At 45.2% G+C, this 59293-nt stretch overlaps 1 protein-coding gene across 1 annotated transcript; it reads left to right on the top strand.

Annotated features, from left to right (window-relative positions):
- Nucleotides 1-764: 764 nt before the first annotated feature.
- Nucleotides 765-35769, top strand: DCK (deoxycytidine kinase). Its single transcript, XM_073540953.1, has 7 exons — nt 765-1212; nt 4344-4459; nt 5230-5423; nt 5734-5881; nt 28318-28433; nt 34622-34721; nt 34870-35769. Exons 1-7 carry the CDS (start codon nt 1098-1100, stop codon nt 34894-34896), a joined length of 816 nt encoding a protein of 271 aa, XP_073397054.1. The 5' UTR covers nt 765-1097; the 3' UTR covers nt 34897-35769.
- Nucleotides 35770-59293: the final 23524 nt, after the last annotated feature.

Below are 59293 nucleotides of genomic sequence, written 5' to 3'. Positions count from 1 at the left end.
TTTTTTTAAAACTTTTTTTTTTACATTATACTTGCTTCAATAGTCTCCATGGGAGACGAGAAGCTGCGATCATCCGGCCCTGCTGTGTAGCAGAAACGCTCACTAGCTATGAGCACTGACGGCTGGGCAGCACGCATAGCAATCTGGCAATGACAACCACGGGTTATACTGGAGACCCGCAGTATGTCTAAGGCTAGTTTCACACTAGCGTTTTGAGGCGCAGCGCACGGCTGCAGTGCAGCTCCGCCCCATGCCACGCCCCCTTCGCTCACCTCCTTCTATGGGCGCATGACGTTGCATGTGACCTGCATACCCTTTCTTTAGCATTGGGTACACAGGTCGTGCGTTGGTATGTTTGGCAGCGCATGCGCCCTTTTGACGGTGTGTCGACGTGTCAAAATGCCCATACGAGCTGACCAGAGGAGGCGCGACAGGGGGGGTGGAGCTGCACGGCAGCCGTGCACTGCGCCTCAAAACGCTAGTGTGAAACTAGCCTTAGGTTGGAAAGGGGATTTCTAGGCCAAACCAGGAGTGAGACAGAGGAAAAGTATAATAGAGACACGTCACCACTTCTGGATTTATCATCCACTCCCGAGGTAAAATACTGACCGAATACTGAACTGTGAACGTGGCCTCAGAAGGGCATGAAAAAATGATAATTGGTTGCGTCCATGAGGGGTTAATAAGGGCGCGCGCACCCAGTTCTCCACTAGACCAGGCTCCGTGCACTGCAGCTGTATGGTCTTGGGGCGTAACCACAAGGCTACCCCCGGTACGGCGCTGTCTCCTGCCTTTATCCCCGCAGTGAGTGGTCGGTGAGCGGTCTCCTCGCTGCTCCCGCCCTCCTCATTCTCAGACATTCACTCAGTCCCCGCCCCCTAACCGACTATTGGTTCGGCGCTTTCCCTTCGGCGCGCGTCTTCATTGGTCCACGATAAACCACAGTCACTGATTGGTCTAGACCAGAGGTTCGAAAAGTCAGCGTCCAATCATGTCTCCAGCTCTCGCTCACTCATCCTGCGGGCGCCAAAACTCAGACCGAGCGGGAGATTCAGACATCGTATGTCCTTGTCCTGTCATATACTGAGGATCCCGCCATGGCCACCCCGCCGAAGAGAAGCTGCTCCGACCTCCCGCCATCTCCCTCCTCCGACACCTCATCCCCGGGGAAAAGGAGCAAGGTGAAGCGGATCTCTATAGAGGGGAACATCGGTAAGGAGTGTGACTGGCGGCACAGGGGCGGTGTATCCGTGTGCAGGATTGGGGGAGCTGTTCTATGGTGTGGTGACGCCGGATTATTGGGCCGCTGGCCGCAGCAGGTTGCCCCTTTGTCTGATCATGCGCAGTCACTACTGGGGTTGGTGGCTACAGACTAGGATTGGCTGCTGGGTAAGAGCTGTGCCGGCCCTACTCAGCCTGTGTGCATCTAATGGGGTTCAGCTCTGGACATACAGGTCAGGGGTTGATCTAACAAGTGAGCACATGGCCCTATACAGCTGGGGTACAGCGGGGGCCATGGGGCATTCAGGGAGCTGCTCACTGTTTCCTGTATCCCCTTCATCCAGACTCCACAAGCACCAAGTGTGTTGCAGTGGCTCACGCACAGTGACACATCTGGCTTGTTAGACCTCACGATTGACTAAGGCTGAATTCACACATCTGTTTGTTGCAGCCAGAGCACAGGCTGGCAGTGGGTCGCCTGAACTTAGAGTGCACCTGTCACTAGGCTCGGCCAACCACCTTTCATGGGTTATACACAGCATTCTATAATGCCGTATATCTGCCCCCAATTTGACCTCCAGGATAAGAAAAATAAGCTTTATTATACTCACCGGGGCGGTCCAGTCCCATTGGTGTCACGGGTCCGGCACCACCCTCTTGTTGCTTCATATTAAAGAATGCTGTAGATAAGCCTTGAAAGGCAGCAGCCGTATCTCATATTGGCCAAAACAGGTGGCAGGTTCCCTTTAAAGGGAACATGTAAGGTCAAAAAAATGCTATTAACCTGCTATATGGTCAAGCTGGCGTTCTGAAGCCATACAGCCGCCGCACTGAAAGCCTGGCTGCTGGGAGAAAATGCACTGTGTTCCCACCCTGGCAGCCTAAAGGTGCAGCTTCAGTCACTGATCAGTACATTGTGACCATGGCCCCGCACTGACAGCCGGCTGTATTGTAGCCGCGTGCTTCTATATGAAATCTGAATCCAGTGAGGGAACACTATGGCCGCAGACATCCATGGCTTTGTACAACTTGCCCTCATCTGCAGGGTGTTATGCGGCATACTAAGACTGGTGTTTGTCTGAACACACATCACACCCCAAGCTGTCACCTGCCTCCTGAACCATGAGAGCTGTGCAGCCAGGCAGACAAGCTTCCAGCCACACAGGACACAGATGTCAGCTCTGACCAGATATAGCGCATCTAACAGTTTATTAAAGGCGGCCTGTTTACGCTGCCCTAACCACAGACCATATGATACAGCGACAGTTGACTTGGTGTCACTAAACCACAATGGGCCTTCAAGATTTGAAGTGTCTATAAGAAACCCTAATTTTACCAGGTACCAGGCCCAGTGAGAAAAAAATGGAAGCAGTTTTTTTTTTTTTTTAAATTTACCATACGTTATCAGAGAGATGAGCCTTTTGATGTAAAACACATGGTTGGCACAGTCGGCTCAAGCTGGGTGCTCTATGGCAGGGTTCCCCAACTCCAGTCCTCAAGGCCCAGCAACAGGTCATGTTTTCAGGATTTCCTTAGTATTGTCCAGGTGATAATTGCATCACCTGTACAATACAAGGGAAATCCTGAAAACATGACCTGTTGGTAGGCCTTGAGGACTGGAGTTGGGGAACTCTGCTCTATGGAATGGATAGTCCCAAACACAATACAGGGAAAGAAATCAAGGCACTCAAACTGTTGATATAGTGGATTACTTTTGAGTCGTCGGCACTTGTACCTCCAGAGGCATAAAATTGTCAGTATTGGTCCACATCAGACCTGAGCACAGTCTATGAATTATGTACATGCAGAAGAAAGCAGACATAAAGGCCCTGATTTGTCAAAACATTAACAGTTACTAGGCTGCTCATAAATTTTGCAACTTTGACCCAGCCCAAGCAAAGTAAGCGGAACAGGATGTGCCATCCCTTGATAAATTCATTTTGTTTAAAGGGAACCTGCCACCCCCCCCCCCCCCCCCCAGGGCGTTTTTTAAGTAAAAGAGCCACCTTCAGCAGCACTAAGGCTGCATTCTGTGAAGGTGGCTCTTATGTTTCTGACCCCTAGTAACGCTGAAATATCGACTTTTATAAATAGCTCCTCATACCTGTAATGCATCCCATAGGTATGGTGTGAAGCCTGCTCTTTTACTTAAAAATGCCCGGGGGGGGGGGGGTGACAGGTTCCATTTAAGCCACAAATGTGACTCCAGTCTAGAACTGGAATAAGATTTGTCCCCCATGACCAGCATGAAAAATACTGGTCTTGGTGAATCGGGGCCACAGAATCATATACGGTATATAGGGAAACAGAGCAAGGCACTTGTCTATAATATAGAAGACATAATGTAGCCGTAACATGAACAACTAAAAAGAAAAGAAGTTCATGTAAATGGGACAAGATGAAGAGATAAGAAGAACTGAGGGAATAACTGAAAAGGCAGCCATCAGACGAGGCTACTTTACTGATGTGTCAAAAGGAGTATGTCAGAGATGGATCAAGAATCTGAGTATAGTCCCACGTATGGTATAATTCATCTATAGGTGATCTTGGCCAGATATAAAAAGTCATAAGGATGCCTGGATCAAGTGTTTCTAACTCCACAAGTAATAAAGCAATAGCTTTGTCTTTATGGCCTTTACTAAGATGATGATGCGCACAGAGAATTCAGAGCATCCTGAAGACATGTCCCAGACAATGCTGTGAGTCAAGCCTTCATGGGTAAAGACCTAAAAATTGGCACAAAACAAAGAGGCCTATATCTCTGTAACTGTGGCAAATTTTAAAAAAAGTATATATATGTATTTTAGATTCCCAGGTGCAGTTGGACTAAATGACAAAGGCTTGTCACTTTTAACCTAGTGACAGGTTCTCTTGTTCGAGGATAAGTTGACGACCTGCAATGTGAGGTAGGTTAGTAGTTTTAGTATGTACCCTAATATCTGTGTTGGTGTACATTCATGCATACTATGGCAGGAGTCTGAGGCTCGCCCAATTTAATACACTGATCCATATTTCCTTGTAGAAGGTGTAATTCATGCTGATTCTAGTTTGGAGAATGCATGAAATTCAATGTGGAAATAACTGTCTACGTCTGTATTAATGTTTTTTTTTTATCAATACAGCTGCAGGAAAATCCACTTTTGTCAACATCCTCAAGAAATGTAATGAGGACTGGGAAGTTGTTCCTGAACCTATAGCAAGATGGTGCAATGTTCAGAGCAATCAGGATGAATTTCAGGTATTGTATGTGTTTAATATCGCACATTCAGATAATCAAAAGTAACTCGTCCTGCAAAAATAAAATAAAAACAATCCCTGACACGACCATATTGACCAAAAAATAGTTATGTCACTGGGAAGAAGGGGAGCAAAACACAAATTCAATAAACTGAAGATCCCAAGGTTGTTAAAAGATTAATATTCACATAATGAAGTTTTCATAAAATGACATCTTGTGTAGTTCGGGGCGTGTCTTCTATAGTGCTGACCGTCCTAGTTTACCAAATGCTTATTGCCTGTAATATAAATTTTTGGATCTGCGCTTCTCAAGTCTGTGTTGTATTACTTCTGTTACTCCTAGAAATGTCTGAATATGCTGTTCCAGCACCTTCTGACAGTCTAATCAGTACTGACATGTAACACCCAGTTGTAACACTGTGTGACTTAAGCCGTGATACGGGTCATGAGGCCACAGATCGCTAGGTGTTGCTGTGACATTTCAGCGCAACACAATTTGCAAGTTTTGGAGTCTAATTGCCTGCAGGCATAAGAATACAGAGTAGATTAGATCATGAAAATGATGAAGTTTTAGATCTGGGCATCTGATTAGATGGTGCATTTATTAAGACGGGTGGAGACAATCCTATGTGAAGTGATGTATGTGACAGATCTAAATGTCTTTTTGGTGTCTTGAGAAGTGTGTTCCCTCATAACTTTTTTTTTTTTTTTTTTTTTTCTTCCCCTTAACCCCCCCCCCCCCCCCAATCATCTACTTCATGTACATTGCAGGAGCTCACAACCTCCCAGAAGAGTGGTGGCAATCTTCTTCAGATGATGTATGAAAAGCCTGAACGCTGGTCCTTCACCTTTCAGTCCTATGCTTGTCTCAGTCGTATTCGGGCCCAGGTGAAAGCTTTTGGAGGAAAGTTGAGGGAAGCGGAAAAACCTGTACTTTTCTTTGAGCGTTCAGTTTACAGTGATAGGTAAAGGCCTTTAATAGTTAAACTTCCTCTATCAAGTAGTTGGCATTTAATAACTACTGTTAGGCGTAATAGATGGATAAATTCAGCCACTGAGTCTGCACTTAAAATCTGAGTTTGATATGTGGAAATTTTCAGTCTGCGTTTTTCCGATGTAAACTCGCATTGCAACTGCCTGAGGATGTGTTAATTAGTTAACAAAGGTAGATAATGTGTCCATGTAAGCGTGCATTTACTACATTTTGATACTTGATCTGTGGATGTGCCCCAAGTCTCTGCGTGCGGCAATACTCACCATTTCCCTTTCTTCCAGATATATTTTTGCCTCTAATTTGTACGAGGCGGAGTGCATGAACGAAACAGAATGGACCGTCTATCAAGACTGGCATGAGTGGATGAATTCTCAATTTGGTGCTGATCTTGAGCTGGATGGTATTGTATATCTCCGTGCAGCACCAGAGGTAAATTCATTTTCAATGGTTTCTGATGCTTAGGCTAGCTTCACACTAGCGTTTTGGGCCGCAGCGCACGGCCGCCGCTAAGCCCTGCCCCCTCTGGTCATCTTCGCCTAGTATCGCACACGGCTGCATGCGATCTGCACACCCTATCTTTAGCATAGGGTGCGCTGACCGTGCGCTAGTAGAATTTTGAGTGCGCTGCGCCCTCTTGACGGTGCGCCGGTGTGTGCTGTGAAAAATGAGGATGAATGAAATGGAGATCAATATCCAACACTGCGGAGACACCATCACGTGTTTCTCAACGCAGTGATTCTAGAGCACTGCCCCCATCCCTTATGGGAAATATGCAAAACAGAAGCCGCGGAGACACCATCACATGTTTCTCAACGCAAGCAATGACCAGCCAGGTCTTTCCCCGGGAAGGAACAACCACGGGAAGGGCAGTCTCCAATGAAGGAAACCACCTATGCCAAAACATGGTATCCATCCACAGACAGCTGTTTCGGTGTGTGCTGAACGCAGCCGTGTGCGATACTAGGCGGAGGGGGCGGGGCTTAGCGGTGGCCGTGCGCTACGGTCCAAAACGCTAGTGTGAAACTAGCCCTCGACATAGGTTTTTTTTTTATCTGAGTCTAAAACTTCTAAAAAATAAATAAAAAAGTGAGCCGTTTTTCATATACAAGTTCTCTGATTTAGTTCACCTAGTGCAGCCTACAAGCAAGAATTCTAAAATGCCGTATAAAATTCTGCACCAAGTCAGAAAGGATGACTCCTGATATGTGCATTAGTGTAATTGACAGTTTCACTTGCTATTGAAGGGACTGTCAGCACAGATTGTCTGTTCAAAGAAATTACAGGAGCTCTGTAGCCAGAAAGGCAGTGATAAATGGAAAGCAAGCAGGTGGGCACGCCATGAAGCTCCGAGCAGCTGTTCTTGGTTTCATAGTCACTCCGAGCTGACAGTCCCTTAGTTTCTAAACGCATGTGCGTTTTACCGTTGAATCAGCATCATGCAAGTGTTTTAAAGGGTTTTTCCCTTTAAATGACTTCCCTTCCTGTATTTTAGGCCCCTTCACATGCCTGTGATTGTTTTTTCCTTCCACAGATACCACACATGCCTATTATAATATATGGCGCTGCACATATGTCCATTTATTTGCACGGACCGTCACTGTACAGACATATCCTTTTTTTTTTTTTTTTTTTTTTCTTCTAGCAGCACGGATGATGAGGACCAATACAAGTCTTTAACCCCTTAGCGACAGAGCCAGTTTGCAGCTTAATGACCAGGCCAATTTTTACAATTCTGACCACTGTCCCTTTATGAGGTTATAACTCTGGAACGCTTTAATGGATCCCGCTGATTCTGAGATTGTTTTTTCGGGACATATTGTACTTCATGTTAGTGGTAAAATTTCTTCGATAAGTCTTGTGTTTATTTATGAAAAAAACAGAAATATGGCAAAAAATTTTAAAATTTTGCAATTTTAAAACTTTAAATTTTTATGCCCTTAAATCAGAGAGATGTGTCGCATTAATTTCTTAATAAATAACATTTCCCACATGTCTACTTTACATCAGCACAATTTTGGAAGCAAAATTTTTTTTTTTTTGTTAGGAAGTTATAAGGGTTAAAAGTTGACCAGCGATCTCTTATTTTTACAACAAAATTTACAAGCCCTTTTTTTTTTTAGGGACCACATCATATTTAAAGTCATTTTGAGGGGTGTACATGACAGAAAATACCCAAAAGTGGCACCATTCTAAAAACTAGACCCCTCAAGGTGCTCAAAACCACATTCAAGAAGTTTATTAACCCTTTAAGTGCTTCACAGCCCTATCCCTAACCCTAGCCCTAACCCTTATGGAAAACTGAAAAAAAAAATAATTTTTTTATTTCATTATGTGTGCCTATATAAGGGGGTGATAAACGGGGGGGTTATGTACTATTTTTATTATTTTGATCACTATGATTGTTTATCATAGTGATCAAAATAATAAATGGAATCTGCCAGCCGGAGCCAGCAGATTCCCGGCGGGCGCACTGCGCATGCGCCCGCCATTTTCAAGATGGCGGCGCCCATCGGATGACGCCGGCGGGCGCGGGACCACCGGGAGGGGACTGAGGACAAGGGAGAGGGACCGGGGGGATCGGGGACCCTATTTCTCTATCCTCTGATGTGCGATCACATCAGAGGAAAGAGAAATTAAATGTAAAATTGCGGCTTTTTTTTTTTTTTTGCGGTCGCCGTTATAGGGTTAATAACGGCAATCGCAAAAGCGGAGGTCGGTAAAAACCGACCGATTCATGTTCTCTGGGGTCTCGGCTACCCCTGGCAGCCGAGACCCCGGAGAAAATCCGACACTGGGGGGCGCTATTCACTTAAATCACAGCGCCGTGAATTAACGGCGCTGTGGTTTAAGTACCCTTAATTACCGCCGTTAAAAGGCGTATCGGCGGTCGTTAAGGGGTTAAGTCTGGATGACATCCATGTGCTGTACGTGTTCATTCTCAAAGTATAAGAGACTCGTTGGAACTGATATTTCTTAAGCCATAATGTAAAAATGGATGGCTCGCTGATCCGAAACACTGGCACCATACAGTTTTTATTTGCATTATGCAGTTGTGTGAAGGGATGTTGAGTGGGGGATTTGGTGTAATAGAAGAGAAATTTAGTTGCGCTTTATTCTCCTTTCATGGGTTCAGAGTCTCTTCCATTGTTCCCGATGCCTGGCTTGTGGCGTAAATGTTGCCTTGGCTACTTTTTGAGCTCAACATGGCATTCCAGTGCAGACAGTATGCAGTTTGGAGCAGCTAAGCTCACTGACTGGCTGGTGAGCTATCAATGTGACATCAGTGCTGTAACCAATGTAAGACACGGCGGCAGAGAGTCATTGGTACCCAGAGAAGATGAGTACAGCGGGAACTTTTGTATCTAATCACAAACTGCAGGCATGGGAGAGATTGAATTGAAATGGAAAAACTTCTTAAATATTGGGAACTGAGGCATTCTGCCCCCCTCCCCCATAGTAAATCTGAATTAAGATTAGCTTGCCACTTACCTAAATTACATCCTTGTATGAGACCTTCCTCACTTCTCTAGTCTGGCTTCCATCTGCAAATATTAAGTTACCAAGGCCATTGTCACACTTGCGAGAAACTTGCACGAGTCTCATGTCTCAATACCAGGCACTGCCGCCGACACTCGGGACTGGGGTGTGCGGCTGCATGTATTTCTATACAGCTGAGCGCTCCGGTCCCGAGTGTTGGGTATTGAGACGCGAGACTCGTGCAAGTTTCTTGCAAGTGTGACCCTGGCGTAACCCACAGCCTGGCTGCACGGTTGCAGTTGTGTATGTTTGTGTGTTTTTTTTTTTTTAGTTGACACTTCTATAGTAGAACAAAAACCTAGTTTAATGGGTTCTGGCTGGGCTATCCCCACCCTACTTCAATTGTCAAGTCTTTCCCTTTTTACTAAAGTGGTGTAGGAAGAAGCTGGTCAAGGGCACACTCCGGACTAGTGTAGTCCAATGACATCTGGACAGCTCTTCACATGGTTCTCTCAATTGCCAGAGAATTTTGGAGAACAACCTGCCTTGCTGCAATTGTGCAGACAGGCTTTGATTCTTGCGGCCTGTGGTTTGGACAGCATGTGTCTAGTCACAGGTTCACATTTTAAAGGGACTCTGAACAATTATTCTGTGCTGACAAAGTCCCACTTCTCGGCGCTTCATGGCGTGACCAATCATTTTGCCCATTTACGACTAATGACAAACATGGTACGTCTGTCATGGATTTAAACTGTTACTACTCAGTGACAATTCCTTGCTGACAGCTGTGCAGCCAGGAAGAGGTGTTAGGGACCTATGTAATCGGTTCCCGCACTCAAATAGTTGTGATTTCTTAGTCAATCTGACTGAACACAACATGATCGTGCAGGAGGTGCTGAAATTTGTACCTCTTGCATGATCATGGTGCAGATAGCAGCCAGGGGTGGTGCCAGACTACTTGACCCTCCAGATGCCATGATCGGGGGGGCCATGACCGGATGTGGAGCTGAGAGGACGTGCGAGGCCCGAACTCCTCAACAGCCAGCAGCCATAAAGCAGCTCATAGAGCAGGAGGGTGACCAGAGGAGGTCCATTCAGTTGGCAGGAGCAGCGGAGACACTGGGTAAGAATGACGTGGGGGATGAGGAGGGAGCAGGCGCCAGGCAAGGTGCAGATCTTTGAGGCGGCGGGCAGAGGGATCAGATTTACAGTCACAAAGCACAGCCCTGACCACCCCCTCACAATCTTCTATTTAAAACCTCTATTCTGACCCAGTCACTGTAGCCACACTCAGATCCCTGCTGGGAGACCTGAAACAAGCCATCCATACTGACATCACAACGGTTTTCAATGCGTTACACAAATCACGCAGATTGGCAACAGAACCTCACACATAGAGGGGAAACTTGAGGAATATACTACAGCGCATAACTATCTTGTGGATGCCCATAATGAGGCAGATGAAGAAATTATGGCCTTAAAATTGAAGCTTGCAGACTTGGAAAACCGCTCCAGGCGCAACAACTTGCGTTTCAGAGGAATTCCTGAGAGCGTGACTGCGGAAGCTTTGAAGGAGTTCCTAATTGATTTCTTCACAATTTTAGTACAGTCGGTGGACCAAAGAGACCTGCTGATTGACAGGGCGCAACGGATTCCTAAGCCAAAGTCTGCGCCCAGCTCTGCACCACGAAAAGTGATAGCCAGGCTTCATTTCTACCACTTCAAGGAGGCAGTGACTGGGGCAGCAACAGCAAAGCAGTATCTTCTGTAAAGATTCAGGGATATCCTGGTCTTTACAGATTTATCTGCAACCACCCTGAACAGGAGGCGGGAATTTTCATCGGCAACCAAGATTCTTCGGGATAACAATATCACCTACAAGTGGGGATATCCGGTAAAGCTCATCGTGACGAAGAACGGAGTCACCCACATCCTTGTATCTCCCAGGGAGAGGCCATGACCCTGCTCCGGGAGTGGTCCCTGGTATCAGTGGATGAAGATACCAGCTCCCCGCTAAAGAAAGGACCCTTGACGCTGAGCAAAGAATGGACCTAATCCTCACGCAACTATACTGTGACTAAAAATACCCTCTGTGCTGGCAGGTCGAAGGGACTTGAGAATAACGCTTACTATTTCTTCTATTATTCTCACCCCCCCCCCTCCCAATACTGAATAGAAACGAGTATCCAGTTGGTTCACGTAGAACTGGACTTTGAGTTATACAAATTAGTTGTTGTAGTTGGTGTCAACAACGTTAACCCCTTTATTTTCCTAACTGTTGTCCCTATATTTGGTGACTTAATAATTCCATTATATTTTCCTGTAACTAATGGTATTTCAGACTTCAAGCATCAATGCGAAAGGCCTAAATAGCTCCTTTAAAAGATCGTTACTTTGGTAGGAAGCCCAGAAGGTTAAGGTGGACATATTGTGTCCAAGAAACTCATTTAATCTGTGAGGATGCGCATAGATTACAACATAAAAATTACTTCCATATCTGTCATACGCTGAGAAAAAGAGCTAAAATCTCTCCCCCCTCTCCCCCCGACTGACCTTAAAAACTTATGTGTGAAACAGGCCTAAAATACGTGATGAAATGTTACAAGCAACCATAGTCCCCCTACCTAAACCAGGTAAAACACCCGATCATCCAAGTAATTTTAGGCCAATATCCCTTTTAAATACTGATCTCAAGCTATACTCTAAAATATTAGCAAATAGAATTTCTGATATAATCCCTTCCCTGGTGCTCAGGGATCAGGTGGATTTATTAAATCTAGGCAGACATTGGACGCCACCAGACGAATGATTAATCTCATTCATGTGGCAGGGGGGGAACAGAACACCTTCTTTGCTCCTATCATTGGACACGGAGAAGGCGTTCGATCGGGTGCACTGGGGATATGTTTGAGGTCCTAACCAGGTTCGGATTCACTGGTAATATTGTTAAAGCAATCACCCTGTTGTATTCTCATCCATCAGCGTCAGTTTCTATCTCCGGAATATCAGATAGGTGTTTTTTTTTTTTATCACTAATGGGACGAGATGGGTGTCTGCTGTCACCCCTTCTATTCATTTTGGCGATTGAACCTTTAGCGGAAAAAATCAGGCTACATCCAACAATAACAGGAATCCAGGTGAACAAAACGGAACATAAAATCGGATTATTTGCGGACGATATCATCCTAGCGTTAACAAATCCCACAGAATCACTACCAGCAGCAATGCAAATAATCGATTCATTTACTAAAATATCATATTATAAGCTCAACTTGTCCAAATGCCAGGTGCTGAATCTAAATCCATCCATAAAATATTCAAAAGATTTTGAGAACCCTTTTAAATGGGGCAATGATAATATTGAGTAACTGGGTATTCGACTTACATTATCAGCAGATAAAATGTTAGCATTGAACTATGAGGCTCTGAGGAAGAAATTTCAGAATGATATGTTACATATGAAAAAACATGATTTATCTTGGTTGGGCAGGATAGCGTCAGATAAAATGTTCATTCTCCCACTGATATTGTATGTATTCCGCAATTTCCCCATTATATTCCCGATGAAAATTTTAAGAGATCCAAGCAATAATCTTAAAATATTTTTGTCAAGAGAAAAAATCCAGGGTCCAAGCGGACACGCTTTATATTCCTATGAGTAAGGGAGGTTGTCCCTCAGTGGTCCGTTATTACAGAGCCACGTTATTTGAACAATTACGATTCATGTGGAATAACAAGGATGACGTCACTGGATAAAAATTGAAAAATATTTAATGGGAACCAGGGCTGTGGAGTCGGTAAGCCAAACCTGCGACACCGACTCAGGCTCAGACTCCGACTCCGACTCCCACATATATTGCTTATATTCAAGTGAAAAATTTATTGTAGTACAATGTGAACATCAGACACTTAATCATTTTTATGATACAATAATCAAGATATTTAGAACAGAATATATCTTTATTGGAATACAACTTTAGAACACAAACTGTAAAACTGTAAATATCTAATACACTATGTAATATCGATTACATATATAATACTGTAATAAACTATAAGCGGCAAAAAAGTTTTCAACAAAAACATACTAAATAACATTACTCTGTCGCCTTATTGGGGGACACAGAACCGTGGGTGTTATGCTGCTGTCCACTAGGAGGCGACACTATGCATAATCTGAAAAAGATTAACTTTGGCTCCTCCTCTGCAGTATACACCCCTGGACGGCGTCAGCCTTCTCCAGTTTTTGCTTAGTGTCGCAAGGAGGCACACCTAAGAGTTTTTACTCCGTTTTTTTTCCTTGATTTTTTTTTTTTTTCAACGGATTACAGATGAAGAAAAGCGGGCACCATTCGGCCACTTACAAGTCCAGGGACCCCAGCCCAGCTGCGGGCTCCTGTTGGGACCGGGGGAGGTGCAGGCAGGCATGGCACTTGTCAGAGACAGGGCTCCCTGCGCCCCTGTCTCTGTGGCGGCACCAGCTGCATAGCGCTTCAAAGGGACCCCCCACAGGGCCCAGGTGGCGCTCATGTCCCCACCGCTAGCCTGCCGTTCAATCCGGGGGGGTCTGGTTTGAATCCGACCCCCCCCCCCCCCCCCCCCTGGACAACCGCGCCGTCCTGGAGCCCTTCTGGGCATGAGGTATAAAACTTAGGCCGCGGCTTCGGCCTAGCCGAAGTCGCCGCCCTATTCCCGCCCCCTGGCCTGCCCCCCGGATGACGAAAATGACACTCTGCAGTGTCATAGAAGGGACGGATCGAGGCAGGAAGGGCGCGCTTTTACAAAGCTCAGCGCGCCCTTTTCAGCTCTCCGCCCCCTTCCCCCTCCACCTCAGAATCCCGGTGGCCATCTTGCTGCAGCAGGAAACATAGCTGACAGCCATACAACAGTCTCCGGGGGGGCACAGGACTGTGATTTGTCGGCGCTGGACTTAAGGGCACACTGGTGGGGTAAGATCACAGCTGGGTTCTCTTTACTCAGCTGTGCATTCATATTACCTATAAGTTCTCCCCTTTGCATAGCCCCTGTAGGACCCCTGCTAGCCAGCCTCTGTGCATGATGCCGGGCTCAAGGAAGAAAACCAGGCAAGAGCATTCTGCACAGCCTGCAAGACCACTCCCCAGGGGCAGCACGGACCCACACTGCCGGGACTGTGTCCAAAACACTGGGTCAGAACCAACGCTTCTTCGTCTTCTTCCATACCGGAATGGGCTACTCAGATGTTGCAGTCTATAACACAGTCCATACATAGCCTGACCTCTACACTACTGTAGGCTTTGCAGGGTCATGTCTCGGCTATGAACGTTACCCAGGCCACCGACCGTTCTAGGCCGAGCGTGACTGCATTCGTCAGGTGGCGGCCGCTAAGCAGCTTGAGCCTCGGCCGGAACCCAAATGGGAGACCAGCCCGCGCTAGCAGGTCCGGGGTCATGCGTTTAAATCTCGGGGACATGCCACTTCCGACAGTCTCAGACGTAAGCGGACCCACAGGTCGCATTCATCTGCGTCCTCACATAGCACTCGGTCGTCCCCCTCCAGGAAGAGACACAGTGGCTCCAGGTCACCTAGTCTGTCCCCTGACAGAGACAGACAATGCGGATCTCCGCAACGATTTCCGACCACAGACTCGGAAGGCATATGTGACTCTAACCCAGACAACGAAACGGAGAATTATCTCGTCTCTTGTCCCCCTAGCAATACTGCAATAGTTGAGGATATCGTCTCTTCCATCCTTCGGGTGCTGGACATTTCAGATCCAATCCTGGAAGCACCAAAACACAAGATTTCCTTTGAAAGTGTTCAGAAACCATCGAAGGTCTTCCCTAATCACCCGGAATTTCAAAAAATCATTTCTAAGCATTTTTTGCAGCCTGAGAAAAAATTCGCCAATCGCAAGTATTTGGAAGCAAATTGGACAGATTCGCCCGAAGTGGACCCTCCACCTAGGCTGGCAGCACAAACGCTTCTCTCGCTGCCGGACAGTTCAACCCTCAAGGACACAGCAGACAGACAAGTCGAACGCATGGCTCGTTCAATCTTTGAAGCGGCAGGTGCCTCTTTGGCTCCCGCATTTGCTTCAGTTTGGGCAGCCAAGGCCATCATGGCTTGGGCTGATCTATATTGCAAAAGGGCCTTCAACCGTCAAATCCTCAGCTGGCGGACCAGGCGGTGCAAATTGCAGTGGTGGCAGATATACATGGTCCATGCAGCGTTGGACTCTGCAAGAGGAATAGCATCAAACGCCATCACAATCCGGCGTATTCTCTGGCTAAGAGAATGGAAAGCGGACGCGGCCTCAAAAAAGTCCTTAACAAATCTCCCGGTCTTCAGTGGCCGTCTTTTCGGTGGAAAGCTGGATACAATGATATCCAACGCTGCGGGGGCAAAAGTACTCTCCCCCCCCCCCCCCCCCCCCCCCCCCCCCCAACTAAGACCAAAACGCATGTTTAAAAGGCGTAATCAATCTAGTTTCCAATCCTTTCGGAATTCTTCAGGCTGGTCCGTCTCACGCCCAGCACAAAACCGTAATCGTTCCCCCCGCAGGGACAACACACGTGCGGCACAGAGGCCGGACAGGAACTGGCAATCAAAGACAAGCCAGGCAAAACCTAAAGGAGGAAAACCTCAGACTTTTCCCTCATCCTGACTCATGCCCTCTGGAAGACACCCCACTTGTAGGCGGACGACTGCTACTCTTTCAGCAGGTCATTACAGAAGACAAGTGGGTCAAGGAAATAGTGTCTTCAAGATACAAAATCGAGTTTACTACCAGCCCACCGCACAGGTTTTTTTCCCTCTGTCCCTCCAAAATCCCCGCTCAAAGCTCAGGCCTTCCGTCAAGCGGTTTCTTTCCTCCTGCGAGCAGGAGTCATAGTGCCAGTCCCAGCAGAAGAGCGCTTCCGAGGGTTCTACGCCAACCTGTTCGTGGTGCCCAAGAAGGGAGGCAGCGTCCGACCCATACTAGACCTCAAGCAACTCAACAAGTATGTTCGAGTTCATCACTTCCGCATGGAATCCCTCCGGTCAATCGTTGCGTCTATGGAAAAAGAATATCTTGCCTCCATAGACATTCAGGACGCATACCTGCATATACCGATTGCTCCCGCCCATCAGAGGTTTCTCAGATTCGCAATCAACCAAGACCATTACCAGTTTGTGGCCCTCCCGTTCGGTCTCGCCACGGCTCCCAGAACATTTACAAAGGTCATGGCAACTACAATGGACGTTCTGCACTCCAGAGGCATAGTAGTCGTTCCATACCTGGACGACCTTCTCATCAAGGCCCCCACCCTCAAGGACTGCGAGGTCAACGTCTCGATCACGATCGACACTCTGACGCGCCTGAGATGGTTAGTCAATTTACAGAAGTCCTCGACTACCCCGAGTCAGTCTCTGACCTTCCTGGGGATGCTATTCGACACCTCCAAGGGTCTGGTGATCCTCCTCAGGGACAAGGCACTGGCTGTCTGTCTGGGAGTTCACACACTCCTCCGCAAGTCCCCCAGATCTCTCCGGTATGCCATGAGAGTACTTGACAGGATGGCAGCAGCAATGGAGGCGGTACCATTTGCCCAGTTTCACCTCAGACCCCTTCAACTGGCCATCCTCAAGTCCTGGGACAGGAATCCGTTCTCCCTCGCCAGGGAGTTCCGGTTATCAGCAAACACCAGGAGGTCCCTGCACTGGTGGCTCAAGCCAACCTCGCTTGCAAGGGGAAAATCCTTTCTCTCCGGTAAATGGAAGGTTTTGACCACCTACGCAAGCCTTATGGGTTGGGGTGCGGTGCACCTACATCAGAGCGCAAGGCAGGTGGTCACCAAGGGAATCGACCATGCCCATCAACATCCTGGAAATTCGGGCCATCTTCCTGGCGTTGAAAGCCTTCCATCACTTGCTGGCAGACTCTCATATCAGAGTACAGACGGACAATGCCACGGCAGTGGCATACGTGAACCATCAAGGGGGGGGGGAGAGAATGGTCAAGGTTCCCAATTTCATGGCCAGGACGCGCGATCTGCGGTCGCTTGGAGCAGATGTCCTGGTTCAGGACTGGACCCAGTTCCAGCTTCTGTACATTTTTCCACCCCTCCCCCTGATCTCCAGAGTCCTGAGGAAGATCAAACAAGAGGGTGTTCCCACCATTCTGATCGCTCCAGACTTGCCCAGGCGTACATGGTACGCCGACGTCGTGCAACTCACAGCAGACGCCCCCTGGCGTCTCCCCACACGTCCCGACCTCCTGTCACAAGGCCCGTTCTTCCACCAGAACTCAGGGGCTCTCAATTTGACCGTGGCCATTGAGACCTGGGTTTTGACCCAAGCAGGTTTTTCACCTGACGTTGTTAAAACCATGATCAGGGCTCGAAAGCCAACTCCAGCCAGGATTTACTATCGTACCTGGAAGATTTTCTTCACATGGTGCAACTCTCGTGGGCAGATTCCACTTCCCTATTCTCTTTCAAAGGTCCTCGGTTTCCTTCAGTCAGGCCTGGACGCCGGGCTATCCCTGGGCTCGCTGAAGAGCCAGGTGTCAGCGCTCTCAGTGCTCTTTCAGAGGCGTATTGCTAACAAGCCGCAAGTGAAGACTTTTCTCCAAGGGGTTTCCTGATTGGTTCCCTCCTACAAACGTCCGTTGGAGACGTGGGATCTCAACCTGGTCTTGACAGCACTACAGTCACCTCCTTTTGAACCCCTTAGGGTGGTCTCACTACGCTTTCTATCACAGAAAGTGGTTTTTCCTGGTGGCAATCACCTCGCTACGCAGGGCGTCTGAACTTTCAGCTCTTTTCCTGCAGACAACCCTTCCTGGTTTTTCACCAGGACAAGGTGGTTCTCCGTACAGTACCATCCTTCCTTCCGAAGGTCGTGTCCAGCTTCCACCTCAATGAGGAAATATCACTACTGTCTCTTTGCCCGGCTCCCGTTCATAGGGTAGAGAAGGCTCTGCATACGCTTGACCTTGTCAGGGCATTGCGTATTTACGTGTCTAGGACTGCTCCCTTCTGGAAGTCTGATTCACTTTTCCTTCTTCCAGAAGGCGTTCGCAAGGGCCTACCGGCTTCCAAAGCCACCCTTGCTAAGTGAATCAAGTCCACCATTCAAGAGGCTTACCGCCTCAACAATTCTCCCCTTCCGGCCGGTATCACGGCACACTCTACGCGGGCGGTAGGGGCCTCTTGGGCCATTCGGCATCAAGCCTCAGCACATCAAGTGTGTAAGGCAGCCACTTGGACAAGCTTGCACACATTTACAAAACACTACAGAGTGCATACCCAGTCCTCAGCGGATGCGAGCCTGGGTAGACGGGTCCTGCAGGCGGCAGTACCTCAAGTCTAGAGGACTGTCAGCACAATATTCGTCCACTGCTTCCCACCCAGGGACTGCTTTGGGACGTCCCACGGTTCTGTGTCCCCCAATAAGGCGACAGAGTAAAGGAGATTTTTGTGTACTCACCGTAAAATCTTTCTCTTAGCCTTTAATTGGGGGACACAGCTCCCACCCTGTTGCCCTTGCGGGCTGTTGTTACGGTTGGGTTCTCATATTGTTGTTTGAGCCTGTTTATAGTAGCCTTTTTTTACAGGCATGGTTATGTTTCTGGTATATTCCTCCTAATGCTTTTGCACAAAACTGGAGAAGGCTGACGCCGTCCAGGGGTGTATACTGCAGAGGAGGAGCCAAAGTTAATCTTTTTCAGATTATGCATAGTGTCGCCTCCTATTGGACAGCAGCATAACACCCACGGTTCTGTGTCCCCCAATTAAAGGCTAAGAGAGCTTTTACGGTGAGTACACAAAAATCTCCTTTTAGTCTATGAATTTGTCCTAAGAAATAGAATTGCCTCCATCAGATCCTCCTTCATAGATGACCTCAAATCTGACCTAATAATTTTAAGGCCAGAAAACAACCTCTCTACACTAACTTGGGTTGGAGGCAAAGCCGTAACCACATGGGCAGCATCTCTAACAATTTCCGGGTATAAAGGAATTGCCTCATGCACAGTCAGTTTTGATGAACGGTTGAATTTTTCTATTTCTTTGAGAGCAAGTGAAACATTTTGCTGAAATATGGTTAATCTGCTTGCTATAGGAGACGGAGTGAAGTCTTTTTCCTTGCGGCAACGCTTTACCTGCTCCATGTCATCCAAATACTTGTCAAAGTCAAACTCCTCATCTGATGAGGATGAAGATATGGCAGCAGTAGCACTGTCAGGACCCAAGTCCTCTTGCGCCTGGCAGTCCTCCTGTAGGCCACTCATCCTAACTGCTACCTCAGTCAGAGCTTCTTTTCCTTTAGTAAGCTGTTGATCATCAAGCAGTATACGATGACTTGGATCCACATAAATAGCTGCCAGAAAAATTTTATTTTCCAATAGCTGTGTCTCTCCGTTTCATTGAAGCAGAAATGCCATCTGCGATTAAACTACCTCTTTGGGACAAGCAAAATAGCAAGTTCTTCCACTCCCTTATGAAAATGCCAAGAGTTAAATCCTCAGCTTGTAATTTTTTTTAGTCACGGTAAATGGGTGGTTAAGCAATTCCTTCAATTCAGCCACCTGTGTCCATTGACCTTCATTTAGGGTTACCTGAGGGTTCGCCATATCTGTTATAAACTGTTTTAGTTCAAGCAATCGCTCAATCATTAAATAATGCTGCCCCACCGAGTGGCTTGATCAACAATTGCCCCTTTCCCAGCACGTCTCTTCAAGATAGAATCAATTTTAGGGGTTCTGGCGGCAATGGCCAATTTCCTCACTTTTCCATTCAGATATCCAGCATGTCCCTCTTGCAGACTATCTTATTGCCAGCTGCAGCGTGTGTACAACACAACGCATGTGATGAATAAGAAAGTGTTTTGAAGCAGCTTCAACAAGATCATCTATTTCTAAAGTATAGTTTTGCTGTTCTTCTGTTTGTTTCTCAGTTACATGAACAGCACTGTGGCCTTCCATCTCAAACATACTGAATCCTAAATTTTCTTCTAGCTGTTCATTACTCTCATTCATCAGTTTAATTGTACTTATGTTTGAAGCATTGTCCGTTACAATAGCAAGAACCTGCTCCTTTTTTTTTTTTTTTTTTTTTTTTTTTTTTTTTTTTTTTTTAGTTCGTAATCTTGCAGGACTTTTTCCACTAAGGCCTGGAGAAACTGGCTGCTGTGATGAGCTTTAGTATCTGTTACTGCCAGTGTCTTGGTAACAATTTCTTTGTCACAAACATATCGAACATTGATGGCAAAATAGTTCACTCTGTGCCGTGTGCAGGCATCCATTTTAAGAAACATGAAGCGTCTTTTGAGTCTTTTTAAGATCTTTTTGTTTAAGGGCTTCTTCAATCACTAATTTTCTAATACTTTCTCTTTCCACAGCAACACCAAGTTTGCGGGCCATTTCTACATTAAGAGCTGTAGAAGCTGGTCGTGCAAATAATGTTAATGGTACACCGTCCTTCACAAACAAGCTGGATGAGCTGTCTTTTAAACATATCTGCTGTCATTGTTACAGTAACTGTCACTTACAAAATATCTTGTTAATGATGTTTGAGACGCTCTTTCCTCCTTTGCCTGACAGGAAGTGCTGGGCATGGGTGTTTTGGTGCTGTTATCTTTCTCAGTCACAGCTTTGAAAACTTCTGGGTGGAAGCGTTGTAAATGTCTTTTTAGATTGGAAGCTCTTGTAGGAGCATTTTTATCACTGCCTGAGTATGCGCTGATTTTGTCATCACAGCATTTGTTGTCCTCTGGGTCACTTGTCATACATTGACACACAAAATATTTTTCATCTTGAGTCACTGTGAAATGCTCAAATACAGCTGACTTCATGGGGAGCTTCTTAGACATTTTGTAATCATATAAATTCACTCTCAAAATAATTTTGTCCTATAAAATGTGTATTATAATTCCAGCAAGAAAAGGGAACCATATACAGTGGGGGAAAATAAGAATTTGATACACTGACAATTTTGCATGTTTTCCCACCTACAAAGAATGGAGAGGTCTACAATTGTACACTTCAACTGTGAGACTAAAAAAATCCAGAAAATCACATTGTATGATTTAAATATGCATTTTATTGAATGAAATACGTATTTGATACAATAGAAAAACAGAACTTAATATTTGGTACAGAAACCTTTGTTTGCAATTACAGAGGTTAGACATTTCCTGTAGATTCTGTTCTCTCAGTTGAAGTGTACCTATGATTAAAAATTTCAGACCTCTCCATTCCTTGTAGGTGGGAATCGACAGTGTATCAAATACATACTTTCCCCACTGTATAATTTTAGATAGAAATAAAACAAACTTTGCATAAATCAATAGTACAGATGACAAATATAAAGTTTGTAAAATATGTTATTAGATAGCTTTACTTTGAATTTCCAAGGCTTTTCTTATTAGGGTACAGATCACTAAATGCTTCACAGTCTATAAAGAGGGGAGGAGGGAGGGAGCAAGTTTTGTTGTGTATCATACTCCAGGAACAAAGAAACTGATAACAGAGCTAATAACTTGATGTTTTGGCTTCTATACCTATACAAGTCCTCATATAAGTCTTCATCAATCCGGTTGCTGTATTTTCCCTGTATATTGTATAAAAGCTAGCTTCCAAAAAGTATGAGCTCAAAGAAAAAACAAACCAGCATCAAGCATACAGAGAGAACATACAGTAAACTGGACTATTGATTTATGCACAGTTTATTGAAAGTTTAAATATGCTTTAAGACAGGGGTGGGGAATCTGTTTTCTTACAAGGGCCATTTGGATATTTATTCCATCCTTCAGGGGCTGTACAAACTCCGCCCACAAAGTACATCCTGACTCTGGCACTGGTGTCAGGACATAATCTTTTATTGCATGCACCTCAGTGTTCAGTAGTGAACACTGCGTGTGTGTGCTATCAGAGCAAGAAGAAATTAATGAGCTGGTGGCAATCAAAATACAACTCCATGCTCAAGCACTGCTGTCCCTGAGAATCTGCCTGGGGGCCGAATGAAAGGTCATTAAGGGCCATAGCCCTGGGGCCTGAAGTTCCCCACTGCTGCTTTAAGAAGTAATTACCTTAATCTTGTTACCCTGTTCACTCTAGCAATTCTTCTGAGATAAGTTCCTTCTTTCTGAATGTTTACTTGCCTGTGTTGTACCCTTGTCTGTAGAGGAGGAGCTTCACTGGTGCTAGAGTTCACCACTGACACCTTAGCTGCTGCGAACCTCATACTGCACACCCCTACACTTGAAAATAAAGCCTGCACCTTAAGAAGATGTGGTGAATGCAGTCTATTTATTCCAACTATCAGTTGATGTTGATGTTACTGAAGACGAGCAATGCCTGTGCTGGGCATCCTTTTGGGCAGCTATGAGGTGTACCTGACTGGTGCCAAAAAAAAAAAAAGTTAGTCTCTGTGCTATCCGGTTTTCATTGTTTTTGGTACAGATAAGATATGGACTTACAGATATGGATAAATGGATATATAGAGCAGATTTCTAATCTGCTTTTGCTGTTGAAAACATTGAGCCCAAAAACCTTTCAGGTGATGCGGTTTTTTAAAAATCTGATCTGCTTTTGCAGCTGAAAAAGTATCCTCAAAAAACGCTGTGTGTGAATGTAGCCTTAGATCAGGAATAGAACAGTCATTTATTGGTCATTTCCTAACTATCCTAAATTTCTATGAAAAAATATTCAGCATATTCTGCATTGAACTACTGTACCCAATTTATTATATATTTTAGGAGTCGGTCCATTTTATACCGACTCCACCAAAATGAGCTCCGACTCCACGACTCCGACTCCACAGCCCTGATGGGAACTGCTAACGTTTCAGCTTTTTACCATGCACATCACAATACAGTTCTCAATAGAAATCTAAACATGTCCCCAACAGTTGATGCAGTCCTGGAACTTTGGAAGGTGCTGACTAATAAATTAGGTCTTATACAAACCGCGTTTCTAAAGGCTCCCATAGACGATGGAGCATTGCATTTTAGACCTTAAACTCAAAAGTTGGAAAGCTTCCGTAGTCTCCTCGGTTGGGGATTTGTATGAAGGGGAGGAATTAATTACTTTCTCATTATTGTGGGATAGATGCAAGGTCCCTCAGCGGGACTTTTACAAATATTTGCAGATCTGGCATTCCGTAACCGAAAGGAGGGTTCAGGTGCGTGTCCCGACATCTGAACTATACTCTATGCTAATTAATCAGACATCACAAAATGGGCGTTATCCATAGGCTATGACTGCATGCTAGAGAATACCTTGCCATCATTATCCACATACCTACAAAAGTGGGAAAAAGACCTTAACCGCACATTCACACTGGATCAACGGGAAGCATCCTTTCTATAATTATTGGTAGCCATTCTAAATGTACTAACCACATAGAAAATGCAAGGAAATTGTTATATAGGTGGTATTTCACTCCTTATAGGCTGTCAGGGATGTTCTGCGGCTCCCCAGATACGTGCTGGAGATGTGATCCTGGCGCAGATATGCTACACATATGGTGGAACTGCGGCAATATTAGACGTTTGTGGGAAGCCATTGATCATTTAATATTCCAGATTTGTGGTATACCAGTTTCTCTTAACGCACAACAGGCACTTCTCGCTATCGATCTGGATTCGCTTCCCTATGAGTTCCGCACTGTAATTGTACACATCGTAGCGACAAGAATTAAAATTGCTAGCTACTTTTAAAACCCTTCTTTATCTGAAATAGTCTCACTGATCAACGAGAATTGTTTAGCAGAAAAAATAGTTGCTGCATCCAATAACAATTTATCTCAATTTCATAAAAAATAGAACAGCTGGCTATCCTTTCGTTTAAATATTGTAGATAAGTAAATATGTAGCTCCGCATTTGGAAAATGTCATTGGATTGTTAATGCAATATCACCACCTTCCCCTTTCGCCTTCCCTTTTCCACCACCCACATTATTGTGTTTACTAAGAATTTTATTGTCAATGTGATGTAATTTTTGACACAATTTATAAATAAAAATTTATGGTTTAAAAAAGATGCCATGTTCGAAAGCATCAAGAGCATTTGGAAGCCTGTGAGGCAGGGGGCTTACTATCTCCCTCATCGGCACCCCTGTTAAGAAATGATGTGGAGCTGATGGTTGTCATGGCACCCGAAAGTCAATGACCTGCTTTTGTGCCATGTTCTGTGGCCTGTTAGACCCAGGCACAGGGTGTAACAGGAGATCTTGCTGTGTAATCACAGGTCTCATGCATTGCAAATTACAAATACACACTTGGTATTGCTGTCTCACTAGTTAACCCTTTCAGTGAACACAGAAAAAAAAATTCATACTGCTGGGAAGAAAGTGGAAGAAGAAAACACGATCCAATGTGTGTGTGTGTATGTGTATGTGTATATATATATATATATATATATATATATATATATATATATATATATATATATATATATATATATATATAATTAGTACTATATATACTCGAATATAGGCCAACATTTGCAGCCCACATTTTTTGTGGCTGAAAGTCCCCCTCTCGGCTTATATTTGAGTCATATACACCAGGGGGTCGGAGGGGAGGTGGTGGGGTCAGGTCATACTTGCCCGTCCTGGCACGGTCTCTGCAGCCCCCAGCTTCTCCGCGATCTCCCTTCAGCGGTCACATGGTACCGCTGAAGGAAGGGAGATTGCAGCCCCCAGCTTCTCTGCGGAGACCGTGCCAGGACGGGCAAGTATAGCGATACTCACCTGTCCGGGGTCCTTTGCTGCTGTCTGGCACGTCATCTGTCAGTGACTATCAGACAGCAGAGGGCACGGTGACGTGGTTAGTGCGCACTGCGCCCTCTGCAGTCTGAACGACACTGACAGATGACGTGCCAGACAGCAGCAAGCAGCGATGGACCAGGGGACAGGTGAATATCTCAGGTGCCAGCAGTGACACCGGCACCTGGCCCCAGCAACGGATAGGTGAGTATGTCATATTTTTTTTTATTTTTAAATGCAGCACATAAGGGAATAATCTATGGAGCATCTTATAGGGGCAGCATATGGGGGCATAATCTATGGCGCATCTTATCGTGGCAGTATCTTATGGGGGCATAATCTATGGAGCCTATTATGGGGGCATAATCTATGGAACGTATGGGGCCATAACCTTTATGGAGCAGCATATGGGGCATATTATTCTATGGAGCATCTTATGGGGCTATCATGAACTGTATGAAGCATTATGTGGGGCTCCTGATTCAATATGGATATTCAAAAACATTTAACCTACTGATGTCTCAATTTTTACTTTTATTGGTATCTATTTTTATTTTTTAAATTTACCAGTGGCTGCTGCATTTTCCACCCTAGGCTTATACTCGCGTCAATAAGTTTTCCCAGTTTTTTGTGGCAAAATTAGGGGGTCGGCTTATACTCGCGTATATACGGTATAGCTGAAAACATCATCTTGCACTGCAAAAAACAAGCTGCCATACAGCTCCATCAGCAGAAAAATAAGTTATAGCTGTCAGAATATAGCAATACAAAAATATTTTTCTATAAAATTGTGTAGAAGTGATTAAAATAGAGTTATAAATGTGGTTTTGTTGTATTCGTACAGACAAAAAGAATAAAGTTGTTTTTTTACTTTTATCACATGACCAGCATAAAAAACAATCCCTGAATTGCTGGTTTTTGTTCATTCTGCCTCCCAAAAATCTGAATAGAAAGCGATAAAATGTCGTGCCCAAAAATGGTACCAATAAAAACGTCAAGTTGTCGTGCTAAAAACAAGTCCTCACATGACAGCTGAAAGATGGAAAAATTCTAGCTCTCAAAATATGCTAAGCTTTATTTGGCAAAAAAGCAGTTTTTAGAATGGGGTCAATTTTGAGTATTTTCTGTCACAAAGGCCCCTCAGTCACTTCAAATTTGATGTGGTCCCCCCAAAAAAAAAATTTGTTGGAAAAATGAAAATTGCTGATCATCTTAACTCTTCTAACTTCCTAACAAAGAATTGTTGAAAAAATGATGGAGATGTAAAGTAGACATGTGGGAAATGTTGGTTATTAACTATTATGTGGTATAGCGCTCTGATTTTAAGGGCCTAAAGATTTAAAGTTTGGAAATTGCGACCTTTTAATTCGTCAAATTTTCGATATCGTAGACCAAAATTTTCCAGTACCTTGAAGTATAATGTCTTAGGGGAAAAAAAAAAATCTCTGATATACTTGGATATGTTAAACTGCTCCAGAATGCTTACCTCAATAAAGTACTGTAATAACACTGGTCATGTTTGTACAGTAATGGCCACACCTCATTTTACAAAGTGGTTTGGTCCTTTAAGGCAGTGGTCCCCAACCTTTTTTGCACCAGGGACCGGTTTCAAGCAAGACCATTCTTCCATGGCCCGGCAGGGCGGGGATGGAGGTGTGGCAGGGGCGAGGCTATGGACGCAGTTGTAGTGTAGCAGTGCATACTTATAATTAAATAACATTTATAATGTGACTCAACTCACCATAGGTTTTGAATGAGTGCTCCATCACCCCCTTCTCCCCATCATTGCCTTCACCCCATCACTCCCTGCTCCCCATCATTGCCTTCACCCCATCACTCCCCTCTCCCCATCATTGCCTTTACCCCATCATTGCCTTCACCCCATCACTGCCGTCTCTCCATCATTGCCTTCACCCCATCACTGCTGTCTCCCCATCATTTCCTTCACCCCATCACTCCCTTCTCCCCATCATTGCCTTCACCCCATCACTCCCCTCTCCCCATCATTGCCTTTACCCCATCATTGCCTTCACCCCATCACTCCCCTCTCCCCATCATTGCCTTTACCCCATCATTGCCTTCACTCCATCACTGCCGTCTCCCCTCCATCACTGCCGTCTCCCCATCATTGCCTTCACCTCATCACTCCCCTCTCCCCATCATTGCCTTTACCCCATCATTGCCTTCACTCCATCACTGCCGTCTCCCCATCATTGCCTTCACCTCATCACTCCCCTCTCCCCATCATTGCCGTCTCCCCATCATTGCCGTCTCCCCATCATTGCCGTCTCCCCATCATTGCCGTCTCCCCATCATTGCCGTCTCCCCATCATTGCCGTCTCCCCATCACTGCCGTCTCCCCATCACTGCCGTCTCCCCATCACTGCCGTCTCCCCATCACTGCCGTCTCCCCATCACTGCCGTCTCCCCATCACTGCCGTCTCCCCATCACTGCCGTCTCCCCATCACTGCCGTCTCCCCATCACTGCCGTCTCCCCATCACTGCCGTCTCCCCATCACTGCCGTCTCCCCATCACTGCCGTCTCCCCATCACTGCCGTCTCCCCATCACTGCCGTCTCCCCATCACTGCCGTCTCCCCATCACTGCCGTCTCCCCATCACTGCCGTCTCCCCATCACTGCCGTCTCCCCATCACTGCCGTCTCCCCATCACTGCCGTCTCCCCATCACTGCCGTCTCCCCATCACTGCCGTCTCCCCATCACTGCCGTCTCCCCATCACTGCCGTCTCCCCATCACTGCCGTCTCCCCATCACTGCCGTCTCCCCATCACTGCCTTCACCCCATCACTCCCCTCTCCCCATCATTGCCTTCACCCCATCACTCCCTTCTCCCCATCATTGCCTTCACCCCATCACTCCCCTCTCTCCATCATTGCCTTCACCCCATCACTCCCGTCTCTCCATCACTCCCCTCATGGCCTTCGCCTCATGTCCCCATCTCCTCCAGGGCGCCACACACACACACACACACACACACACACACACACACACACACACACACACACACACACACACACACACAGCCAGGCTACACAGACACCACCTCTCTCCTCTCACCTGTCGCAGCATCGCCCGCGCTTCCTCGCTCTGACACAGCAGCGGCCGCGCTCTCCTCTCTGTGTCAGTCAGAGACAGGAAGCGCGGGCGGCGGGCAGGAAGCTGGACGGGTCCTTGCAGCTCCGCTCCTGCTATTCCCTCTTGCAGACAGCGGAGCTGCTTGGATCGCTCCCTGGCCGCCGCTAAGAACTGCTGCGCGCAGCCCCCGCTACGCCACTGACCGCCCCTGGCTCCCCTTGTGTCCGCGGACCGGCAAGTGCACTGCAGCGGCCCGGTGCTGGGCCGTGGACCGTCGGTTGGGGACCCCTGCTTTAAGGGGTTAAATTCACCTTCACACCTACTTGTTTTCCCTCAATTTCCACCCCCCCCCCCTCCTCTTTGACACCTATGTCCTACAGCCAGACAAGGGCAGAGATGGCTGGAAACCAAGCGGGTGAGCAGATGTATATAAATGGCTGTGCCTCTCTATTGTGCTGCATGATTCTTATATATGCTTGTGCACTTTTCTACCATAAACTGCAAGAAAGCAAGTGTATTTTTTTTTACGTCATTAAAAGGTCTATCTTCATTTTTCAGAAATGCCTGAACAGAATTTACTCACGTGGGAGAGAGGAAGAACAGGGGATTCCTATGGAATATTTGGAGAAACTTCATTATAAGCATGAGAGCTGGCTCCATCACAGAAACATGCGGTTAGCTGCTTATTTACCCCCTCTAGTAACTAGCATTTTTACTAAGAGTTCTCAAGTCTTGATAGGCTGACACCATTTTCCTAAGTTGACAAAATCTTAGTCACCTAATTCAGAGGAAAATGTGCTGCTTGCTGTGGATAACTTTCAATTTTTAACAGTAAGACCATTTTCAAGAGCCACACATTCTGCCCCTTGTGAATTACCACCCTCATGGAATGGGGGGGGGGGGGGGGGGGAGGACTTCGTAGACAATAAGCTGTGATGTAGTGGGCAGATGGCTTGAGCAGCATGTCACTAGTTTAACCCCTTCCTGATGGGGCTTTTTTTATTTTTATTTTTTTTTTTCTTCTGTCCCCATAACCAAGGGCCTGATTTTTTTTTTGAGTGGGGCAAGTAGTAATTTTGAATGACAATTAATTTTAACATGTCATGCACTGAAAAGTAGGAAGAAAAATTCTGTGTGCTTTGAAATTGCAATTTCATTGTTAATTCCACAATTGTGGTTCATTTACCATGTTCACTATATGGTAAATCTGGCCTGGAAATATGATTCACCAGGTCAGGGCAAGTACGCATATATACCAAACATTTTTTTTTCTTAATTGTAAAAGGTAACTGTCATTTTTCGAGACCTGTAACACTTTCAATTTTCAGAAAATGGGGCTTGCTTTCCACAGGACTATCAGACTGACAGGCACAGGGTCTTCAGCAGATCCCTGCCTGTCATAGAAACCCATTGGTGCCTCATGATCACCCCACATACGCGGAATGACTGACTTGCTGGCGCGTGTTAAATGTCGCTGTCAGAGATGGAGCTCTGCTGCAGTCAGGGTGGATTTGATTTAAATCACGATTTAAATCACTAGTCAGTAATGCTTGATTTAAATCAGTAATTTAAATCAAAGTTTCTACCTAAACTAGTTCTTGCTACTTTAACATGCAAGTAGATGAAGATTTTTAGAATCACTTTTTATATTACTTTTTTCTCCCCAGTTTAATGGGTTAATCATTCATATTTGGACACCACTGTTCTGTTGTACTTAGGAAGGAGAAAAATAATCCTGACCTTAATAACAATTTAAATAGATTTATTCAACTGAAACAATAACAACATTACAGCATAAGTTATTTGCTTAAACAAACATCCATGTTTGTTAACTAATTTGGCTAAAATATATATATATATATATATATATATATATATATATATATATATATATATATATATATATATATATATATACACATACACTCACTGGCCACTTTATTAGGTACACCATGCTAGTAACGGGTTGGACCCACTTTTGCCTTCAGAACTGCCTCAATTCTTCGTGGCAGAGATTCCACAAGGTGCTGGAAGCATTCCTCAGAGATTTTGGACCATATTGACATGATGGCATCACACAGTTGGCGCAGATTTGTCGGCTGCACATCCCTGATGCGAATCTCCCGTTCCACCACATCCCAAAGATGCTCTATTGGATTGAGATCTGGTGACTGAGGAGGCCATTTGAGTACAGTGAACTCATTGTCATGTTCAAGAAACCAATCTGAGATGATTCGAGCTTTATGACATGGCGCATTATCCTGCTGAAAGTAGCCATCAGATGTTGGGTACATTGTGGTCATAAAGGGATGGACATGGTCAGCAACAATACTCAGGTAGGCTGTGGCATTGCAACGATGCTCAATTGGTACCAAGGGGCCCAAAGAGTGCCAAGAAAGAATTCCCCACACCATGACACCACCACCACCAGCCTGAACCGTTGATACAAGGCAGGATGGATCCATGCTTTCATGTTGTTTACGCCAAATTCTGACCCTACCATCCGAATGTCGCAGCAGAAATCGAGACTCATCAGACCAGGCAACGTTTTTCCAATCTTCTACTGTCCAATTTCGATGAGCTTGTGCAAATTGTAGCCTCAGCTTCCTGTTCTTAGCTGAGAGGAGTGGTACCCAGTGTGGTCTTCTGCTGCTGTAGCCCATCTGCCTCAAAGTTCGACGCACTGTGCGTTCAGAGATGCTCTTCTGCCTACCTTGGTTGTAACGGGTGGCAATTTGAGTCACTGTTGCCTTTCTATCAGCTCGAACCAGTATGCCCATTCTCCTCTGACCTCTGGCATCAACAAGGCATTTCCGGCCACAGAACTGCCGCTCACTGGATTTTTTTTCTTTTTCGGACCATTCTCTGTAAACCCTAGAGATGGTTGTGCGTGAAAATCCCAGTAGATCAGCAGTTTCTGAAATACTCAGACCAGCCCTTCTGGCACCAACAATCATGCCACGTTCAAAGGCACTCAAATCACCTTTCTTCCCCATACTGATGCTCGGTTTGAACTGCAGGAGATTGTCTTGACCATGTCTACATGCCTAAATGCACTGAGTTGCCGCCATGTGATTGGCTGATTAGAAATTAAGTCTTAACACACAGTTGGACAGGTGTACCTAATAAAGTGGCCAGTGAGTGTGTGTGTATATGTATATGTGTATATATATATATATATATATATATATATATATATATATATATATATATATATATATATATATATATATATTTATTTTAAGAAGCTTAGACTGTCAGCCCAGCCGACACATGAAAAACTTAAATACTACTGTCCTCTGTAGCTCACTTGTCGTCATCTTCATCATCATCTTCTTCTTTGTTCCTATTCATAATCTGGAAAAGAAAAACAAGCTTTCCTGCTTTATTGGGTCCCAACCGATTTCTCAATTTAGAATGAATGAGTCCAAAGGAAGAGAATATTCTTTCAACGCCTGCAGAAGAAGCTACTGCTGTTAAAAGTGAAATCATTACTTGAACAGTCTCTAAATCCAAGCGCTTAAGTGACTTCCACCAGTTTACTGGTGTGACCTTCCTTAAAATATCTTCAGCAAACATATATTTCTTGAATGGTTCCCCCTTAGCTCTGAAGTTTATTATAGTTGGCATTAAAGATGGATGATTGCTGGATACCCATGTCATAGCTAACTCCTCTTCCTCAGCACTTAGGTTTTGACCCTGATATTGGATATTGACAATATTTGCCAAAAAATGAGCTGGAGTCAGTGCTTGTCCCATTCGTTTGTTTACTGCTTGTAATTTAATTCTGTCCATGTGTAGTTCTGTTTTTAAGTGTTCACTCAGTTCCTTCCAAATTTCAACAGCATCCGCAATAAAACAGCTATTTTTCTGTATTTTGTTTAAAGCTTGAGAGATGGGTTTCAGGAAGCTCAGCATATGTTCAACATTTCTCTTAAGCCCACTGTTGAGGATTTTGGCCGTGACAGTGCCATCTATTTTATCTCGATTTTCTTCACAAAGTGTCATCAGAATAGGCCAGTTTTTGATATACTGCTCAAAACAGTCCACCACAGCGTTCCATCTAACATCTTGTGGGAGCGTTAGCTTGGTTCCACCCATCCTTTTCAGAGCTGCTGCAGCAAAATGATTATTACGGAAGTATTTAGCAATTTCAACAACATTAGCCTTTATTTCTGGAACACTTAAGTCTTTGGCTAAGAGGTGCAGCAAATGAGCACTGCAACCATATGTTATTAGCAGCTTTGTATTCCCTCCCTGCTCTTCTAAATCTATTCTCATCTTGGATACGTTTGCAGCATTGTCAGTGACCAAACTGCGTACTAGACATTTGAACTTTTGTTCACATGTCGTTATAGCTTTTACTGCCACTTCTTGTAAGTATTCTGCTGTGTGTGCATTTCCTGACGTATCAGTTGTTTGTGCAAGGAAGACTTTACCTTCTTCTGTTGTTATACAAGCACATACAATAGGATCATTGTGGACATTACTCCACCCATCAATACTTAGGTTAACAATTTTACCCTCCAGAGCTGTTGCACATTGCTCCATTTCTCTGTCATACACTTGATCCAGCAGTTTCCCTGCAACATCAGCTCTGCTGGGTGGACTGTATCCTGGTCTCAGTGACTGAACCATATTAATGAAATGTGGGTTCTCAGTCAGACGGAAAGAAGAGTTCTTGCATAAATAAACTGGGCAATTTTTTCATCAATCAACTCTTTTTCTAATCTGCTAGTTCTTATCACAAACCTATCTATGGTGGTTCCAGGAGGTAAAGGTTTTTTCTTTTTGGGTGATGGTGATATGTGGCTGTGGGTGTCTGATGATGATGCTGCTGCTAATGAAGCACTATCTTGGATGGATAACTCTGAAACTGTAGAACAGGATGATGGTGATCTTGGAGGTGGATAGTTTCCAGAACCCATGAATTCCCCTAAACAAAAAAAGTCAATGCTGTTATTTTGTTTATACAATTTCTGCTTATTGTACACAACACATCACTGCCCCTGCCCCAAAAGGAATATTTGTTTTTCTTCATAACTGAACCAAATGACAGTAACATGCAGTAATAATAAGAAATATAATTTTTCTCACACATGACAGTTCAGTCTTTAGAAATAGGATTCAATAAAAATGTTTACCAACCTGAAGATCCTGCCTGTTCAGAAGTGTTTCTTTGGTCATCTTCATCACCGCACTTCTCATGATGTTGCCTCATTCGCGCCACCAGGCCTTGCATCTTTGTTGCATCGTTTGCATTTTGCACGCATGCCTGCCTTACCGATAGGCGAAGGAGCTTCATTAAAATATTCCCAAACTGGGTCTCTTTTATGGCCTGCTGCCATTATAAGGAAAGAATGTAATAAACCTCAGATCGTACACACAAACAGATCCAGACTTGTCTGTCTGTGGCTATGCTGCAGTATTGTGCTCAAAGTTTCACTTTCATTTTCTTGTCTGCTTGCCCTTCCTCCTCCTCACACTTAGATTCACATTCTTCTTGTGTTGTGCAGATCTATTCCACTCCAAACAATCAGAAACATATTGTCTAACTTCTTGGACTTGGCACTGAAGGGGTTGATTCTGTATTCATAGGTTTGTAGAACAATAGGATTAAGGTCTTTTTCTCAACTCTGTTCATGTTGTAACATTTTTGCCGTGGAGAAGAGGCTGGGACCTCTGCGGAGTCAAATTCAGTTTTGAGAACTGCGTAAGTAAAGCGAGCGTCTGTGATAATATAGGAGAGAAACTGCCCACTAATCCTACAGAAACCTCTGGAAGCGCATGGCATTGTTAATGTTACACATATACAGCCTTTATTCTACGGAGTTAAACAACTCCGCTTTATCTCATGATGGAAGAACCTTTGGATGGTAAAATATTTTCCTCAAAAAGCAGTTTATTGAAAAAAATCCGATTTAAATAAAAAAAAATCCAATTTTTTTTTTTTTTTTTTTTAAAAAACATTGATTTTTATCCACCCTGGCTGCAGTTGTTAATGCACACCATGCCTAAATTAATCAGCCAGTTTCTTCTGGGAAAGATGCTGCCTCAGTCGGCATATATTGACCAGGGGGGCAATCGCCTGCCTTCAGCAGCCGAACATCCCAACTTACTGCAACAAATCATTTTTTTTTTTTCTTTCCCTATACAACAGTTTTCACTAGTTGTTTGCATTTCAGGGGTGACAGACTACCTATTTAAATTGTAAAAAAAAAAAGCAGTTCTGCAGGTTTTGGGATTGTCTTGTTTTTACAGCTTCTGTGTGTTAAAAATGCAATGTAACTTTATTTTGCAGATCTGTGCTGTCACAGCAATGCCAAATTTATATAGATTGTGATTCACTACTTTTGCACACAAAAAAACCCTGCCATGATTTTCCTTGCCATATACTGAGGTTTAATTCAGTCGCTGGAACTTGCAAGTTGGTAGACACTGCAAACAAATTCTGAATAGGAGTCCTATTCAAATAATTAAATGGGTTGTCAACATCTAGGACGACCTCTCCTTGATCAAATTATTTGGCCCCCATTAAATAATAAAACCTCTACTGTCCCCGCCTTCGGGCAAATCTAACATGAAAAAGTCCAGGCTGCAATAGGTCTTGAACTTCCTCTTCCTGCTCAATTCGACAGGAGGCGGGGACAGTGACGCCAGCGCTGACTGGTCGCCAGTGTCACAACAGCATGGGAGATGGAGTGCCAACACGGCGGGAACGGCGCCAGCGCAGGAGGAGATTATAAGCTTTATTTTATGGGGTCAAGCAAGGCTATGACAAGAAGTCTAAGTAGTAGACAACTTCTTTAAATCACTTTTTAACTAGATAAATGATATTAACTTTTTTTTTTTTTTTTTGCAGGCTGGATTTTGCTTATTTGCAAGATATCCCCATTTTGACACTTGATGTTAATGACGATTTTAAAGATGATAAACAGAAGCAAGAGTGCCTTATAGAAAAGGTAAAGTGACTGGTTCTCTTTTAAGAAGTGGTTTAATGGGCTTGTGTGCATTAACCAAGATGGAAAAGGGGAGTAGGGAAGGGGTTTGCTACAATGCCAATGTGAGTCTGTGTGGCTGTTCTCAATTGAACTCCTTTTCTTTTTACAGGTTAAAGAATTCCTCAGTACTTTATAACATCCAGAAGACTGTAACAAGCACTTAGTTGAAGAATCATTTAATCTTTTTTTTTATGGAATGACCATATGTATCATTGTGCAGCTAACGCTTTGTGTTTTTGAGGGAGGTTTTTTTTATAATTTTTTTTTTTGTGGCGAAATTGAGTAGCTTAGATATTTCAATTGAGCTATGATCATCAGCACTTAAAATCTTAACAGGTTGTTATGAATTTTGTATATGTACATATATTTAAAATGACTATCCTGAATTGTTACTTGGTATGTGTTTATTTTTTTTGTTTAATGCTACTGTTAATGCACATTTTATAATATGCAGCTTTATGTCCATGAAATTTTTTTACACTTGTAACATTTACTAAACATATTGGATGAAAGCCCGAGTACTGAGTCTTCCTTGCAGGCACTGCATGTATGATTATGATAACTTTACATGCCTGTTCGCCCATCGATTCCATGTCCAAGTAAAGGTAACTTCTCAAGTGCCCCACTATGGATGCTTTTTAGTCCCATGTTGGACCTCTTGTGGTTTATGGAAACTTTAAGCTAGAGAACACTTAGGTTATGGCCACAGTCAAATGTATATGCTTGGCATCCTTCCACTTAGTGGAGCCAGTTACCCCCCCACTGCATGGTATGTTTTTGGCGTCTCCCTCTATAGAAACACTGCTGTTTACTATAACTAAATAAAACTGCATACAGATGCATACCAGCCAACACATTTTTGGATGCCATATGTTGTCCAGGTTTGTTTGACTTGGTTGGAAGCATTTTGTCTTTATTGCATCTTTCGAGTAGTGTTTTTATCTGATGTTTGTATTTTGTCGTTTATTTAAAACATTACCTTTAAAAAAAAAATACTTTTGTTTTGGAACTATGGTGAGCTTTGTGTTTTTTTTTTTTTTTTTTTTTTTTTTTTTTTTTTTTGTGCAGCATCAAGAATGTATCAGATGCTTATTTGCATTAGGCCTCTTTCACACATCCGGTTTTTGTCATCCGGCACGATGCGGCGAAATTTTTAATAACCGGATCCAGCACCGGATCCGGTTTTGTCCCATAAGCTTTCATGGGCGCCGCATCGTGCCGGATGGTTATGCTTCGTGTCCGGTTGTTGCCGGACACGGCATAAATTAGCCGTCCGGCATCTGCAAAAAACGTTCCCTGCAACGTTTTTTGTCAGCGCCGGACCGGCTTTTTCCACAGCGCATGCCCGGACTCTGAGAATGTTAACCCCACAAGTGCCCGGCGAGAGAGATCTCTCTCTGTCACCCGGACACTTGTGAGAGATCTCTCTCGCCGGGCACTTGTGGGGTTAACACTCAGTGTCTGGGTGAGAGAGAGAGATCTCTCTGTGGGGTTAACCCCACAAGTGCCCAGCAAGAGATTCTCTTGCCTGGACACTAATGTTAACCCCCCATGTCTCTCTCTCTCCACCCCCCTCCCCTCCCCTCTCCTCCCTCACCTCCCTTTCAGCAGCTGTCTCATTGGCTGCCTCTGTCCTGCGGCTCCTTTAATAATGTCCGAGCCGTATCGTCTCGCCGCACACACATCCGGTGTCACGGCTGCAGGCCGGATCCGGCGGCCCGGCTTTTCGCCGCACCCCACACACCGGATGTGTGAAAGTAGCCTTAAGGGGGTTTTACACTAAGCAATATCGCTAGCAATATCGCTAAAACGTCACTGGTTTTGTGACGTCATAGCGATATTGCTAGCGATATCGCTATGTGTGATACTTACCAGCGACCAGCTCCCCCGCTGTCCATCGCTGATCGCGCGAGAATGTCCGGCTCCATTTCTCGTCGGGCGCTTCCTGCTGAGACTTCCTGCTGTGACGTCCAGCGACGCGTGGAGGCGGGCGGGAGGACGCAGGATCGCTGTGTGTGAATGGTAAGTATCGTGCGCTGCGTCGCTGCTGCATCGCTGTGAGATCTTTCTGTATGAAAGCTCACTAGCGATCATTTAGCGATGCACCAGCGATCCTGACCGGGTCGGATCGCTGGTTGGATCGCTGGTGCATCGCTAAATGTAAAAGGGCCTTTAGAGGGCTTGTCCCACAAACAAAGTTAATTTTAATCAACAGATCTTGGAGTAACTTTCACAATTGCATTTGTTAAAAAAAAAAGTTCATGTTACTGAGCTAATCTTAGAAATGTGCCCCTGGATTTGATGTTTATCTGAAGTTATGTGACAAGGCTCATTAAAGAGTCTGTAGACTTTTAGGATTGCTACTTCCAATAAGTGGCACTAGAGTAGAGCCCCCGTTGCACATAATGATGTCCCAGCGATCCCACCAACGATCCAACATGATGGGATCGCTGGGACATCATTAGGCTGATCGCTGGTGAGCTGCCACAAGACAGCCCCAGCGATCAGGACCAGCGACGCTGGTTTCTAATGTAAACATCGGGTATCCGGTGTTAACCTTGGAAACCAGCGTGTACGTCAGTTTCCAAGGTAAGCAGCGGGTATCCAGGAGCCGCGGCTCCTGGATACCCGATGTTTACATTAGAAACCAGCGTCACTGATCGCTGGTCTCTCGCCACACGCAGCGATGCGCGCTGTCCAGCGGGAGACCAGCGATCCAAAAACGGCCCAGGACCATCAGCGATAACAGGCAGGGTGGGCGGTCGCTGATCCCTGTCACACACAGCGAGATCTCTAGCGATATCGCTGTGTGTGGCGGGGCCTTTGGTCCTCTCTGAAGAGATAACTCGCTATGTCCTGTGTAATGGCGGTGTCTCGCTGTGCAGGGCCGTGGTCTTATACCACATCTCCTGGGCAGGGGAGGAAGCAAAAGAGAACATGGACATCACAGCTGATTTTTTTTTTTTTTTTTTTTTTTTTTTTTTTTTTTTTTGAGGTAAACCATTACTTAAAACATGCAGTGAGATATTTTGCCTCTCAAAAAGAATAGGTTGTGATCACCTGCTGTTGTGTCTGTACGCTTTTTTTCTTTTTTCTCCTCCCCTGCCCGTGAGCTTGTGGTATGATCAGACCATGTCATAGCAGGGGCACATGTATAAGATTGTCTCGGCACAGGAGCTTTTTTTTTTTTTGCTTTTTTTCTTAAACACATCCAATTGTGGAAGTTATTCTTAGATTTATAATTAACTTTGTCGGGAAACCCCTCTAAAGCAAATGTCAGGTGTTTCCCCAATATTTTTTTTTTTCCCCAAGTATACAAGTACCTTGTGCATAGTCTCATTCATTGAAGGTGGTCCTGATGTTACGTTCTTCATGAAAGTGTAATGAAGCAAACAAACTAACATTGTTTATAAGCGGCCTTATGACGAAGTGACCAGAGACTCAAAGATATTTCAGTTCAAGGTTTGCAAATCTGTGTTGGGGTCCACCCATTTGTTTCAGACATGTGTGAATTCACAATTAGTGGTGTGTTTTTGTGGTGTTTTTTTTATAAATTTATATTGCAGCATTGGAGCGATGCTACTAAACGAAGTTCCCTGCTTCCTGTCTTACTTACAAACCGCCGTCTTCATCTGTTCTCAGCACCACTCCTGTCAGTCTCCAGCCGTTTGTGACCTGCCAGGTCACTCCAATGTTTGCTGGACTGATCCGATAGTCACAAGTCTGTAATTCTAGGAGAGCCAGGATGAGTTCCTCCATTCGACTTGCAGTGAGAGCTTGTGATCATTACCTCTGACTTGCGATCAGTCAGGAGATGCGGTCACAAGACTGCAGCAATGGGGCTGAAGTAGCGCTGTGAAAAAACCTGAAGACTGCAGCTGGAAATATAATAATGCTACGTTCGGGGAGCTTGCAATAAAAAGAAATCCAGAAAAGCAAACCCCTGGAGTGCTGCTTTAAGGTTGATGAGTTGGGTCCAACCCTAAATGTTTCTTTATGTTCTCACCCCAGGCCTAAACAAATAAAACGTGAAAAGGCCCAAAGACTATAATGGGTACATGTTCTATCTGTGAAAAGGATAGTAACATAAATGTGAATGGGCCCCTCGCTAGCAGTGTTGACCATCCAACTGGATTGTTACACGTGCCATTGCATGCTTGTAAAATCTCACATAAATTAGCCAGTGGCTTTTGTAACTTTCACTTTTGCATTTTTCAAAATATTGTATTAAAAAACGTTTGCTATGTCTTAATCCACTAAATTGTTTTATTTTTATATAATCAATTAACTTTCTCGACTAAGGCTAAGGGCTCATACCCATCACTGTAAAAAAGAAACTGTCTGGAAAAGTCAAGATGAGAGATTTTCATGTGAGTACAATGCTATATTATTTTTTTTTTTTTTTTTTTTTCTGTCCAATTTCAGCTGGAAAAAAAAAAAAAAATTTGCAGATGAGCAGGTACTTGTAGATTAACGTGTCAGTGTAATAAGATTTTTTTTTTTTTTTCAGTCATCCATTTTTCCTCACAGATGAGTGAGCTCGAACGCAGAAGAACCCATACGGCTTATGCTTCTAGTTTATCGGAAAAACATAGCGCAGGATATCATGTTTTATTGTTAACGAGTCCACTGGAAGCCTTTCAACATGTCTTATTGTAGACTAGGTTCACCTGTCCTCATTTCACAATACAACCACATACATTAAATGGATCTTAAATCTAATGAGGTTAGGGTAATTACTTGAAAAGCTCACGTTCCCTATATAATCCCTTGCAAAATGTTTGGTGCTTAAAATTAACCCCTTCCCACCGACTCATTTGTCATGTTGGTTGCAGGTGCATGGCGTGGGCTCAGGAGTTGGACCCATGTCATCCCGTTGAAGATAACAGCTATGCTATACAGCCAGCGTCTAAACACCAATTGCTGCTGTTAAACTAAATACTGGCATTTAAGGCACAGTTCCATGGGCATACCATTGAAGGCATGGTTTGGCCCTTTCATGATGCAGTTAGGTTCCATGTGAGGCTAAACTGAGTTGGCACAAATGAAAATGTGTATATGACTACATTGTGATTTGGGAATAGCATTTTAATAAGTGGGTTGAGTTGGTTCTAAGCTATTACATTATCCAAGAAATAAAATTAGAATTTATAGTCTTTAGTTGCCCTGATTTTATGGTTACTGCTTTATACATGCTAATACAACAGTCAACAAACCTGGTGTGGGATGGATACAGAATACAGTAGTATATAGGGATGCCATTTGATTAGTGATCTAATGTCTATTGCTTTTTAAAGGGAACCTGTCACCTCCTTTTTGAGCTATGAGCTGCGGTCACTGCCTTTCGGAGCTTATCTACAGTATTCTAGAATGTTGTAGATAAGCTCCGATCTAACCTGATGGTCTGCTGGACGTAGCAGGTCCGGCGCCTCCCACCTTCATATGATGTCGTCATCTTCCTTGCTTTGTATCATGGCTCCTGCACAGGTGTACTGATCTGCCCTGTTGAGGGCAGAGTCAAGTACTGCAGTACGCAGGTGCCGGGAAAGTTCAGAGAGGCCCAGCACCTGCACACGGCAGCACTTGGCTCTGCCCGCAACAGGGAAGATCAGTATGCCCATGCAGGAGCCACAACACGAAGCAAGGAAGATGACAACATCACATGAAGATGGGAGACGCTAGCCCCGGACCTGCAACCCCCATTGGACCGCCCCTTGGGTGAGTATAATAAAACTTGTTTTTCTTTCAGGCTAGATCGGGGGCTTATCTACAGCAGTCTAGAATACTGTAGATAACCCCTGAAAGGCAGTGGCTGCAGCTCATAGCTCAAAAAGGAGGTGACAGGTTCCCTTTAAATCAATATTAGTAATCTGCTGGCAGAGTATTGCTGAGAACTCAGATCCTGTCCTCCGAGCATGCATCTATCACATTGCTAGAAACTCGTGACATTACTGAACAGTCATGAGTTTCTATGACAGCTGCCCAAATCAAGGAGGAATCTTCATGCAGTTTGGAATGTGCTGTCTAAAGCGTTTTTATGGCAGGAATCTGATCATTTCAGTTTCCTGTCACTTTAGGGGATAAGGAGGACACTGCACTTGATGCCTGAATACCAGCTGCTCCTGTGTACAGAAGTCTTGTACAAACTGGGAAAGAAATGGTGGCCCTCTGTTCATGGCTCTTTTACAGCCAGTTGACAAAGGTTTTTTTTTCAAGTTTCTTTTGGGGGGGGGAAAGACGTTCTCCCTTTTTGGGTATAGCGCGGAGTCGGCTGTGGCGCTGATGTCATATGAATGTCTGTAATAACTGGCAACTACTTTGTCTTGGGTGATTTCATTGCATCACAGTATATCTGATAACCTTCATATGCAGTAGCAATTTACTATTCCACACAGATATGTCAACCTATTAAATACTATCTATATTATTGGTGTGTGTCATAAGTGTTGGCACCCTTGAAATTCTTACAGAAACTCACTGTAACTACACATTAATCAATCATTTCTTTTTATGTACTGGAACAACACAGGGGGGAAAAAAAGGCAAATTGGACATAATTTCTCACACAACCTGAAAAATGGGCAGGACAAAGTTGTTGGGGCTCTCCATTTAACATCGTATTTTATTCAGTCGCCATGACAGCACCATGAGAGAGGGGATCCGCCCTTTGGGGACAGGAAACCTACAGACATAAAAAGGGCGGCCCTCTCTCCCGCCTCAGTTGGTTTCCTGTCCCTGATGGGGGATCCCTTCAGACATACCTCTTCAGGAGTCCAGAGTGTTCAGTACGGAATCCCATGCCCGGCAGGTCGATTCAGGCAGCGGAGGTCCTCTGCCTCGGTCTGTCCGGAGTATTGGAAGCGCCGCATGACAGGGGGACTGTTGGTGCAGGCGGCAGCAGGTGGAAGAGGCCTTCAGGGGGAAAGCCTACTTCTGGGGGCCCGACGCCAGTATCGGGTAAGTAGCTCCGGGCTGTCCCTACTTGTCCAATACTGTGGGGGGGGGGCAGCGGTTGCCTTCGGCGGGAGGCGCGGGCCCGGGGGCCTCTGCTTCCGCCAGAGGTGGGGGCCGCTGGTTCACAGGAGCGGACCGGTGACGCGGCCTGGTCGCGCGGTATGACACGCGCTGTGGCGTCGGGTGTGCACCTCGGGGGGGTGTTTCTGGTCCCCGCCGTGGACACGGTAGAGGGGGAGGAGCTGGACATCAGGGGGTACTCGGCAGGCCTAGATGAGGGACACCTGTGAGCCCCATAGGGGGCTGTACCATGGGTTGGCCGGCTACTTAGCTGCCTCAGAGCAGCTGCGAGGCGCTTCTGGCCCTGTGTTTGATAATGGCGTCGCAGGAGCAGGCAGAGGCTCTGGACGAGCATCCACAGACGCAACCTCCGCCTTTAGAAAAATCCCAGCAGCGGTCTAGCAGCAGCAGCCGCTCTGAGAAACAGATCTACTCAGAATGCGAGAACAGAAAAGTCCACGAGCCGTAAAGGATCGGCGGCTCCGATGGACCCCCCCCCCCCCCCCACAGAACCCGGTACTGCGCCGTTTAAAGCCAGGGTAAGTGAGCTGCAAGGAAGTTCACCGTGGTGATTCTGTTCCCCTTATGTTCCCTCTCTCCATTCTGCCAGGGGAAAAAGTGCTCTGGGAAGGGGAAGCACAGAGAGTGTGCTGAATGCGGGGTTCCCCTCCTGGACGGTCAGGGAAGGAAGTTATGTAGACCCTGCATACGTCGCCTAGTCACAGAAGAGACCGCTGACTTTACCTCCAGTATACGGGAGATAGGCAGGCGGTTAGGGGTTCGGTTAGATCCCTATCTCCGGACACGGGATTCAGGGAGAAATCCCCTAGATCCCCCGTTCTGGTCTCCGATAGCGACTCGCAGGAGTTAAAAATCAGATTCATCATCTGCAGCCAGATCAGGCCACTCCTGTTTTCCACTAGAACGAGTCAATTATCTAGTAAAGGCGGTAACCACCACAATGGGGATTGAGGAGACTCCGACAGAGAAGTCAGTACAGGATTCGATGTTCCGGGGATTGGACCGAAAAAATCGAAGGTCCTTCCCATTGGTAGACAAGATTATAGTGCCCTTATTACAAGGGAGTGGAAAAAATCCGAGAGGAAAGGCTCTCTGCCTTCAAAAGAAGGTATCCATTTGAGGAAATGGCTTCGTCCTCAAGGGAAAAAGCCCCAAGATTGGACGCGGCTATCGCTAAAGCGTGCAAAAAGACGTCTCTACCTTTTGAGGAACTTGGTAGCCTAAAGGACCCGCTGGACAGGAAGGTGGAGGAGTTCCTCAATGGAACCTGGGAAACATCAGCTGGAGCCCTATGGCCAGCGATCGCTGCCACGTGCACTGCCAGGTCCTTAATGGTATGGTTGGACCAGGTGGAAGAGCAGCTTAGAGATAAGGTCCCAAGACAGAGCATTCTTTGCTCCCTCTCTACAGCCCAGGGAGCGGCGGCCTTCCTCTCAGATGTGTCGGCAGACTCTGAAGTTAGCAGCCAGATCCGCGGCCCTCTCCAATGCCGCCCGTAGGGCCTTGTGGCTCAAATGTTGGCCAGGTGACATGCAAGGCAGATCAAAGTTATGCGGTATCCCATGCGAAGGGGTTTACTTATATGGTAAAGTGCTTGATGAACTGTTAGAGAAAGCTGGCGACAGCAAGAAACGCTTTCCCTATTTAGGAAGACTGCCTTACAGAAGAGACTCCTTCAGAAGGTGTTTTGACCGTAGGAGAACAACAAGAGAAAGATCCAGATATGACGCCAGGAGGAAAGGTAGGGGGTATATGTTTAATACCCCTCGGGACCGCAGCGATCCGAAATGACTGCCGGACCAGGTAGGGGGGGGGTTGTCCTACCCAGCCTGGTCTCGTATTTCAAACAGTCCTTGGATACGGAACATTATCAGAGCAGGACTGAGGTTTGAGTTCCGGCATACTCGTGAGAAGTTTCTTCTAACCCCTATCCGTTCTTCATCTACAGAACATAAGGTGTTGGAGGTGGAGTTCCAGGATCTTCTCCAGAAGGGTGTCTTGGTGAAGGTTCCTGAGCTACAAGGAGGTAAGGGGTTTTACTCCCTCCCCCCCCCCCCCCCCCCCCCCTTCTAGTCAAGAAGCCAGATGGCTCCTTCCGCACCATTATTAATCTCAGAAGCCTTAATAAATCACGCTTTCAAAATGGAGTCTGTAAAATCAGCGGTTAAATTGCTGTTCGGTGGGTGCTTTATGGTAGTCTTACACCTTAAAGACTCCTATTATCATGTCCCGATACATGCAGATCATCAGCAATTTCTAAGGGTGGCTATTTCACTGGGCGGAACTTAAGGCCATTTCCAATACAGGGCACTTCCCTTCGGGGTGGCAGTGGCACCCCGGGTCTTCACAAAGATAATGGCGGAGGTTATGGCTCATTTGCACGAACAAGACATTCTCGTGATCCCCTATCTAGACAATCTACTTATTGTGGGGCACTCTGAGTCTCACTGCACCACCCAATTAGGGAAGGTAATATACAGCCTCCAGGGTCTAGTTTGGATCATTAATTTTAAGAAGTCACGACTGCAGCCCCTAAAAGTGCAACAGTTCCTCGGCCTTGTCCTAGACTCCGATATACAGGAGTGTCGGTTACCATAGTCTAAAGTATTCCATATTCAGCGTCAGATACTCAGGGTGATAGACAATCCATCGATTACTCTTAGAGGGGCAATGTCACTGTTGGGCTCACTTACGGCATGTATACCAGCAGTACTCTGGGCCCAATTCCACACCAGAACCCTGCAGTGGGACATTTTACACAACACCCATCAGCTAGAAGGTCGCTTCGAGGGTAGAGTTACCTTACCAACGATACCATTCAGTCCCGATGTTGGTGGTCGCTGATTCCAAATCTGCGTAGGGGAGTTCACTGGGTAAACCAGATCTCCCGAATTCTAACCACGGATGCTAGCCCCAGGGGCTGGGGAGCTCATATGGCGGATAAATGGGTCCAGGGGGCGTGGACACCATTAGAACAGAAATTCTCTAACCTTAAGGAGCTGTTAGCCATGGAGCGGGCTGTAAGTGCTTTCCTTATGTCCCTACAGGACGAACACGTCAGACTATTCTCAGACAACCAGGTAAATGTAGCCTACATTAACCACTAGGGGGGAACCCGGTCCAGGCCCTTAATGGATGTTGCGAATCGCATCTTTCAGATGGCCGAGGGTCACATCCCTTACAGCCCTCCATATAAAAGGAAAACAAAATTTAACAGCTGATTTCCTAAGTCGCAGCAGGCTCAAACAGTGAGAGTGGGCACTAAAGAGGGCTGTCTTGGGACAGATCGTGCACAGGTGGGGTCTCCCAGAAATAGACTTGTTCGCCAGCAGAAGGAACAGACAGCTCCCGACGTTTTGTTCTCTGGATCCCAGAGAGAACCCGTATGCAGTGGACGCTCTCCTGATCCCGTGGAGCTTCGACCTGGCGTATGCCTCCCCCCCACACTGAATCTGATTCAGATGGTAGGAAGATCCGTGTGGACAGGGCTCACATTATCTTAGTAGCCCCTTTCTGGCCCAGGAGGCTTTGGTTTCCTTGGCTGAGGAAGATGTCTGTATCCCAGCCATGGATTCTCACAGAGCTCCCGGACCTTCTGTCCCAGGGTCCAGTGTATCACCCACAGGCTTCCAACTTACACCTAGCGGCGTGGAGTTTGAGGGGGAGCTGCTAAGAGGGAGGGGTTTTTCCCGGGGACTAGTCAACACTATTAAAATTCAGGAAAACCTCCACGACATATCTATGCCAGAGTCTGGAAAAGATTCTTATCAGTCTCAGGGGCGGAGGTTGGTCAGAAAATCCGCATTGACCAGATACTGGAATTCCTTCAGAAGGGGTTGGAGATGGGTCTAGCCACAAATACGCTTAGAGTCCAGGTTTCGGCTCTAGGGGCATTTTACAACTGCAACCTAGCAAACAATTACTGGGTGGCAAGATTCATTAAAGCAGCAGCGAGATCCAGACCCATCATTAAACAGAAGCTGGTTCCATGGGACCTCAACTTACTTTTATCAGCTCTAACAGAACCCCCCTTTGAGCCTATTGATTCTGTCCCCATAAAAATCCTTTCCTTCAAGACTGCCCTGTTGGTTGCCCTAACGTCAGCCAGGAGGGTTAGTGATCTACAAGCCCTCTCTAGGATACCTCTATACACCCAGTTTGGAGAAGATAGGGTCACCTTAAAGCTAGACCCCTTGTATCTGCCCAAAGTTGCCTCAAAGTTCCACAGACTACAAGAAATAGTCCTCCCATTCTTCTGCCCGAACCCCACTAACCTGACCGAGCAGAAGCTCTATTCCCTAGATGTAAGAAGGTGCCTCCGTAGTTACATTTCGGCCACAGAACCATGGAAAAGGGACAATGCCCTATTTGTATCTTTTCAGGGAGCCAGGAAAGGACTTAATGTCCTAAAACACCCTAGCTAGGTGGATTAGGGAGGCAATTTCTTTTGCTTATACAGCAGGTGGGCTGGAGATTCCGGAAGGCATAAGGGCGCACTCTACTCGGGCTGTGGCAACATCCTGGGAAGAGAGATCGGAAGTATCAATCGAGGACATATGTAAGGCAGCCACGTGGTCCTCTCCATCCACGTTTTTGAACCACTATAGATTGGATTTAGGCGGGTCCGCCGACCTCACATTTGGGAGAAAGGTGCTTGAGGCAGCTATCCCTCCCTAAGAGTTCTCTTCATCTCTAAATCTCTCATGGTGCTGTCATGGCGACTGAATAAATGCTCAGCTACTTACCGGTAGCGGTGTTTTTCAGGAGCCCATGACAGCACCTTTACATTCCCTCCCTCTGCTCTCACGTCTTGCATCAGCACCTTTTTTCAGTTAAGACGTTAGTCTCAAGGGTGAAGAATATTTAGTTTGTCTGTGTATATATGAATTGCTACTAACCAGGGAGGTCCTCTTATGCTCTAATCCAACTGAGGCGGGAGAGAGGGCCGCCTTTTTATGTATGTAGGTTTCCTGTCCCCGAAGGGCGGATCCCCTCTCTCGTGGTGCTGTCATGGGATCCTGAAAAACACCGCTACCGGTAAGTAGCTGAGCATTTTTGGATTATAAGACTCATTTTTTTTTTCTCCCTTAAATTTGGGGGGGGGAATGGGGGTGCATCTTTATAATGTGTATATACCTTGACGGAGCACTGTCCGGTGCTGCGGGGTGCTCTGCCGACATTTTGTGAAATGCCAGAGCCCCTGGCAGTTCCATGGTTTCATCCTGTGCGGTGGACACCGGGAAAATGACCGCCAGGGGGGTGGCACATGCACAGATGCTGAAATCTCATCTCCTGAGATCTCCAACTCACCAATGATTGTGAGTAGCATAAAAGGCAGGGGTACTATGGCTGGGATACCAGGGGTTAATAAACGATGCTATGTTTATATTAGGGTGACACCGTGCCAGCCACGGTGACCCCTGCGCCATCTGTAGTGGCAAGCTACCAGACGCATGGGCTGAACAGCTTTGTGAAGTATGCATCCTTAGTCATCAGGGAAGAGCAGTCATTCTTTTTGACGGAAATGCGCACCATGGTTAGAGAGGTTCAGGCTTCCATCTTAAGCCTCTTACCAGCCCAATCACCCCAGCAGCGTCCCAGTCCCAAGAGACCAAGAGGGGAAATGGACCAATCTTCAGAGTATGAGGACCAGTCCATATGCTCGGACTTAGAGGAAGAAGGGGAGATTACGTCTGAACCTCCTGAGGTGGGCAAGAAGTACCTGTTTTCCTCAGATGACACAGATGAGCTACTGTGGGCTGTTAGGAACACTACAAGTAGAGGAATCTCAGAAACCTCAGTGCAAGATGAGATGTTTGGGTGCCTGAGGTCACAGATTCATCTCGTGTTTCCTGTGAACGAGGAGTGGGAGGGCACTGAGAAGCATTTGGTTATTCCTCGGGATTTCTGGCTCCGTCTGCCGTTTGACCCGGACGATATAAAGACCTGGGACGAGATTCCAAAAATTGATGTTCCGGTAGCCGGATTGTCAAGAAAAACTTCAATTCCATTTGAAGATTCATCTAGCCTCAGAGAGCCTATGGACAGGAAATCGAAGGGACTCATTAAGAATGAAGAATGCTTGGGAGGCATCAGCAGCAAACACAAAAACTAATATTGCCACCAAGCTAGTGGCCAGATCCATGCACTTATGGATCAACTAACTGGGGGATCAGTTAAGAGGGAAAGACCACGTTAGAAGGTCGTTCCCTGTTAAAACTCGCCCCCGAGTTCTTGGTGGATGCCTCAGCGAAATCTGTACGGTTCGCTGCCCGGAATAACTATCCAACGCGGCTTGTAGAGCCGTATGGATGACGACCTGGTCGGGTGATTACCAGTCCTAAAATAAGCAGTGTGCCATACTATTTTCATATCTAAGGGTGTTCGGGCCAGTTCTAGATAATATACTGGAAAATGCCACTGACAGGAAAAAAAGGGGTTCCCTAAGGAGAAAACTAGGAGATATTCCTTTCAGAGGATCCTCCCCTCCCAGAGATAGGAATTACGGGGAAAGCTTGGCGGTGGGACAACCCTAAAGGGGGTAAAAGTAGAGCTCCACCCTCACTCTTCGGTTCCGCTTCAAAGAGCAGAAGGCAATGGTGCCATGTCGGTAGGGGGTCGCCTCGGGGAATTCATAGATTCATGGAGACTCCTCCCAAAATCAGTGGGTCTGAAACACTTTCTCGGGGCTACATCTTAGGATTTTTAGAATTTGTCGGACTATCCCCAACTAGGTTTGTGATGACAGTTCCCCGATCCAGAACTGCCGCCTCCCCTATATGGACAGACATAAAGGACCTCTTAAAAGCAGGAGTGGTGGTCTCAGTTCCACAACCCGAAGTGGGTCTGGGACATTACTCAACCATATTCACAATAAAAAAAAAAAACCCATCAGGAGAAAGTCTTACCATCATAAGGCTATGTGCACACGCTGCGGATTGGTCTGCGGATTTGTATCTGCGGAACCGCAGGTAAAATGACCTGCGGTTTTACTTGCAGATTGGCCTGCGGTTTTCCCCTGCGGTTTATCACCTCTACAATGGAGGAGATGGTAAACCGCAGCAGAATCCGCAGAAAAGTGACATGTCATTTCTTTCTGCGGATTCAAAACCGCAGCTTTTCCGCAGTTAAAAATCCGCAGCATGTGCACAGCAGATTGTAAATCACATAGATTTACATGCTACTGTACATTGTCTGCAGAACTGCTGCGGATCCGCAGCAAAAAACGCAGTGTGTGCACATAGCCTAACCCTGAAGGCCTTAAATCGGTGTATAACATACAAGAGGTTCAGAATGGAGTCTCTAAAGACCACCATTCCCCTCATAGACAAGAACACAGTGATGTGCACAATAGATCCAAATGAGCGCATACTACCATGTTCCAATTCACCCGCGCTCTCAAAAATACCTACGGTTCGCCCTAAAGTTAGGGAACAAATGCTACCACTTTCGGTCTTGCTTCGGTACCTTGGGTTTTTACAAAGCTGGTCGCCGAGATTGTGGCTTACCAGACAGAGAAGGAAGTGGTCATTGTCCCATATTTGGACTTTTTTTTTTTTTACTGATATCAGGCTCAGAAGTGGAACTAGAAGAACATCTGTCTAGTGATCTCTACTTTAGAAGGCTTAGATTGGATCCTAAACCGAGAAAAGTCAGATCTACTACCTGAAACCAGGAAGAAGTTTCTTGGGGTTATTCTGGACTCCAGAGACTCGCTTCTTCCAGAAGATAAGGAAGAGACTGTGAAGAACAAGATTCGTCTTCAGAATAAAGTTTCGATAAGGACGGCAATGAGTGTTTTTGGGAATACTAACGGCTTGCATATCGTGCGTTCATTGTGGTCCGTTTCATACAAGGGGACTTCAGTGGGAAATCCTTTCAGCCTGGGACAGAAGACAGATGTCTTTGGACAAAGAGATCCGTCTATCCCTGACATTAAAATCATCACTAAGATGGTGGACCATTTCCAGGAACCTCACACAGGGAGTTCCTTGGATATTGTCGCCCTGCGTAACTATTGTCACGGATGTAAAGAAGGATGGGGAGCCCATTTAGAAGAAAAGTACTTCCAGGTAATTTGGTCTCCAACGTCAAGATCCAGTCTTCAAACTTCAGAGCATTACGGGCAGTTTGGGAGACCATGAAGCAGAATCAGACCTACATGCAAAGTCGGTATAATAAAGATCATGTCGGACAATATGACGGTATTGTTCCTTCGTCACCAAGGAGGCCCATGACACCGGGCGCTTCAGGATCTGCCTGCAAGGATATTTGCCTTGGCAGAAAAAAAGTCTGGTCGGTATCTGCAGGTGTCCAGGAACACAGTGGCCGATTACCTCAGCAGATGGAAGATCCAATCCACCAAGTGGGCAATTAAGTGGAGAGATATTCAGTTATCTGTGCCGTCAGTGGGGAACTCACCACCTAGACCTCTTTGCAACCAGAGGAAACGCCAAGGTCCGAAGGTTCTACTCCCTCAGTCCAGCAGACAACCCAGAAGGGATCGATGCCTTAAACCAGGTATGGGGAAAAGAACTGTATGCCTAACTAAGCTGCATTGTTGCAGTGATACGCGTGGGGTCTCCCCACTCCCTCTCCCTTTACGCCTCTCTGGGGTATTTCCATCAGGATCCTCTGGTTTTTCACCATCTGAGCGTTTTGTCTGTACTTGGTCTATATACCTATGGGGCACACTTGGCATTATCCAGAATCAATATAGGATTATTTGCAGGCTACTTCATGTTGCCTTTATTCACACTCCTATATGTGCTTTACTCTATTGTAGTAGCCCCCCTACTTTTTTTTTTCTTGAATATCTTTATTGCACACAGCAGAGATATGGATTGTGTCAAGCTTGCCAAGTCCCCACTCCATATCATTTGGCTCTCATACTTTTGATATCCTTGTAAGGCATTTATGGAGACACCCATTTATTACCTATGACCTCCTGACATTTAACATTGGTTATGCATAAATCTTGATGTAATTTCAGTCATGCATGCAATACTTTGGTTTATTATTGGATATCATAGGATTATTATCTTTATTGACACATGTAATAACTTCATTTACTATATTACATCATAGTGTTATTGATCGGGTTTGTCATTTGTCTTGTATGCCACTTCATGGCTTTGGGTAGCTACACATGCTATGGGTGCTCCATTACATTGGCTGTTCCTGCATGGGGAAGGGTGTTAGTATCATGTTTTTAACTTGTTTTTAAATCATGTTTGTGCTTTTTGTGATAATAAAGTATATGTTTTGATGTTTATGGGTGTGCACAGGCTCTTATGCATTGGTCTTTTTCTTGTTTTGTGTACATGGTCTAGCTTAAACACATTCTGTAGACATTATAAGCTAGATACCTTGGCAGGTAGCCAGATGGCCCTCGGCCGGAAGGTTCTGCAGGCAGTAGTCCCACTCTAGAGATAAAGGACTTTGTTTAGTCCAGTCAAAATACGAAAAAAAAAATCCTTTACCCTGAACAAATTCCGAGAAAGTGTTTTATTTTTTTTTTTTTTTTTTGCAGTATTACATGTAGGGAAAAACATACTAAAAGTTTACCAAGATAGGGTTACCACAAAGGGTCCAAATGTGACGTCAAAGAATATGGCCGCCAAAGCTGTAAAATGTTAAATGCGACTCGCCTTTCAGTGTCTATCATATTTCTTTTACAATTACTACTATTATTATATTTATTATTTAACGATTTATTTATCTTCTTTTACAGAGCTGAGAATGATAGAAAGTCAAGAAACTTGCCTCTTATGCAGCCATGAAGTAGAAGATGACGGAGAAAGAGTGGTGATTGGTGCGAAACTAGCTGAAGGGATCAATAAAGCCAGTATTGAGAGGGGCGTTGGCACTGTGGTAGCTGCTGGAGCAGTGGTGCACAAGAGATGTCGTATGAACTACATAAACAAGAAGCAAATAGACTTGCATAAGAAAGTTACTTCCGTTCATCCTTCACCTGCCAAGAGAGGTACACAGGTGTCTACTGGATCCTATGATAGCACGACGCAGTGTTTGTTCTGTGGACATGAAGTGGTGAAGACCAGATCTAGTAGTGATTTCGATGACTATAGCTTTGTTAAAACGGATGGATTTGTAAGGTCCATCTTATCACATTGCAAACAGCATAATGATGACTGGGCAATCACCATTCAAGGGAGAATCGCGTACTTTGGGAAGGACTTACATGCTGCAGACTGTATCATCGTTCATGTGACATTAACTTTCGTACAAATTATGGAATTCCTATGCGTCATGGTGGTGGATCTACTATAAAGAAACCACGGAAGGTAGGGAGGCCGATGAACATGGACCAAGAGCAAGCGTTCTTCAGAATGTGTGCATTTCTCGAGGACAATGATGAAGAGCAACTGACTGTCACAGATCTTGCAAAGAAAATGACGGAGTACCTTGTAGAAGGAGACAGTGCTGCCTATAGTAATAAATGGCTGAGGTATAGGCTGGAGGAGAGGTATGGCGACTCGCTATTCATAGCAGAGTGTGAAGGGTTGCCTAACATTGTAACGTTCCGTGAAAAGACCAGAATAATCCTGAAGGACTATTTCCGTAGTCAGGAAAAGGATGAAGAAGCCCAGAAGAGAGCCATCATAGAGACCTTTAACTCCAGTCTATGACCACTCTGGAAGATGATATGCCATCAGTCTTCCATAGATTTATGAATGGCTTGCATGTTGTAAGGCAGACTGATCAGTACTGGGCAGGCCTGGGTTGCGACCTAGTCATCGAGCAAGCTCTGATGCACTCCCTAAAAACTGCAGGAGGACTCACCAGAGGAAGTGGAATGTCCGAACATCAGAGGGCCTTGTGGACTCTGTCTGTGCCAGTGTCCTCTTCCTACAGTGATGCAATGCAGGGTTTCACTCGCCAGAGCTTTGTCACCAGTGAACAACACAAGGAGGCAAGAACGTCAAGGACGAGAAGAGATCGTGAAGACCTGGAGAAAATTGCAGATAAACTCGAGACCTTATCACCTTTCTCTGATGAAGTGTCTCTTCGCAACATTATCACCGGTCTCAATGCAAATAAGGATGTGAATGTCCTTAACCTGTTCACCATTGGCAGAGAAATAGTGGCAACAATGGAGGGTCAATCATTGTTTTCAGTTAAGTACAAGCGGTCAATGAAAGCCAGGACCCTGGCATCCAGTGAGGCTATTGACGTTGCTAAGGACAAAACAATAGACCCCGCTCTTTTGCTCCAAAGGTTTCTTGTGGTGTCTCAAACTGCTGATCTTTCCCTTGATGAGGTGATGGCCTATGAACTTTCACCATACCCACCATCCCTCTGAGGCAAAACATCTCTTACGCAAACCAAACAAAGCACAACTGATGGCTGCTATAAAAGAACAGAGTTCAGATGACTCAGTACTCAAGGATATAGCAGAAGTGGAACATTATGTTCTTGACGGAGGTTCTCTTCTCCATCGACTGAAGTGGTCAGAAGGAAAGACATATTGTTCAATCGCTGAAGACTATGCATCTTTCACAATAAAGCACTATGGTAAGGCTACGATAGTATTTGATGGTTGCATTGGAGGACCAAACACTAAGGACATTACCCATCAGCGACGGCGCAAAAAATGAACAAGTAACAAAGTGAACATTGCTGAAGGAACGAAATTTGTCGGGAAAAAGGTGGACTTACTTTCGAATGCGTAGAACAAACAGTCTCTTATCAATCTCGTTTCACAGCGCATGAATGACAGAGGTTGCCACGTAATACAGTCAGGGGGATGCAGATGTGGAGAATGTTAGGGCAGCAGTGTCAATGTCATCCAACAAAAGTACTAGTCTCATTGGCGAAGATACAGATCTTTTGGTGTTACTTCATCACGCGTCAACCAGCGATTGCAACAAGCTTTATTTCTACTCGGATAAAGGGAGTCCTGCAACACTATACGACATTAAGGTTATGAAGAAGTTCCTGGGAAACCATGTCTGCAGCAGTCTTCTGTTCCTTCATGCAATAACGGCTTGCGATACCACTTCCGCGGTTTTTGGAATCGGAAAAAAACTCTGTCTAAACAAGGTTTTGAAGGGAGACTCGGTCTTAAATAGCTGTGCTGAAATCTTTTCCACACCTAACAAAAACAGAGCTGAGATTGAAGACGCTGGGTGTAAAGCGATGGTGGCATTGTTCGGGGGCAAACCTGGAGACAATCTGTCTGCAATGAGGTATTCTACTCTCTGCAAAAAAGTTGGTTCAGCCAAAATTTTGTTACGTCTGAACGACTGCCACCGACCTCCTCTGCAACGAAGTATCATGCCCTTCGGAGTTACCTCCAAGTGATGCTTTGGATGGACAATGATGAGGCCATAGACACTACTGAATGGGGATGCGAATTGCAGAACAGTCTAGTTCCAGTGATGATGGATACTTCACCCACGCCAGAAACACTTCTGAAAATAATTTGCTGCAATTGTTCTCGTGGTTGTAGTACACTTTGGTGCACTTGCAAAAGACACGGACTTACCTGTTCACGGGTATGCGGACCATGTCAAGAAGGGCATTGTGACAATGAGTGAGGAAGCAGTGTTTGATCATGAAAATAGTGACTATTGACCTGACACGCTTATTCAGTGTTGAAGTAGGTCTTAAAATGCACTGTGTATTAATTCTATAATTTCTAGAAATGTACATATATGTCATGATGTCATTGATGACGTCATGACCTCGCCTGTCCATGTAGTTAGTATAAAACTTTGTATAAAAATTGTTATATGAAAATATATAGTATGCAAACTCTTCTGTAACCTAAAGCTACAGCTTTGAAATAGGGAAATATTCGTTATTTTTAGCGCGATGGCTGTCATCGTCTTATGACGTCATAGTTAGGACCTTTGTGGTGATCAATTTATGGAAAACTTTTAATATGTTGTTCCCCACATATAATAGTAATAAAAAAATCAGAAAATGCTTTCTTGGAATTTGTTCCTGGTCAAACTGTATTTTGACTGGACTATGTTATTCTCCATGGTGCTGTCAGTAGGGACGTCCTGGAAAACGGGGATTAGACCTACCGGTAATATTGTTTCCTGGAGTCCATTCTGACAGCACTGGTAATTCCCCCAAATTTTGTATTGATGATGATTAACTTGTATAGAATTTGAATAAATTAAGAATTGCATCCATCCTGGTGTGGTGCTTGGAAAAATCACTAGGGAGTGTGGGTGGGAGGGGTCTTTTAACTTCTCGTGTGTTTCCTGTCCCTATAAGGAAGTAAGGACAACCTCCATGGTGCTGTTGGGATGGACTCCTGGAAGCAATAGCATCTGTAGGTCTAGTCCCCGTTTTTGTTTTTGCCTAAAATACAAAGGAATTGTCATCTTTAACTTTAGGCCTTTTAGAGATCATTTCATCTTTAACTTAACTGTTCAAAATAATCGTAATTTTACCCTGGGGTGCCCACAAGGATTTTGGCTTGTTCTCATACATTTTGGCAAACTGCGGTGTAGATTTTTATGTCTGTCAGTAGTGGGGTCCTCTTGGGTCTCTTGCCATAGCATTTCATTCAAATGTCGACAGTTCGTACTGACACTGATGCACCCTGAGCCTGCAGGACAGCTTGTATTTCTTTGGAACTTGATTGGGGCTGCTCATTCACCATCCAGGCTATTCCGTGTTGCAGCCTTTCATCAATTTTTCTCTGCCGTCCATGTCCTGAGATATTAGCTACAGTGCCATGTGTAAACCACTTGATTTTTGTTGTGCACTATGAACAAAGGAACATCAAGATTTCTGTAGATGGAGTTGTAATCTTGAGATTGTTGATCTTTTCAACAATTTTGGTTCTCAAGTCCTAAGACAGTTCTTTTCTTTCTATTCTCTATGCTTAGTGTGGTACACAGAGACTCATAATGCAAAGATCGAGTCAACTTTTCCCATTTTTATCTGGTTTCAGGTGTGATTTTCATATGCCCCACACCTGTTACTTGCCACAGGTGAGTTTGAGCGAGCATCACATGCTTGAAACAAAGGTGTTTACCCACAATTTTGGAAAGGTGCCAATAATTTTGTTTTGCCCATTTTGCAGGTTTTGTGTGAAATGATGTCCAATTAGCCTTTTTTCTGTTTTTTTGTCTTTCAATACATACTGTACAAAGGAAAAAAAATGTGTATAACAAAACATGGAGTTGCAATAATTTTCTGGGAGAAATATTCATTTTCTGGAACAATATCAAGAGTGCCAACACTTTCAGCCATGACTGTATGTATAGATATATTGTAAAAAAAAAAAAAAAAGGTAAGGTCCTGGGTGGCTGTTACGTGCCACCGAGGTGGCTGACCTCGGAAACTTAACCCCTTAGCGGCCGCCGATACGCCTTTTAACGGCGGTAATTAAGTGTACATAAACCACAGTGGAGAAAGTGAATAGCGTCCCCCAGTGTCGGATTTTCTCCGGGGTCTCGGCAGCCGGGGGTAGCCGAGACCCCAGAGAACATGAATCGGTCTGTTTCTACTGACCCCGCTTTTGCAATCGCCGTTATTAACCCTATAACGGCCACGGCAAAAAAAAAACAACGCGATTTTGCATTAAATTTCTCTTTCCTCTGATGTGATCGCACATCAGAGGAGAGAGAACTAGGGTCCCCAATCCCCCCCCGGTACCTTTCCGTGGTCCAGGGTCCCCTCCCGGTGGTCCCGCCGGTATCCTTCGGTGGGCGCCGCCATCTTGGATCCAGAAGAAAATGGCGGGTGCATGCGCCGGCTGGCAGATTCCATTCATTCATTTTGATCATTATGATAGTTTATCATAATGATCAAAATAAAAAAAATAGTACATAACACCCCCCCCCCCCTGTTTATCACCCCCTTAGGCTAAGTGCACACGTACCGGAACTCTCGTAGAAATTACCGCGAGAATTCCGGAATTCCATTCTGCGGGAAAATCGCATTTTAAATTCCTGCGATTTTCCCCCGGAAAAACTAGCATTTTGCAAGCGTAATTAGCTTGCGGAATTGCTAGCGTTTTCCAAGCGATCTGTAGCATCGCTTGGAGAACTGATTGACAGGTTGGTCACACTCGTCAAACATAGTGTTTGACGAGTGTGACCAACTTTTTACTACTGAGGCCGCCTATGCAGCATCAGCAGTAAAAGATAGAATGTAAAAAATAGTGTTATTCTTACCTTCCGGCGTCCCACGCATCCGTTCCCAGTAATCCTTTGCGAAAATGCCCGCGATGACGTCCGTTCTCGTGGTAATTCGCGATGACGTCGCGCGAATGACCGCGAGACTTCGCGTCATCGCGGGCATTTTCGCAAAGGATTACTGGGACCGGGAGCGTGGAGAGAGGCGGGAAGGCTGCGCGGTACGTCGGAAGGTGAGAATAACAATATTTTTTATTTTAAATTCTATTTTTTACAGGGATATGGTACCCAAAGCCCGGAGGACAGTCTCCTCTTCTCCGGACCGTGGGTACCATCCGCAATTGTTCTGCTTACTTTCCGCATGGTGTGCACAGCCACATGCGGGAAGTAAGCGGAACAATGCATTCCTATGGGTGCGGGATCGCCGTGATTCTGCAAATTAATGAGCATGCTGCGTTTACCGCGAAGCGATTCCGCCGCGGTACAAACCGCATTAGCACAGCATTGCGGAATCCCATAGGAATGCATGGGATGCTTATTTTTCGTGTTTTCGAGGCAAAATCGCGCGGTTAAAACCGCCGCGGAAACGCGAAAAAAAGGCCACGTGTGAACTCAGCCTAAGTTAGGCCAACATAACGAAATAAAGAAAATATTTTTTTTTTTTTTTTTTTTTTTTCAGTTTTCCATTAGGGTTGGGGCTAGGGTTAAGGTTAGGGTTAGGGCTAGGGTTAGAATTAGGGTTAGGGCGAACTAGGATTAGGGTTAGAATTATGATTTGGGATTAGGGTTAGGGGTGTGTTGGGGTTAGGGTTGGAGCAAGAACTGAGGGGTTTCCACTATTTACCAACTTTGGGGGTCTAAAAATTGGGGTCCAAAAAATCACTTTTGTGGAAATAAAAGACTTTATTTTCACGCTCTGCATTTATAAACTTCTGTGAAGCGCTTGGGGGTTCAAAGTGCTCACCACACATCTAGATAAGCTCCTTGGGGGGGTCTAATTTCCAAAATGGTGTCATTTTTGGGGGGGTTTCCACTGTTTAGGCCCATCAGGGGCTCTGCAAGCGCAACATGATGCCCGCAGACCATTCCATCAAAGTCTGCATTCCAAAATGGCACTCCTTCCCTTCCAAGCTCTCCCATGCGCCCAAACAGTGGTCCCCCCATATATGGGGTATCAGCATACTCAGGACAAATCGCACAACAACTGTGGGGGTATGATTTCTCCTGTTACCCTTGTAAAAATAAAAATTTGGGGGCGAAAAGATCATTTTTGTTGGAAAAAAAAGATTTTTATTTTCACGGCTCTATAAACTTCTGTGACGCACTTGAAGGTTGAAAGTGCTCACCACACATCTAGATAAGTTCCTTAAGGGGTCTAGTTTCCAAAATGGAGTCACTTGTTGGGGGTTTCCACTGTTTAGGAACATTAGGGGCTCTCCGAACGCAACATGGCAACCGATCTCAATTGCAGCCAATTCTGCGTTGAAAAAGTCAAACGGCGCTCCTTCCCTTGCGAGCTCTGCTGTGTGCTGAAAAAGTGGTTTACCCCCACATATGGGGTATCTGCATATTCAGGAGAAATTGCAACAAATTTTGTGACTGATTTTCTCTTAACACTTGAGAAAATAAAAAAAATTGGTTCTGAAGTAAATTTTTTGCAAAAAAAAAAGTTAAATGTTAATTTTTTCCTTCCACATTGCTTTAGTTCCTGTGAAGCACGTAAAGGGTCAATAAACTTCTTGAATGTGGTTTTGAGCACCTTGAGGGGTCTAGTTTTTAGAATGGTGCCACTTTGGGGTATTTTCTGTCATGTACACCCCTCAAAATGACTTTAAATATGATGTGGTCCCTAAAAAAAAAATGGTTTTGTAAATTGTTGTAAAAATGAGAAATCAACTTTTAACCATTATAACTTCCTAACAAAAAAAAATTGTTTCCAAAATCGTGCTGATGTAAATTTTGCAATTTTAAATTTTTATGCCCTTAAATCAGAGAGATGTGTCACATAAATTTCTTAATAAATAACATTTCCCACATTTCTACTTTACATAATCATAGCCTAGGAAGGGGCCATGGATATTGGTCCCCCCCGGCTACAAATACCAGCTCGCAGCGGCCCCAGAAATGGCGCATCTCCAAGATGCGCCAATTCTGGCACTTGGCCCCTCTCTTCTCACTGGGGGGTATCACCCCCTTCCCAGGCTACAAATATTGGCCCCCAGTTGTCGGCTTTACCCCTCTGGCGCAGAAAATTGTGCGGGAGCCCACGTCATTTATTTTTCCATTTTTTTTTTTTTTAAATATATGGCTATATATCTTTAGATATATCTATGGATAGATTTATAGATAGATATGGGATAGAGAGATAGATAT

This window comes from Dendrobates tinctorius, unplaced genomic scaffold (assembly GCF_039654945.1).
Source record: "Dendrobates tinctorius isolate UK_male_01 unplaced genomic scaffold, ASM3965494v1 ptg000011l, whole genome shotgun sequence".
Classification (NCBI taxonomy): Eukaryota; Metazoa; Chordata; class Amphibia; order Anura; family Dendrobatidae; genus Dendrobates; species Dendrobates tinctorius.
Note: the sequence above shows the minus strand (reverse complement) of the source record. Positions and strands in the feature narration are given on the sequence as shown.

Bases quoted from the DNA above. Each gene is read 5' to 3' on its own strand.
- DCK (XM_073540953.1), top strand. From the start codon at position 1,098: ATGGCCACCCCGCCGAAGAGAAGCTGCTCCGACCTCCCGCCATCTCCC. The intron at 5,424-5,733 runs GTAAAGGCCTTT...CCTTTCTTCCAG, and splicing joins CGTTCAGTTTACAGTGATAG to ATATATTTTTGCCTCTAATT. The intron at 5,882-28,317 runs GTAAATTCATTT...TTCATTTTTCAG, and splicing joins ATCTCCGTGCAGCACCAGAG to AAATGCCTGAACAGAATTTA.